The sequence below is a fragment of the Oryza glaberrima genome, chromosome 11, assembly GCF_000147395.1.
Source record: "Oryza glaberrima chromosome 11, OglaRS2, whole genome shotgun sequence".
Taxonomy (NCBI): Eukaryota; Viridiplantae; Streptophyta; class Magnoliopsida; order Poales; family Poaceae; genus Oryza; species Oryza glaberrima.
The window spans coordinates 9,074,839-9,146,927 of NC_068336.1; the positions used below are offsets into that span (position 1 = coordinate 9,074,839).

At 41.3% G+C, this 72,089-nt stretch overlaps 2 protein-coding genes and 1 pseudogene across 2 annotated transcripts; all 3 read right to left on the bottom strand.

Moving 5' to 3' along the window:
* Positions 1-8,401: 8,401 nt before the first annotated feature.
* LOC127755667 (uncharacterized) lies at positions 8,402-9,181 on the bottom strand (annotated as a pseudogene).
* A 21,849-nt stretch (positions 9,182-31,030) lies between these two features.
* LOC127754194 (cysteine-rich receptor-like protein kinase 44) lies at positions 31,031-39,927 on the bottom strand. Its single transcript, XM_052279684.1, has 6 exons — positions 39,796-39,927; positions 34,882-35,137; positions 34,560-34,791; positions 34,034-34,187; positions 33,692-33,913; positions 31,031-31,653 (listed from the first exon to the last, which is right to left on the bottom strand). The coding sequence occupies exons 1-6, from the start codon at positions 39,886-39,888 to the stop codon at positions 31,243-31,245; spliced, it is 1,368 nt and encodes a 455-aa protein (XP_052135644.1). The 5' UTR covers positions 39,889-39,927; the 3' UTR covers positions 31,031-31,242.
* Positions 39,928-63,351: 23,424 nt separating this feature from the next.
* Positions 63,352-67,019, bottom strand: LOC127754193 (cysteine-rich receptor-like protein kinase 29). The gene is made up of 7 exons (XM_052279683.1): positions 66,216-67,019; positions 66,012-66,074; positions 64,755-64,869; positions 64,387-64,642; positions 64,065-64,299; positions 63,796-63,955; positions 63,352-63,683 (listed from the first exon to the last, which is right to left on the bottom strand). The coding sequence occupies exons 1-7, from the start codon at positions 66,947-66,949 to the stop codon at positions 63,525-63,527; spliced, it is 1,722 nt and encodes a 573-aa protein (XP_052135643.1). The 5' UTR covers positions 66,950-67,019; the 3' UTR covers positions 63,352-63,524.
* Between the last annotated feature and the right edge of the window lie 5,070 nt (positions 67,020-72,089).

Here is a 72,089-nt window from a genome sequence, read left to right on the forward strand (position 1 = left end):
ATCGCTACGTGAGAAAGTTAGATGACAGAAAATCAGGAAGGTTAGTTAGAAATTATTATTAGTCAGAATATTAGTGATTCTTAAGTTATTTTCTATCCCTAAAATGCCCTTTGGAACATTAAGTACGGTGGATATTAAGTAGCTTAGGAGATATCTGAAGTACCTTCCAAGCACCATAAAAGGCTCCCTCCACGCAGTAATGGCAATATCTCAGTTTGTTGCTTACTCGAAACTCCGAGTATTCCGAATAGCAGAAGAAGACCAGATGTTCATAACCATGTTGTATATATATACATATCCAAACGCGATGGGCTGTCGCTGGAAAAGATCACATAGTTATTTTTTTTAGAGAGCAGGTCATTGGCCCAGTTTATGTTGAGAGCTGAAAGGTAAACACGGTCTGGCTAGAGTTTACAGCCTATCGATCGACTTGTAGTAATAGTTAAGTTCATTATTCTGGCACACTACGAATATACAAGGTTTGCAATTTCATTTTGAACATTTGTGCCAGGGGTAGTAGCACCATTTCGCATATTTCAGAAATGTTGGAATAATTCAGACCGATGTTATATCAAGATTTGAACAAAATTTGTCTGAATTTTAATAAAATTTGACCAAATTCACCCAAGATTGATTTTTTTTTTTGAAAATTCAGGAGAAATAGCTTGTGCTGGGTGGTGGGGTGGGGGTCCAAATTTCCAGAAATTTCGAACGGAAATTTCAAGCACTAAATACATACTAGCTGAAGTATTTCTGGTTATTTGGAAAATAAAATCATGTACGTTCAATTTTAAACGAATTGTCATCATGCATGAGGATAAGTCAAATCCATCTCCGTCTTTTATCGGCCTGAAATTATCTCCATTTCACATGGCTGGATCTTCTCAGCTTTCAAGGGTACTAAACACCCCGCAAATAAAAAGAAAAGAGTAACTAATAAACAAACCAAAATCAGATGCAATAATGCTTCATGTGCGCATCATCTGGAAATGGACTCAGAATGGAATTTATACAGCAAAAGGTGCCTATGAAGCACAGTTCCAAGGTACCATTATCAGCACAAATTCCCAACCCCTTTGGATAGCTGAAGCAGAGCCAAAGCAGCGTTTTCTTGGCTGGCTAATCTTACACCAGAAAATTCTGACAGCAGATAATCTTCTAAATTCGGCATTGGCCATGTGACTGGATCTGCAGTCTTTGCACTGATGCTTTTGAAGACACAAATCATTTAGCAAAAGAGTGCAGCTTCACAAATTCAGTTTGGAACCAGATCTGCAGTTGGTTAGGTCTTACACAGGTTCCAAATCAGTCACAATATCAACACATCTCTGACTGGTGGGATAAATTAGCAAATTCAGGGCAAAGAGGGAGAAGAAAGAAAATGATAGGGGCGCTCCTCATAACTTGGTGGCAGGTGTGGCTAGAACGCAATCGAAGATATTTCCATCAACAACTATTTGTTAGACTTTGCACTAGGATCACTTAGGTTAGATCTAGTCAGGTGGTTCTATTTGGGATTGATGTTTGAACTATAGAGATTGAAAATGGGAGAGGGTTTAGATAGACTGACCGGTTGAGGTGTTGGAGGATGAAGAAGTGCCGGCCATCGTCGTCGTCGGCACTCGGTTGTCGTGGATGCAGTGCCGGTGAGGTCGACAGCGATGACGGCTGCGGCAGTGGTGGTCGTAGACGTCCCAGCGATGAGGCGTGGCGCGGCGGTGGCGTTTCCCGTCACTGGCTGCGCCCCCTCTCGATCGGATTAGGGTTTGTGGGGTGGAGTTGGCGGCGGCCACGAATCTCGTACTATGTGCCACCCCGGCCTCCACCCCCTTTTATATGGCGCAGAGTGACGGGGGCCCACCAGCCATTGGGCTGGGCACCCTCGATCAGGGCGCGGGTCAAGGCCCCCTTGAGCCGTTGGGCTCAAGGGGAGGGAGATCTATCTAACATTCTCCCCCTTGATCTCACTTTTTCTTTTAGCTTTTTCTATTCCTTCACAAATTTGTAAATAGAGCATGTTTCATCATCACGGTCAATCACCAATGGATTCGACAGCCAATATACACATCTCTATTCAGAAACAGATACTTTACTTTTGGGCCATGTAGTCCAGGATTCATAAGGCTTCCCTTAAACCCATGCCGGCTACATGTTCCTTGAACACGTTGGGTGGTAGGCCTTTCGTGAGCGGATCCGCGAGCATCCTTTCTGTTCTAATGTGCTTGAGACTGATTGTTTGATCCCGGACTTTGTCCTTCACAACATAGTACTTTATATCAATGTGTTTGGCAACACCACTTGACTGATTGTTGTGAGCGTACATTACTGCGGGTTCGTTGTGGCAGTATAACTTTAGTGGTTTCTCAATACTGTCAACCACCTTCAAACCGGGTATGAACTTCTTTAGCCAGTTCACCTGCCCCGTTGCCTCATAGCATGCTATAAACTCGGCATACATAGTAGACCCTACAGTGATAGTCTGTTTTGAGCTTTTCCATGAAATAGCTCCTCCTGCCAGGGTGAACACATATCCCGATGTTGACTTTGTATTATCTTTTGCAAAATCAAAATCTGAATACTCTATTTGGAGTGATTCTGATCTTTTATAAGACAGCATGAGGCCTTTTGTTCCTTGCAAATAACGCAAGACTTTCTTTACCAATTTCTAGTGCTCTGGGCTTGGATTACTCTGAAATCTGTCAAGTAACCCGGTAACAAATGCCAAGTCAGGTCATGTGCACACTTGCACGTACTGTAAGCTTCCTACAGCTGATGCATATGGCTTTGTTTTCATTTCATTGAGCTCATACTGATTTCTGGGATATTGCGATGCCCCATACTTTTCCCCTTTGACTATAGGAGCAGGCGTAGCACTGCATTTGTACATATTGAATTTCTTCAACACCTTTTCTATATATGTCTTTTGAGAAAGTCCCAATACATACTTTGTTCTATCTCGGTGAATCTCTATGCCCAAAACATATGAAGCCTCACCGAGGTCTTTCATGTCAAAGTTTGAGGACAAGAATTTCTTTGTTTCCTGCAGTAGACTGACATCACTACTAGCCAGTAGAATGTCATCCACATACAGAATTAGGAAAATAAATCTCCCATTCTTAAACTTTGAATAAATACAGTTGTCCTCGACATTCTCTTGAAACCCAAATTTCTTTATTGTCCCATCAAACTTCAAGTACCACTATCTCGAAGCTTGCTTTAATCCATAGATGGATCTCTTTAGACGACATCCCATATTTTCGTTTCCTTTCATGACAAAACCTTTCGGTTGCGCCATGTATACTTTTTCCTCCAAATCTCCATTTAGAAATATCGTTTTTACATCCATCTGATGTAATTCCAAATCATAATGTGCCACTAGTGCCATTATAATCCTGAAGGAATCTTTACAAGAGACTGGAGAAAATGTCTCATTGTAATCAATCCCTTCTCGTTGCGTGAAGCCTTTTGCCACAAGTCGCGCTTTAAATTTTTCTATATTCCCTCTAGAGTCATATTTGGTTTTGTAGACCCATTTACAGCCTACTGTTTTGGCTCCTTTAGGAATTTCTTCTAAATCCCAAACTTCGTTTAGTTTCATTGATTTCATTTCATCTTTCATGGCTTCCAACCATTCAGATGAGCGAGCGCTTCTCATGGCCTCTTCATATGAGGTGGGATCATCCTCCATATGCGACTCTTCTATATTATAAACTTTATAGTCATCACGGATAGCCGATCTTCTAACTCTTTCAGACCTTCTAGGGGCCTGCACATTTGGCACATCCTGTACCTGAGGCTCTTGTTGAGTCTCCTGTAGTGGCACATTATCTATTTGAGGCTGTTGCAGCTCCTCCTCTGGTGTGGCAACCATTTCTGTTGAATCCTGTATAACAGGTTCCTCATTTTCATTCATTGTTGCCACAGGAGAGGTAACAACAGGTGTTGGTACCTCAATGACAGGCATTACAGGTACAACATCAGCAGGTAGAGAGAAGAAAGGTTCCTGAGTCGATGGAGCGGGTACAGACACCCGCCTCTCCTCAAGATCAATTTCTCGAACTACCGAGCTCCCCCTAATCATTTCGTCTTCCAAGAAGACGGCATGTCTCGTTTCTACAAACTTTGTATAACTGTTTGGACAGTAGAAACGATAGCCCTTTGATCTTTCAGGATAGCCAATAAAATGGCAGCTGACTGTTTTGGGGTCCAACTTCCCAATATTTGGGTTAAATACTTTTGCCTCTGTAGGACTCTCCCACACACGAAGGTGAGCTAGCGAGGGTACTCTTCCTATCCATAGCTCATACGGTGTTTTGGGCACCGATTTGCTTGGAACTCTGTTGAGCATATGAATGGCGGTTTTTAACGCCTCCATCCATAAACCCAGTGGTAGTGTGGAGTAACTCATCATGCTGCGCACCATATCCATAAGGGTACGGTTACGCCTTTCAGCTACCCATTCTGTTGAAGTTCGTCCGGTGTTGAATACTGGGCTACTATTCCATTCTCTAACAAGAACCTTGCAAAAGGTCTAGGGACTTGCCCATAAGGCGTATGTCGACCATAGTACTCCCCCCACGGTCAGATCTTACTACTTTAATCTTTATATCATGCTGATTTTCAACTTCAGCTTTGAATATCTTAAATTTATCCAATGCTTCTGATCGCTCTTTAATTGGATAAATATAACCATAGTGGGAGTAATCATCTGTGAATGTTATGAACGAGTCATAGCCATCCATACTTTTCACAGGAAATGGACCACAAATATCTATATGAATGATCTCTAAAATTCCTGTGCTTCGTTTTGCACCCTTTTTGATGCTCTTTACAAATTTTCCTTTAATGCATTCTATGCATTGTTCTAAGTCTGAGAACTCCAATGGAGGAAGAATTTCATTCTTAACTAGTCTCTCAATTCTCCCCCTCGAAATATGGCCCAAACGACAGTGCCATAATTTCGATGAGACATCGGGAGTTCTCTTTCTTTTCTTGTTTTCTTTTGTCAACGAGGACACAACATTCACATTCTCAGAAAGAGATAACAAATAAAGCTCGTCTCGCAACACAGCAAGACCAATACATGCATTATTATACCATAGTTCACATTTGCCACTTCCAAAGTGGCAATCATATCCATCAAAATCCAACTTTGATACATTTATTAAGTTTCTTTGCAAAGAAGGAACATAAAAGACATCTCGAAGTAAAAGTGTGAAGCCATTCGCGAGCTCTAGAGGAAGATCTCCAACAGCTTCAACTTTTTCTTCAACTCCATTGGCAACTCTAATGGAGCTTTCTCTTCTTTGCGTAGTCCTTGTTGAACGGAATGCCTTTAAACAATTACAAGCATGAATAGTTGCTCCAGAATCAATCCACCATGTGGATCTAGAGTAACCAACATAATGAGATTCATTTACAAATGTAATAATGTTCTCACCTTTCCTTGCCATGATCATTTTCAAGAAGTCAGGACAATCTTTCTTGTAGTGTCCTGTCTTCTTGCAGTGGAGACATTGATCTTTCTCAACAGCGAACTGTTGTTGCTGAGGCAAATGCTGAGACTGTTTAGCTTTTGAGGTGGGAGACTTGTGGTTCTTTTTCTTGTTATCTTTAACATAGTTAATTGAACCACCGTAGGACACTTTGATTCTCTCCTCCTCTTGCACACAATTAGCAATGAGCTTTTCAAAGTTCCATTTTTCTGGACTTATGTTGTAGTTGACAATAAAATTGTCAAACTGCTTTGGCAATGAGGCCATAACCAGATGGACCAGAAAGTCATCTGCTATACCCAAATCCATTGGCTTCAACTTGGAAGCCATGTTGCTCATTCTAAGTATGTGGTCTCTAACACCACCTCCATGGTACCTTTCTCTCACAAGCTGCTTGATCAGCTGTGTAGCATAAGTCTTTGAAGAGCCAGTAAACTGACTCTTTATTCTTTCAAGGTACTCTGAGACAGCGTCACACTCTAGGATTGAGCCCAATATGGTAGGCTCAATCGTGTTCTTTACCACAGCCAAACATTTCTTGTTGGCTAAGGACCATTTCTTTTGTTCAATGTCATACGACATGACGAGAGGAGCATTGTCCCTCTGTCTCTTTTGCCAGTCAGCATCTGAATCATTTTCACCTCTGACAAGTTCAGCAGGTTCTATAGGACATGGGGTAGTCAACACCCAGTCCACCTCTCCCAAGATAAAAGCAAGGTCGAGTTTTCTTTTCCATTATGCGTAGTTATCTCCTTTTAGGGTCGGAATATCTTTAATGCAACCCATCAAGGAGTAGCCACCTAAAATAATCATGTACTGTCAGAACAAAATTAACATTAAAATAGTATGCATTAATCCTACATCACCGTTGGGCAGAATTAGACATAACACATAGCCATAACTATAACATTGCAATTATCAACGTTGGTCAGAAAATTACAACATCATAGCACATAATTAATGTTCCTAAAATTAAATTCTCCCGTTGGTTCGAAACTTAATTTTAGAAACACTAATTTTCATCAATTTCATCTATTTGCAGCGGAAAAACTATATAAAATTCATATGAACAATAACAAAACTCTGTAATTTACTCTCTACAAAATTCTCCCGTTGGTTCAAATTTAAACAGAGGTAAAACATGCAAAAATCTATTCAAAATTCTATTGAAATTTGCATGAAAAATTGACAAAATAAATTGGAAAAAATGCTACTGTTCTCTTTTCTTTGTTTTCGGCCCGAAGGGACCTCAAACAAACTTTTTCCGGTCGGCCCGCGGCCTTTTGGCACAGGCGGGCGCCCTTCTCTTCCCCAAGCCGCAACCTGGGCCTGGGATGGGAAAGCCGCCCCCCGTGCGTGCCCTCTTGGGCCGATTTCGGCCCGGCCGGCGTCGGCCGTCCGATCAGCTAGGGTTTTGATCGGACGGCCGGGCGCCGAGATCGGAGGATCAAAACTCCCCTCTCCCGGCCGGCCGCCGAAAACCCTAGCTTCTCTTCTCTTCTCTCTCTCGCGCGACCGCGTGGACGGCGTCGCCATCGCCGGCGACCTTCGTGCCCGCCGCGCCATGGCCGGCGCCTTTTCTCTTCTCTTCTCCCCCCACCGTCTCTCGCCCTCCACCCGCGTGAAGTGAGAGAGAGAACGGCGACGACGGAGATGGCGGCGCCGCCGCGGGCCTTGTCGCCGGCGTGCGCGTGCACGTGCGGCTGCGCGCACGGCCGTCGAGTGGCTCCTCGGCGGTGCCTCCACAACAAGGGATCAGGTCTTTTGTGATGAAAAACTTCATCACTAAAAGGCTGTTTCTCATCACAATTACCCCCCTTGTGACGAATTTTGGGGTCGTCACTATGTTGTCACCACTACTGGCATCACAAGTAGCATAGTGATGATTTTTTTTTCATCACAGATAATGGCTCTGTTTGTGATAATCCTATCTCAACTAATAAGCAGTACATTAGAGATGGTATCGTGGTCACAATTACAGGAGACACTAGTGACAATAGTGCCCTCACATATGTGAACGTGCAGTGATGGAATTTTTTTCTCACAATATTGTTGACGGTTAGTGCTGGTTTGCTCGTCACTGCATATTACTAATTACCGATAACTCACCATCACAAATATACCTTTGCTAATAACTTTTCTCACATATGATAGGGTTTTTGTGATAAGATATTAGTTTATATTGAGAAGTAAAAACCACAAGAAGTAAGATATATTGTGGTGAAATGACGTGTTATTTGTTGCGAAAACTGGTCATTCTTTACAAATGTAGTAGTGACCAAGCTAATATGTATATGTGACAATACCTTTATCACATATGAAGTAATGCATCAGTGGAGAAAAAAGGGTATTGCTGTAAGGAAAACTTTTATCACTAAAAAAATAAATATCCAGATGCAAGTTTTATATATGTGACTAAAGTCTTGCCACAAACAACACGTCTTTTATGACAATATCCAGCATGCGAACAATGACAAAACCTAATGATGAAATCTCGATAGAGCAATGGCAAGTTCAAACATTCATAACTGAGCACCCCTTTATTCATGAATGATTACAGTATGCTCGGAATAGAGCACTTCAGAACTCAATTGAAATATCACCTAAACTAAAAAGGGTTCCTCACACTAGAGGAAACTATCCTTTATTAATGAATGATAACAAAGTGCTCATACAAAGAGCATTTCAACTAAGACCATAACTAAATTGATAACTGAACACCTAAGCAACAAATGAAACTTGGGACACGGACTCTAGGATGCTCGCCTAGATGGACAAAACTTTGTAGCAACTCCACGACTCCAGTCTTTGTCAACTTGGAACTTCCTACATATAATTTAAAAATAACATTAATCGAATGACCACTAGATTGAATTAGTAATCATGTATGACGTAAGAAATCTTACTTAATTGTTTGGGGCACTTAAAGATAAAGCACCACCAGTGCCACCCATGTGTGCCCACATTGCTTTCATTCTTTCCTCAAGTTTCTGGTCCAACAAATGCTCCATGTGACCACTTTGTTCCTCTACGGTTCTTTTCTGAGAATTCAACTCTTCACGCTGAGACTGCAACTCGCCCTTTAATTGCAAGTTTTCTACTGTCAATTTTTGAACTTCTTCGAGCAAAGCAGCAGCTTGTTGATGTGCTTCATTGGCTTGCTGTTGTGCAGCTTCTGCTTGTGCATGAACTCTTTACCTCTCTTGAGCTCCCTCATTGATTGCACTAATACCAACTCCACGCGAGTGGTTTGGCTTTCTGCCAAGGACTAATGCAAAGTGTTCAACCATTGGGATTTGAGCAACTGCAATCCTTTCCTGGTTTGTTTCAGCTGTTGTCTGCAGATTGTTCTAAACAAATCAAACCAAATATGTAAGTCCATATTAAAAAAAACTCATGCAGTAAAATGTAGGTAACAAACATTTTTGTTTACCAGAATTTCTTCGCCATTAGGAACAGACCATGTTCCATTCTTCAAATAAGTTGCCTTCCAAACATCTATAGCACTAGGCCATTCACCTGTCACTGGGTTTCTCTGCAATTATATCACATACAAAAGAAGACTTATAATTTATATATACAAGACATGTCAAACATATAGTTTAAAGATATAAGTGAATGACAATATTCATTACCAGTTCATGTGCTATTTGCACTATAGACTTTGTTCCAACATGTGATTTCATCTCTTGCTTTGATCTGTTAATGGAATTCTGTTTGCTCCATTTCTAAAAAACATAATAATCTCATAAGAATAATGAATTATGAATCATATTGTATTAATTGTAAAGAAAATTAAACAAGTACCTGGAACTGCTCATTACTCCATAAGTTATCAATCAACCACTGCCAGTCCTCTGGCGCAACATGACTAGGACACTGTTTTGTTGTGCAATAGGTCTTGTACAGTTTGTGGCGTCTTACATTGTACTGTCGCTCAACTTGTGTCATTACACATTGGTAGTCTGCCATTGAGATCTCAGGGAATTTTGCCTACAGAATGATAGTAGATCATATGAGCAAACAATGTACAAAATCATGACAGCAAAAAGAAAACAAAAATGTACAAATGAAATATACTCCAACCAGATGACATACCTTCAATAAATTCCAAATTGATGACATGGTTCCAGGAAAAGCTTTTTCAATGACTTTCCACTTCTTCACCTTAAGGGGGACCTCTTGTCGCACACAGACAGTGACCTCACTTTTAAAGACACTTGCGTGCCTACCACAGACTTTTCCAAACTATGCAGCAAATTGAATGTCTAGCGGCACACCCCTTGCTCTCAGTTTTGCATGTGTTCCATTAATGGTGAGACCCCTACCTTTCCTACGTTTGAGACCTAATTGAAGGAAGAACTTTTAATTTATTTGCTTGTGAAGGAATAGATTAATGAAGTGAAGGTAAATATGTTAAATACCTGTGTTTCCGGTTGGTCCCATCCGTCCCTCATTCCTAGTGTTGGGTATGACTTGTCGAGCAGCATCATCCGAAGTCTCCATCTGGTTCACAGACGGACGAACTTGGGAAACCATTTTGACCTACAAAATAAGAAATGAGTACAAACAGATCTACTACAAGATTACAAACCAAATTGACTAAGATAGAAATCCCCACAAAACACCGATATACTATTACATTGAGAACCAAATTAACTAAGAAAGAGAATCCCAATTAAAAATGGATATTAAGTTGCATCTAATTAGGAAATTAACGCAAATCATAAATGCGGAAAAACAAGACGGAGAGAGTGGACGCCAGAAGGGGCAGGTCATATCCCTGCGACGCCACGCTATCATCAATAGGACTGCAGTGATTTGGAGATGGTGGTTGTGTGATTGTGTCCCGGCAGTGGTGGGTGTAATCTCTCAAAGATGGATGTACTCTAGGGCTATGCAGTGAATAAAAATTGGGGAATGCCGAATGGATCCTATAGGATTGCGAGGATAGCAAAGAGCCATAGTATATTTGTTTCTTTACCTTTGACTGCAAGTGTGTGCAGGGATTGAGAACTCTAGATGCGAATGGATTGTACTATATGGGCAGCCTTATATAGCGAGGTAACTAGTCAATTTGGCGGGAGTAAAATTTTGCTGGCAATTACTTTTGGAGGGAAAGTATGTTTTGCTGGCCGATTTATGCGTGCGTGCATAACAAATTAGTTTGTTTGTGCTGATCCAAAATATTTCTTCACCAGCATTTGTTAACAACCTCTCGTAAACAAATATGGCAATTGTTTAATGAATCAATAACCTGTGGAGTGAAAAAAAATGATACACACATGCACATTAATTGTTGATGTGGGTTGGCGCCAGCCACGTGTACCTAGAGATGGACACGTTCAGTGTTTGCACACATGCTCAGCTGTAATTTATCCCTTTCATAATGCAGGCTTCAGGTCATCAATGGTCAGTGATCAGCATTAAATTAATATTTGCTACCACAAGATATTGGCGTCATATAATGGATAGTAGATGTGCAGTCAATTCATATGATACGAGCAGAAATATTGACTGTTAAAAGTTTTACTTGTAGTGCTAATGTTTTTTAAAATAAAACGGATGATCAAAATTGAGCGCGGGTACTCATGGTTACACTTAAAATGAGACGGAGAGAGTATTCACTTCACCCTACTCACTTCATAAAAAAAATCAACATCGTCCTAGTAAACGAATATGAACATAAAATATGTCCAGATTCATTGTAGTAGGATATATCACATTCTAATGCTATGTTGCCTTTTTTTGACATAGGGAATATAGGATAAAGTTTGGATAACGAGCCAACATTTGGGCTTGTTACCTTAGAGCAGGTTGTGTTCGAGAGGTGGAGTTGGGAACCACCTCCCTGCATGGAAAACTAATAAGCCAGCTCATTGACATTAACAAAGCTAATACTAAAAGCTTAGCTTGGCTCAGCTCGTGAGCTGGTTCATTAATAAGCACTCATTATCTAAAAAAAATTAATAAGCATATGCTATATTAGATGCTAGACATATGGCAAAATCATGTCTCTGCCATAGGGTATCGTGGTCTTGTGATAATAATTTGTTGGAACACATTGTCTGCTCTGACGGCATAGCACGTTTTAGCAAATTATCATGATACTGTAATTATCTCCATTTTTTATAATTAAAAATATTTATGATTTTAATATAAAAAACAAAAATAGGCTAGAGGGCCATGCCGAATTGCTTGTTTTTGACCTCACAGGATCACCGCCCATGTCTCTTGCCACCGCACATATGACGGAGCTAAGAAAAACTGTACAAAAAAACCTGCAATGGATAAATCTTCCATGCCCGCCTATAGATTAAATGTTGTGTACCAGTGCTTCCCACTAAATTTCCAATTTCCCTCGTTGTTTTCTTTTGTTCCCGCAATTTTTCGGTGGAAGCTGGTACCCTTCAAAGGGCTATAAATAGTCATCGCAAACATCTGGAGATAGTTGGAGGTACTGAATCTGACCTAGTAAGCACTTTTGGGGGAGCAACACAGTTGATAATCTAGAGGAGTTAGGATCTGGGGTGGTGGCAAGTAAAGCTGCAATGGGCATAGACTTGAATATTGCGTCTGCAGGTGGAGATGATGGATCAGGAGAAGCATGCAGGAAAGCTGCTCGAGGCATTGACTTGAATGTTATGCCTCAACTAGAAGACAAGGAGATCCAGAGGCAATCTACTTCAGCTAAACGGAGGATTGATGATGAAAGCAATCGAGATGAAGAACCACGCAAGAAAGTTGCTCGGGGCATTGACTTGAATGTCATGCCTGACCGAGATGATGAAGAAAACCAAAGGCAATCTACTCTTGCAGCATTGAAGATTGATTTAAATGAAAGCCCTGTACATGAAGGAGAACCGCAGAAGGAACAAAACATTAGTCAACTCGATGAGAACGCGAAAGCCTTCATATCTGAATTGAGGAAGATGTATTTTCCTATTTTTGCACGATTCGATTATTAGTACTCTCCATCTATTTTATTTCATATTACATTCTGTTTCATATATGTTCAAATAATTGAGTCGTGATCTATGTATCCAATTTCGTGGTGATTGCATCTATTAGAAAAGTATTTTTTTAGGCACCAATATTATTGTATTGCAATTATTTCTGACACATTTATGTGACGTAGATTTATTGTTCTGTTTCCCTACATTTGTTGGGCTCTTATTCTGTTTCCCCACTTTATCCCCAGCGTATATTTTCTTTTCACCTAGTTGGATTCATATTCTGTTTCCCTACTTTATCCCCAGCGTATATTTTCTTTTCACCTAGTTGGATACATATTCTGTTTCCCTACTTTATCTCCAGAGTAGATTTGTTTTGACCTGCTGGTATATATATGTACCTGGACGCATCCTCCATGATGCCCTAAAACATCGTAGACTGCACAGTACAAGCTTGAGATTGATTCTTCAATTGACGCCGTCTAACTTTGTATGGTATCCCTTTTCTTATTATTAGTTTTTGCAAGTAGTTGTTTATTCTTTTCGCAAAATAGTATTCTACAACTTTCAATGTGAGGTGATAAATTTCATGTTTCAACTATAGTACTAGTGATGTTTATGTGCATATATCGTTACATACTTGTCCAGCATATACAATTTGTCTCGTTTACTATCATGTTTGCAAGCATATAAAAGAAATCGCGTTTACTATCAGGTTTGCAAGCATTTTATTCCTATGGACAAAAGTTGGATGAACATCAATAGAACTCTTCCTCACTATCAGGATGGAGTTAATCAATTTATTCAGTTTGCATTCAAAGATTACGATGTGGATAAGTTGCTTCGGTGTCCATGTAGAAAATGTAGAAATAATCACTTTGCTAATCGGAATGAAATATTTGAGCATCTAATGATTCATGGAGTGAATAAAGACTACACAACATGGGTTCATCATGGAGAAACCATACCAGAATCCGATGAAGATGCAAATTGTGAGATGGAAGATCAAGCTGGGTTTCGTATGGATGAGATGACGAATGATTTCTAGAATGCTGCCAATGCAAACAGTGACTCATCAGTAAACATTACAACACTTGATGCACAAGAGGATATGGGTACCAATACAATAATTAATGAGGAGACCACTAAATTCCAGAAATTAATAGATGATGCAGAACAAGAGCTCTATCCTGGATGTGATAGTTTTTCAATTTTATCTTTTATTGTCCAAATGTTGAATTTTTATTGTCCAAATGTTGAATATCAAGTGCCTTTATGATCTTAGTGGGATTGCAATGAATGCTCTATTTGGTACATTGTGCAGGGCTTTTCCTAGCAACAATAAAGTCCCCAAGTCTTATGATGATGCTAAAAAGATTATGTCAAATTTGGGTTAGATTATATAAAGATTGATGCATGTTTGAATGACTGCATTCTTTTCAGAGATGAATATGCTAAAGCTGAAACATGCCCTGTTTGTGGAATTTCAAGATGGAAAGAGGATGGAGAAAATAGTGCTCACAAGTCAAGGAGGAGAAAAGCTAGGAAAGTTCCGCAGAAGGTTTTACAGTACTTTCCTTTGATCCCAAGATTAAAGCGTATGTACATGTGTTCAAAAATAGCTGTTCATATGCGATGGCACAAAGAGAAGCTAGTTGATGATGGATATATGAGACATCCAGCAGATTCTAATGAATGGAAGAACTTTGACAAGAATTTTGAATCATTCGCATTGGACGCACGGAATGTTAGGCTAGGCCTTGCTAGTGATGGATTTAATCCTTTTGGAAATATGAGCTCATCGTATAGCATATGGCCAGTTGTTATTGCTATATATAACTTACCACCTTGGATGTGCATGAAAGATTCTTATATGATAATGTCAATGCTTATCCCTGGGCCTAAAGCACCTGGAAATGACATAGATGTATACTTGCAGCCATTGATTGATGAATTGATACAGCTATGGGAAGGCGTGCCAGCCTATGATGCACATGCAAAGTCCTCCTTTAAGCTACGGAGAATGCTGCTTTGGACAATCAATGATTTCCCTGCATAAGGTAATTTATCAGGCATGAGCACAAAAGGAAATATGCATATCCTTCTTGTCACATGGACACTTGGTCCCATAGGCTCGTTAATGGACACAAATACTGCTATATGGGACATCGTCGCTTCTTGCCAACAAGACATTCGTGGAGGAGCAATGCAAAATCTATTGATGGCCAAAAGGAAAGACGTAGCGCCCCAAAAGCGTTGTCAGGAGATGACATTATGCGTCAATATCAAAATTTCAATCAGGTACTCTACTAATTATGATATATTTATGCTTGTATCCTATCTGGTCAATCTGAAAGTAAATTATTATACTATTTGCTATTCTATGCCTTATTTGGTATTACATTATAGAGTATAAGAATATGAGTAGTATATTATTGTTGACATCACTTTATGCATTCAGGTGAAATTTGGGAAACATAACAATAAGAGAAAACGCTCAAGCACATTGTATGGAGTTTGGAAGAAAAAAAGGATATTTTTCCAGCTGCCATATTGGAGTACGTTATCGATAAGACATAATCTAGATGTCATGCACATTGAAAAGAATGTTTGCGATAGTATTGGGGGTACCTTGTTAAATCTGGATGGGAAGACAAAGGACAATATTAAATCCCGGTTTGATTTACAACTCATGAAAATACGGCCTGAACTTCATGCACCTCCAACTGGTGATGGGAAGTTCTTATTTCGTCCTGCATGCTATACAATGACACTAGCTGAGAAGAAAGCATTTTGTGAGTTCCTTAGAGAAATAAAAGTGCCAGATGGATACTCTTCAAAAATTTCACACTATGTGGATGCAACAAAAGCTAAAATATCAGGGATGAAGTGTCATGATTGTCATGTATTTTTACACAGATACCTTCCACTTTCTATTCGTGGAGTTTTGCCTGCTGATGTTTGTGAGGCTATAATTGAGCTATGTAGCTTTTTTAGAGAAATTTGTTCCAAGAAATTAGATACTGAAATTCTTAAGAAGCTTGCATCATCAATTGCTGTTACCCTCTGTAAGTTAGAGATGATTTTCCCCCCTTCATTCTTTGATGTAATGTTGCATCTACCAATCCATTTAGCCCAGGAAGCTATTACTGGTGGACCTGTCCAGTATCGGTGGATGTATCCCGTTGAAAGGTTTTTGCGAAGGTTGAAGTCTTTTGTAAAAAACAAAGCTCGCCCTGAAGGATCGATAGCTGAGGCATATATTTTGCAAGAATGTGTAAATTTTTGTTCTATGTACCTGCAAGGAGTTGAAACAAGAATCAATCGACCAAGTCGAAACGAGGACGTGCAGAGTGACAACAGTAGTACAAAATTTCAGATATTTGGTACTATTGGCAGGCCACTCCTTGGTAACAAATACTGCCAGATGGATATGAATGAGTTGGAGAAAGCTCGGATATATGTTCTAAAGAATTGTGAAGAAATATCAGAATACGCAGAGTAAACAACTACTACTTACTCTCATTTTCTAATATGTAAATGCTGTCAAAATTTAGCATACATGTACATGTCTTGCAGCATTCACAAAGAATAACTTAGCATCCAGAACAGTAAAGGTGTGGAAAAGTGCCAAAAGAATTTTTTGTATGGTTCAAGAATCATGTATGTAAAAGCCATAATAAAAGTATTTTTTTTTTTACATTTTACAACTATTTGTAACCTGTATAAACATTCTTCCAGATATTTGAGAAACATTCCAAAGGATCTCCAGATATATCAGAAGAGTTGTTTGCTCTAGCAAGAGGTCCTGATGCTCGAGTAACCATTACACAAGTTATATGATTAATGGATGGAGATTTAACACCAGGGACCGAGACAAGTTGGTTCAATCACAAAACAGTGGAGTCTTTGTTAAAGGTGATGAAGCCAGTGGAAGCAAAGACTATTTTGGTGTCTTGACAGATATTATCAAGCTAACATATGGTACTTTTAGTGTCATATTGTTTAAATGTGAATGGTGGGATGTACACACTAAAAGGGGAGTAAAAGAGGACAAGCATAGATTTACCTTAATTAATACTTCCCGTACATTGCCAATTGATGAGCCATATATTTTGGCAACACAAGCTGAGCAAGTATATTATGTCAAAGATACTAGAGACCCTAAATGGTTTGTTGTAGTCAAGACGAAGCCACGTGATTTGTATGACTTTCCTCCTATAGAAGAAGAAGAAGAAAATGATCCAACTTTATCAAATAAGTCTAGTTCTGAAGCATGCCAAGAGAATGAGCATATCACGGCTGCATTGAATTACACTACAATTGATGATGGTGACTTCCCTACGGTTCTCAGTAAAGATGGAGTCGAATGTGAACCCATTGAAGCAGAACCAGTAACACATTCTGAAGATGATCTGTTTGAAGAGGAAGAAGAAGAAGAGGAAGATTCTGAAAGTGATGGCGCTGAGTATATAGATACAGATGATGAAAGTGACATCCAAACTGAAGAAGATGTAGATGACAGTTAATTTATAAACTTATTCATGTTACTGCAAATTTACACACAAACACAGCAAAAATATGTTGGCCTGAAATACAATTCTTTTATATTGAGGACATTAATTGCCTATATGTTTAATACAATATACTAAGTAAATTAATTTCTTGCAGATTATGAAATGTAACTAATCCATATTGAGCCCTATTTGACTGATTAGTAAAAACTAGAATGTACTACTAAGTATTGGGCCCTGTTGCAACTCTGTAAGTCACGGTCAGATATATAATCCATACTCCTTGAACAACTGACCATGTTGGATAATAGCTTTTTTCAGGTAAAGAGGATAGGGATCTGGACACATCTGTATATCCATCTGCTCAGGAGTATTTCTCCCACGTTCCTCACCTTACCCCATGTTTCCCTCTCGGTTTTCCCCTTTTATTTTTTTGACTGAACTGACTTCCTCTTTTCCATACCACTGCAGTACTGCAACTCCCACTCGAATATGTTGTTTTGGCTTGGCTCACATAGATCCAGCCAATCCATGGTACTAATCAACAAAGCATCAAGATATAGTAGCCGGCAGCACCAAGCAGATGAAATGGAACTTACCACTGCTGGTTCTGCCGTCAGTAAGCTCGGGGTGCGCCTGCGTACGTCCACCACTCGTGCTCCGATCGTGCCGCGTCCTGCTACCACTGCTCAACCTCCCTCTGAAGCTTTGGATTGAGCTCGACGCAACTCGTATGCAGGATGGATCTCGCCGCGACCCCGCCGCGTCGTATCGAGTTCGCCGTGCACCCGCTGTCGGATTGAGGTCGCAGAGCTCCTGTAGCCACCATTACGGGGCCTGATGTTGCAGCAGCTCTACCTCTAATAGCAGCCTCAGCGTCTTGGCCTGCAATCCTTCCGTCGTGCCGAGGCTCACGCCTTCGGCCGCCGGGTGCTGCTGCGGTGCTGCCTGCTCTGCGTGAGCCTGACTGTTGAGCAGTCAAAGCGGTAGAGAGGGATGAAAAGGAGGTTAGTGATGGTGTACTTAACTTAATAACTACTAGAACCAAACAGTGAATACTTTTATTCATCACAGGTACTTGTCTCAACGATTCAACTTTGTTGCCACAAGGTATCTGCAAGATAGTGAGAGCACTCTAATTCATCACCATTCACTCCTCACGATTGATATGATTAGTGATTACAGGGTAGTTTATCACTATTTTTTAATAGAATAGTGACCAGACCCGAAATCATCACTGGTTACATCTTTTGTGATAAAAACACATTTTCTCACTAGTAATAGGAGGAATTGTGATGGCAGAACAGTTTGTCACTAGATATCCGTCCAATGGTGATAACAAAATAATTTGTCACTATACAACCACTTACTAGTGAGAAGCGAGGGTTTCATCACTAGAGTTCATCACTGAAAGCCTAATCCCTGGTAGTGCTCTTTGCCCCTCCCCCCTCCGTTGCCGGCGTCGACGACGGCCGGCGACGAGGTAAGAATTAGGGTTAGGGTTTTCTTTTCGATCCGTTGGATCGTTTGCATTTCTTTCTTTCTTTTCCTCTGTGGGTTTCTTTCCCCGAACCGATCTAAGCGCTAGGTTGCTCTGATACCATTGTTAGACTTTGCACTAGGATCACCTAGGTTAGATCTAGTCGGGTGGTTCTATTTGGGATTAATGTTTGAACTATAGAGATTGAAAACGGGAGAGGGTTTAGATAGACCGACCGGTTGAGGTGTTGGAGGATGAAGAAGTGCCGGCCATCGTCGTCGTTGGCGCTCGGTTGTCGTGGATGCGGCGCCGGTGAGGTCGACGGCGATGACGGCTACGGCAGTGGTGGTCGTAGACATCCCGGCGATGAGGCGTGGCGTGGCGGTGGCGTTTCCCGTCACTGGCTGCGCCCCCTCTCGATCGGATTAGGGTTTGTGGGGTGGAGTTGGCGGTGGCCACGAATCTCGTACTATGTGCCACCCCGGCCTCCACCCCCTTTTATATGGCGCAGTGTGACGGGGGCCCACCAGCCATTGGGCTGGGCGCCCCCGATCAGGGCGCAGGTCAAGGCCCCCTTGAGCCGTGGCTCAAGGGGAGGGAGATCTATCTAACACTATTAACTGCCACCCAAGTAGCTTTCTTAGTAAAAGAAAATATAGATCTTCTTCAGTACTACCCCCAAAACTGAAATCTTTGAAATAGCAACTGTTGTAGTTGGACTGTCTCTTACTCCCCTCTGTAGCTGATTTCTAATCCTTCTAATATATCCAGCAGATCTTTTGCTGTCATTTGCTTCAAAAAAAAAATGCTTCATGTGCGCCAAGGAACCGGTTCCACTGTCTTAAGAAAATGACAATAGGTAGGTACTATAAATGTGGCAGCCCAGTAAGACCAAGTTACGCTCTTTTAGTGTCATACATTCATTGTCATAAGAACTAAGGGAAGGCTTTGTTCGCGTAGTTCACAACCAAAGTTTTGGATCGTTCAGGTACGGTTCAGCTTCCTTCAGAAGTAGCTCCACGCATCTGGGAGTAGAAAGCTCGGCTGTGAGAATGATAGACATCAGGAAGGATGATAGTTATGTAGGAGGGTACTGGATCAGGATAACGCATAAACATCGCGAAGAGCTTGATAGGCGCAGTGCGAAACAAGACTGCGGATGTTGGTTCATCAGATGCTCCTACACCAGTCGAATTGGGTACCTGTTACTGCCCTGGCTGAGAACTGTCTTCACCGAGGCAATAGATCGATCTGGCTCGGTGTAGGATTGCTGAAGGATATACAGAACTTGTTTGATGTTTCACAAGCACTAAATCCTAGCGTTCTGTTCGCTTAATTGCTTATACTAACGTTGCATGTGAAGACTCTGCTGTGGTGAATCTGTTTGGATCCATTGCAGAGGAAATTTGTGATTGCAAAGAGTGGAGACCCATTTCTTCCATGACATGAGCTTTTACCCTTAATTATGAACCGAAGATACTCAACATTTTTCATATTAAGTGATTATATAATAGATGAAAAGTTGTCCAAAGTTTATATTTGAAAGTTTGGATAGTTTTGAAATTTGTATAATCTTGCAGTCATTTCAGAGTACTTCAGTAAAAATTTGTAATAGAGACTTTTTCAACTTAAAGTTTTATTTCCAAATTGAAAAATCGAGAAACTTTTCTACTAAATATTTGAAACTATTAACTTAAATTTAGAAACTTTTTACTTAGTTTTCAAAACTTAAAACTTATAAAAAATTTATAAAAAATGTTCTTATATTTTGAAACCTTCAACCCAAAATTTAAAACTTTCAACTTAATAAAATCTTTCAACTGAATTTCAAAACCTTCAATTGAGTTTTATAAACATTAAATCGAGTATTTAAAAACTTCCTGTACTCACGTGGAGTCGACGCATACGTGAGTGGGGAGTCTGTCTACCTTTGACTTGTTTTGTTTTGTAAGTACGAAGTTGTTTAAATTCGCCGTCTGAAGCGCCGCCGAACTCGAGCTCCATTTCACGGCCTCCCTGAACGCTTGATGAACATCACGATTCACGACACGGGAGGGGACCTTGCTCTCTTCATGGCTTCAGCTTTGACCCCTCGCCGGCAACCTTCCGGGACGAGCTACGTACTGCAGGTCTGCAGCATCAGCCACCGACATGTTTTTCTTGCTTGGGAAAGGAACAGGGCTAGAACAAGCCCTCTGCATCCTCAAGGTGGGGATATATTTATCCAATACATATAAAATATAAAATATGTATGTTAGTGGCACCGTTACAATTACAAACGAAAGGCAATGTCATGGTTACAAATACATAAATTATAATGTCATATTTGGAAACCCAAAAAAATTACAGTCGCATAGATCCAATTAATCCAATATATAAAGGTAAGGTTGGCTGATAATTCGACTCAGTCTAGGTGTGCCATTTCTGATGTCACCCATTTCAATTTTGTGCTCATGTTGTTTCCGATTTCACAGGAAAGGAAAAGCACAAAGTTTCTGAATTTAAACTTCTGATCGCTGCTCCGAAGAACTGACATGTATAACTGAAACTCAAGTAGCTTCGCTTTCAGATTAGAAAAGTTTCTATGGGCACCTGCCCTTTTGTATATGATCATCTTTGATGTGTAATATTGAAGGAGCTTAACCTGGAAACAGGATAAACTAATGTACATTGTTGACAAAGGGTTAATGCATATCTGAACCCTGTAGCTTCCCAGACTTTTTACATGGCATGAAGTACGTGCACCATGCGATTTAATTAGTTGCGTATATATACTGGAGTTTTCTTGATTTTCGTCTATAAGATTTTCGTCTATAACTATCACGACCAAAACATCGGTAAATTCTGTATACGCTCTCTGCAATCGAAGAACAGTACATATTACAAAAGCATGATCGATATAGGATGAAAGGATCTGACGGATTGATTTTGCAGAACGGCCACTCGTCGTACGGCAGCTCATCTTCAGCAACCGCCGCTTCAGAAGCTGGCTTGCCCCCATCGTCAGCAAAGGTCGCCGCCGCCGCCGCTGATTCAGAAGCATCGGATAATAAGTCGCTCTCCGCCGGAGCCGGCTCTTCCGTGGCCTTCCTCTTCTCACCAACGGCGGCTTCCCTCGGCTTCCCCTCGACCGGCGCCGGAGACAGGGAAGGTGCCGCCGCCTCCGTTGGCATCTGGACCTTCTCGCCGGCCATCTCGGCGCTCGACGGGAGGATTTCTTCTTCTTCTTCTTCTTGTCGCTGGTTTTCTCGATGCCTTCCTCACACAGACGGTTCGTTCGTTGTGATTTCTGATTTCTGTTCTTTATTTATTACTAGGGGCTCAGCGAACCCTAGCATTCATCTAGTCGGACTCGGACTCGTTTCTGGTACCGGTAGGCCCAAGATAAAGTCCTTCCGGTTTTGGGATCCAACCTTGGGGGCCAGGCCCAACTTGGGACAAAACAGAAAAGGAAAAACGTCCACTTTGAGTTCCTCTCGTAGTTGTTGGGATCCTATTCGTTTCTCACGTTACGTGACAGCATAACATAAATAGCTACGGGAAAATGGGGTGCCCTTCACCCTGCGGCACATGCTTCTGTTACTATGCATGCTGTGCCGAAGATGGATTCTAATCTCTCGGGTGTACGTCCAACCCATTTCTTATATGTCACTTAAATAATTATGAAAAAATTCCAAACAAATTTGCAAGATAGATTAGTATGTAATATATCACTTCATAAACATGCAAGTTCAAATTCGACTTCTACAAATTGTAACAAAAAAAACTCTAACTGGTATATGTATATTCACAGTCAAATTTGTTATTTTTGTTACAACATATAGAAGTCGAATTTGATCTTGCATGTGTATGAAGTGATATATTACATATTAACCTGTCATCTCAATTTTTTTTGAAAATTTTTCGTAACCATTTATGTGACATGCAAAAAAGGGTGAACGTCCACCCGAGTGTTTAAAACAGTTTCCCATGCTTTGCCCTGTATGTGACGAATCCATTATGTACTACCACCTTCTAATAACTTTTCAGATACAACAACTTAAAATTATTTTTCATTAAAAGTTACCTATCGGATTTATAATCTAATTACATTATTGTACTTGTTAGAATTATGTCTTCACAACAAGACCATACACTACTACGAAAACCATTTTTCATGGCGACTATTTTAGGTTTTCGCTGGCAGTTTTTGCAACCGCCACAAAGCAAAGGCCAAGGAAGATCAAAATCTTCGCTAGCGGTTATCAGCTGCCAGTGAAAATTGATTTTCGCTGGCGGTTGTGTTATACCAGCCGCCTGTGAAAATAGTAGCACAAGATAAAAAAAAAATAACGGAACAACACCGCTCCATTCACCTCTGTCAACACCAATTCAAATTATTCCCAAATCCACTCCTCGATTCACAAATTCACATAAATTTATACCAACAATTTACAATAAAAACAGTCAAAAATTTCCATTCACAATCAAAACAAATCCACACAAATCAACACATATTTTCCATTCACAAGCCACATAAATCTACACAAATGCACACAAATCCACAGAAATCCATTGAAATCCGAGCACCACCGCCCACGGCCTGGCGGCGTCGGTCGTGACGAGGTCGAGGCCGACGGTCGCGCTCCACCTCCCGAGGCCCCGCGGCCGTGCTCCCCGCGCCGCCGCCGGGGCGGATCCGTCCTCCCATTGCCCGTCCTCCTCCCCACAGACAAATCTGGGAGAGGGGAGAGGATGGGATGGGAGGGCGCGGCGCCCCAGTAGAGGTAGTTGCGGCTGATCTGCCTCTTGTCGACGCTCCTGACATGGAATCCGAGGTACGATAACGAGTCGGTGAAGGACAGCACCCACAGGATGGTCGTGGTCGCCGTCGTCACCGCTTCCTTCGTGGTCGCCGTCGTTGCAGCTTCCTTCGTGGTCGCCGTCGTTGCAGCTTCCTTCGTGGTCGCCGTCGTCGCCGCTTCTGTCGTGCTCACCGTCGTCACCGTCGCCAGTTGCCGTTGTCGCCGTGCACATCCGTGCCACGCCCCTCCCGCCGTCGTGGTCGCCGTCGTCAGCGCCGCGCCCGTCCTAGGAGTAGGAGGCTGGGGGCGCAGCCGCACAGGGAAGAGGAGGGGTCTCAGTGGGGGAGGAGGAGGAGAGGGAGGTGGGTGGGTGGAGAGGAGATAGAGGAGAGAGAGAGGCAGTGGGTGGGTGGAGAGGGAGGTGGGTGGGTGGAGAGGAGATAGAGGAGACAGAGGCAGTGGGTGGTTGAAGGGAATATCTCAGCGCGCGTGATTTTAAATGACGTCGAATTTTTTTAGCGGGCTCTGTTTTTTCGCAGGCGGAACTGTTTTTTTCGCTGGCGGAACTGTTTAGTAACCGCCAATAAAAAATGTTGGTTTTCGCTGGCGGACATTTAAGAGGTCCGCCTCGAAAAATAGAGTATTTTTTATGGTGGACGTCTTAACATGGCCGCCAGGAAAAATAGGTTTTCGCTGGCGGTCCTATAACCCCCACCCCTCTTGATGTTTTTACTGGCGGTTTTAGCATATAACCACCGTGAAAATTATAGTGCGACACCATGAAAAATTATTTTTCTACTATTGATATTTGGTTATATTTTGATAAAAAGAAAAATATATACTCGGATAATTAAAATTATGTGTTCCATAGATAAGAGCAAAATGTTTCCGCAGGTATTTTACTTTTGTTGCACCAATGAGTCGAAACTGTATAACTTAAAAAATAAGTTCATGAATGTTTGGAGAGAAAAATTAAATTTTCCGTCCCTCCGCCTAGGGAAATAAAATAAAATAAGATGCGCGGGCGTGCCAGTGTACTAAGTACACAAATAAAATAGATGAAGGAAAATGCATTTATTATAATTCTCAAAGAATTACAAAAATACAAAATCCTTGGTCAAATGCGCTCCATGGCCTGTAGGCAAGGTGGATCTGAATTGGCGATTGTGTTCTCCTGGTTCCCGGGGTCTCGGAAAACACCCGATTAATTACTCTCATGAGTTAAACTCCTGAGAAACCTCTCATTAAGCTACGCTGGTCGTTGTCATCGGTCTTCGCTTCACGTTCTCCCATGCATGACGGTGATGGTGGTGTAGATGTGTGTGGGCGCCGACAACGGTCCACAGCCTCGTCGGTAGAGATGCCAAGCTTGTGGTCACCGGTAATGGGGTAGAATCGCCCTTCTAGTCTACACGGCATTGGCCGACCATCGTCATGGTACAGGAGTCACTTCTGATCGCTACAGCACATATTTAGTATTGAGCACATATTTAGTATTGAGTGGTTTTAGGGGATGTTAGGGGCGTAGCCTAGCCTGGGAACGATGATACGCGTTTCAGGAATTGGGTGGTCCTCTTGTATATGCGCCGACAATCGGGGCCGAACTCAAATGATGTTGAGCCACCTCCGATCGTAGTGGCTTGACTCGGGAGTGCGCCGATGGCAGGCACGAAGAAGCCATCATGTGTATGGGCGCTGCGGAGTGACAGGCACCGGTGGGGATGCCGAGCTCGTGATCACTAGACGGTGAGGTGAGGATTCATGTGAGGATGACGCCGGCGGCAGCAACGAATCGGAGGACTTCGCCGGCAGTAGACAAACGGTGGCAGGGCATACATATATAACGGTTTCGTCATCGAACAGATGAGGTTGGCGAGCGTGACGCCATCGTCGTTGACGTGAGGATGACTCCGGTAGTGACGACGGACGCGAGGTCGTCATTAGCCAGCGAAGACGCCAAGCACGTTGGTGACAACAGTCGGCGGATCCAAACTTGCACGTTGACGACGAATGCGCGATTGGCACTGGTAACGATGACAAGGCCGAGCTTGTCATCGGCAGAGAAACGACTGGCGCCAGGACGATGACCAGGGACAGGTTCGCCATTGGTGGCAGCCGGGAGGATAGACGCCGATGGTTGATGACAACACCGATGACAGCTCCAAGCTTGAGCGTGTCAGCAGTGGAGAGACGGTCAGCGCCGACAACGATGACCAGGATCAGATTCGCCATCGGTGGCAGCCGTGAGGATAAACGATGATGATTGATGATGACACCAGCGCCGACTGCAAGCTTGCGACCGTTGTCGGTGAACGCACGGTTGGCGCCGGCGACGATGACGGGGTCAAGCTCATCATCAGTGTCAGCCATGAAGTGAACACAGGAGGTCGACGTTGCGCGAGCACATCACCGGTGGTGACGGCAGGAGTGAAGACGCCTTGACCGTGCGGGTGTGATGACCGGCGACAGTGATGCCATGGATGTCTCCCAACGGACCACCGATCCTCATCATCACCGATGAATCCATCGCCCTTGCTTGCCTGCTAACTGAAACAGAGAAAACAAGAGACAAAGAAACATATAGCATTACCCATGGCAAGTAATAGCACCACTGCCATGTGCTGCCGATGACGATGTTCACCTTCTTCTCTGTATATGGATTTGCTCTCAGCAATATGGCTGCAGAGCATGTGCTGCGTGCATTGTGTGTGTTGCTGTGGGTGTCCTCCTCTCTTCCTCTTTCTCTCGTGAGTCTCCCCCGTCCCCCTTGCTCTGTGAAATGGCTGGTTCTGTTATAGCGTGAAGGGAATGCAGTTCACTGCCCAGTGCATGCATGGCTCACATATGGATGGCAAGCCAATCAGTTGATTCTACGATTTGCAATTCCTTCCATATGTTATGATTTCTTCCAATTAGCGAGGATCATACTCAATATGATTCCATCCAAATTATACCGGGACGATCCACTTTCCGAACCGGCGTGATGCAGAGCGATTAATTCCTTGTATTCGTATACGCGTACACACTGCATATGGCAAGGGATTCTCTAGACAGAGCTACATTGCCTTTATATTTCTTGAGTTTCTAAGCAAGCACATACATGGTTTTCCATGCAAGCAATCCAAGCGATCCACTGCCGGCAAATCACGTGATTAGCATCCTCTCTAATGACGATGCTACGGTGGCATGCTTCCATTTAGATTAATAAAAAGAAAAATTCAAGCAATACCATGAGCATATACACGTCTGTATTCTAGGCACTGGAGCAGATATTGGCACGTGTCACGTAACATTCATACATATACGCTCGTGTATGCTAGATTGTACCATTAGTGATAATTAATCACTAATTTATTATTATACTGTTGTTCCCGAGATTAATATTTTGATGCACCCCATTTCTGATAAAATTAAAATTAGAGAAAAGGTGTACAAAATATCATCGAACAAAATGTTCCCTCACCAAGTTAAATTCGAGAGTGGAGCGGCTCGGAATTAACTTGGTGAAAATTTTCCATTTCCTGAGGAACAATAAGTTAAGTACCACAGCATTTTTTTTAATCTCATAAGTGCAAGCAGAGTTCAAGCACTGAATAAACAACCAAGACGAACTTGGTGGTTTTTCTATGTTGAAGAAGCGCATGTTGCTGCCGCCATACTGCTTTAAAGACATTTAATCCCTTCTAGCATATCTCACGGTAGCTGTAGATTATGCCACCAAAATTTTGCAATAAAGGGCTATATGATTTTTCACTATGGTATCACTACAAGAGATCTTATCTTATGATAGATGACGCTTCATTTACATCGTAAACATTAAATTTTTCGTCACGTTTCGTAATCTGTGACGCTCGCGTGACGAAAATTCATTCGTCACCTATCATGCGTCTCTAATGGCGTTCTATGACGAAACCTTATTTTTCGTCATTAATCTAGTGACGATCCTTCTATCGTCATAACTTTGTGACGCTCATATTCGTCATTATCTAGCCTAAAAAACGTCATAAAATATCTGATGGCCCATTAAAATCCATGTATTGAGCACCCTATTTATGGGCTTAGCCCAATGGCAAGCCTGACTAAATTTTAGCCTGGCCCATCTATGTTGTAGCATATTTTCAGCCGAATTCTATTGTATCAATTTTCTTTAATATCAAATAATAAATGGGCCAAGTCCATTGTAAAAGCCCATATAGGCCCAAACATGTACCACACCATTTTCAGCCTGTCATATTATATTCATTTATATTAATATCAAATAACAAGTGGGCTAAGCCCATATAAGCCCAACAATCAAACACAATAACAACCCATATAGCACAACCCGACAAACATCCAATATAACACAAATCTTACAACCAGGTAACAGCCAAATCCAGACACATTCCAAATACAATCCCAGGTTCATATGTAATATTAATCATGGTAGCAAAGCTGTAGAAAATATAATTAAGAAGGCCACATTTATGGCAAGGAAAATTCAGTCACATCTTCCATCGCTAGGAGATACAACCTTGAAGCATGCATCAGGCCTCGGTGATAGCACATAACCTGAGCATATAAAAGCAGTTTTGTAAGACATCGTGCTCAGGAAATCAATCACAATGCAATCTGTTTTTGTTAAATCTCTTCCAGATTATGAATGGTGTTTGATTGATCATAAATAAGCCATATTGGAAGCAAGTATGGGAGTTGCGGCTAGAAGATATCAACTTTTTGGCAGAGAAATTTAGGGTTTACTTCAAGGCTTTTTGTTGTTTGGTGTTTCTCTAGATCCCAACAGTCAGACCGGCATTACGCGAGCGGTATAACCAGCCGGTGGTCTAACCGGCGTTAGGCAAGTGGTCAGATCAGCGGCGGCGGTACGCAACAGGCATGTAGGAGCAAGGCGTTGTACCCGTCGACAACACTCCAGTTTGACCATAGGCTTTTATATGGTCTTACTGACATTGATCTTGCAACCAGCACAACTTCATCAGGTTTGAGAGTAACTTTCAATTTCCTTAAACTTTTTCGGTTTTTGATGATATCCTACCATTCACCTCCTCTAGTAGCGCTTAATTCTTGTAATTCGATCCTACACATTATGTTATAATTTATTAAGGACATGACGTATCTTCACGTCAATTGAGTACGAAAAGATCAATAAACTTTTTTGTTTGGTTGATGTTCTCTAGAGTTACTGATTACCCTTGAGCTAGTAAACCAGTAATTGTTTGGGCATATTATGGATAATTGTTTATAGGATGAATTATATGTTATGTATTCAAAGATAGCTTAGAACAAATTATCAAGTAACACTGAAGTATATCAACTCATAAATCTTCATAAATCTTGATAAATTATCAACTCATAAATCTTGATATACGCGTAATCCATTAACTCAAAACAACATATCGTACTCCATGTACTAGGACAACTTAAGTGTCTCACTACTTAAAACAAGCATTTTTCTGTACTATCAAAACCTATTTTGCGTGGGGTTGAGCTGCACGTCTGCCCAGAAGTGTTTACGAAAATTGCTACTTTTCCATGCAGTTGGTGCACCCGTGTGTGAAAATCATGTGAGGGTGCTTATATCGTCCGCACGCAATAATAAAAATCTAAAAAAAAAATCAAGACTTGAAACCCTAGCTAGGACCCATCTGCTGGCAATGTCATCGCTGCAGACCGCAGTCCGCCACCACTCGTCATCGTTGCCATCGCCATCGGCCGCCCTCGTTGTTGTCCCCGAGGCCGCCCTCCACACACCTCCATTTCCCCTTCGCAGCCCGATGGTGGTGCGGATTTGGCACCCGTCGCACGGCCGGCGACGGCGGATACTTCCGTCACGGGGCAGGCGGCGGCGGATCGGCCTGTCATGGCACCATAGTCACCATCACTGCCACCAAGCCCACTGCTGCCCGCCACCTCGAGGTCGCCGAACTGGCCGCTGGCCGCTCAGGAGGGGAACTCGGCGAAGAGAGAGAGGAATGAGAGATAATATAAGGAGGATAGGAGGTGAGATATGAGAGAGAAGGTGAGACTTGAAGTGCTGAGAAAGAAAGGAGGAATTAAGTTAGACTTCTAGGTGGACCTTTAAGAGATTCGTCTGCAAAAATACATTTTCCAATATGGCCGTTTAAGAGTCTCGCCAGAAAAATAAGTCTACTTTCACAGTCAGACCTCTTAAGGAGTCTCTTATGAAAATGCATTTTCGTAAGCCGCCCGTCAACATTCCCTGAAAAATGATTTTTTGCAGACGCGATCGTTCCGGTACATAGTAGTGTCTGTTTCGTTTAAAAAATAACTTAACTTAATTTTTTGTTCTTGCTTTCACGCTCTTGTCCTATCATTCTCCATATATATAAATCCATGTCCACATTATCTCAAAGAAAATTCCAATTTCACATAATCACTGCACTTCTTGGAGATAAATTCCCTTCACCACCGTGACAGTTCATCCACGGACCAGCAAATTAAATTAAAGTGGAGCAAACCTCCATTGTACTTTTTCCCTCTTCTTCCATGCCAAACATTTGTCGCTGACACTCGATATTCTTTACGAGACAATCCTCCAACCCAATTGCAAACTAAATGGGGCTTTTTGGTAAATAAGTTCACACGAAACAAACATCACTACTATAGAAATCGTTTTTCCATGCGACCAAGCCTAGTAGTTACAAGAGCCTCAGTAGCACCTGAGTCCTGGGTTTGACTCCCCATGGGAGCGAATTTTCCAGGATTTAACGGCGTTGTGCTTTCAGTGGTAGGTGACGTACCTGTCGACAGCGAGGCGCCTGTGGTGACTTCGTCAATCTCTCCAGAATTTGCCGGCCCAGTCTTCGAAGATGCTCATAGGGGTAGGGTTTGCGTGCGTGTGTTCATAGGGTGAGTGCGCGTGCGTTGTGAGTGTCTGTGTTGTACTGTGTAATTCTAAAAAAAAAGTGATTTTTGCATGCGGACGGGTGACCATCATGCACCAAAAGGTTTGCGAAAGTTGGATTTTTGCATGCAGGCAACACAAACCGCACGTAAAAATAAATACGGCAAAAAGAATTAAAATTTGAAAAAAAAATCCGAAATCCTAGCCCTCCACAGCCACTCTCGAGGGCGGCGCTGCTGTATCGGCCGCCCTCGCCACCTGCCATCGCTGCCCACCCTCGTCGATGCCGAAGCCGCTGATCCCTAGGGCAGTGGATCCGCCCATCTCGAGGGAGGCTCCGTTGGATCCACCACCAGCCCTTGTCTTCGCCACAGCTGCTCCCTAGGGCGGCGGATCTGCCCCTCCCGAGGGCGGCGCCGCCGGATCTGCCACCCTCGTCGCTTGCTGTTACCGCCCACCATCATTGCTCGAGCACCCTACCGGTCGCTCCAGCGCCACTCCCGAGGACGGGGGTGGCGGATTAGAGTAAAACCGCAGCTAGTTAACGTATATTTAGAGTAAAATTTGTTTTTTTTTGCAAGATGTAGAAGTTGAATTTTTACTTGCATGTTTGTGGAGTGATATATCACATGTTAATACACCTTCTCAATTTTTTTTTCAAATTTTATCATAACCATTTGACTGATATATAAACAACGAGGGGATATCCCCTCGAGGGATCAAAATCCTCTTCCTAAATAAATAAATAGGGAAAATTATAACCATGCCATTATAATTTTGCAAAATTTAAGATATGTCATCCTGACCCACATGTCATTGACTCATGTGGGTCCTACATGATATTGAGATACCGATGGCATATCTCAAACTTTAAAAAATTATAATGGCATATGGTTCCAAATTACCTAAATAAATAAGCTGTTCTGATGGTGACTTCTGCGAGTTTGAGCACAAATTAAAGAACTTATTACATCGTGGATATATAAATGTAGTAGCAAATCCTACATTTGGTTTCAACCAACTTTTAAACCGTAAGAAAACGAGTGCAAACATCAAACATTAACCCTGAACACGCAAATAAAATGCTCAATCGGAATACATATTTCAGGCTATTTTCGTTGATTTCATTCAATGACTGGCAGGTGAAACAGCTAGCTTTCTGCCTGGGGCAACGCCACATAAACGATCGGCAGCTTCTCCTCATCCACGACCTTACCCATTGTTTTCTTGAACAATTCTTCAGTGATATCTTCAGGTTCAGGTTCGAGGTCCTCATTCACTCTAGTGCTCTGCACAACGAACATGTCATGGCACTGCAAATACGGGGGTGCCGTCTCCTGTGCTTTCATGGTTACAGTGACATAGCAACTGGACCATGGTGCAATGGTTCCTTTGTTTGGTTGTGTGCTATACTTCTTTTGGTTTGCCTTTGTATTAAACGCGATGAAGTAATCCGTCTGGTTTGTTAGCTGCAGACAGCATGATATATCCTTCTTTACCTCAAAGGGGAATCGAAGCTCGCGGACAGGATCAAGCCCAAGATATTTGGATTCAGAGCTTTTCTGCGAGGATGAAGTTCATTAGTAAGAATTAATTGAACGAGGCAATTGGGCAGCAGATTGGAATTTATTAATGAAAAAAAACTAGACTTATATAGTCTGGATTGGGAAACTCTTTTAATCGGTTGACGGATGTCCTCTCCGTTTCTTCACATATCATACAAATGTGCATATACTCTCTCGGGTTAATAATACTCAGTTGTGTTTATGTTAAGGGTGATGCCAAACTTTTCAATTCATTGACTATAAATTATTTCTAAAATATTTCTCTACACCACATGTATAGATTGGTCTTAAAAAAATACTTCAATAAAATCATATATTTATTTATATTTATATATAAATTATAATGTAAAATAGTGGTTAAATTTTTTTAAGTTGCCTTAAACAACAACTATTATCAACCTGGAGAGCATGACAAGATAGATTAATATGTGATATATCATTTCACAACCATAAAAACACATGCAAGTTTAAATTCAACTTCTTGTACTTAAAAAAACAAAACTAGCTATGAGCACACCTATACTATACTAGTTTGAGTTAAACTTGAATGTTTGTTACACTTCTAAAGGTCGAATTTAACTGGGGAAGTTTGTATAGTGATTATCACTTATTAATCTATAATGTCCTGTCAATTTTTCCATAGCTATTCAGATATCATGTAATAGCGAGGGGGCATGGAATATATCATGTACACACAAGCTTCACGTACACACTAACTACCAAATATCATGGAAAATTATATAAAAATTGGACATATACTTCCAATAGTATTACACCTACGTATGAAATCTTATCTTCAAATTTGTTATATTTTAGTCGTAACAAAAAGCTGACAGATTCTTATCCTTAAAACTGTGAGATTTTTCACTTTTTTGTTACGGGTAAAATATAATGAAATTGAATATGAGACTTTGAAGATATGTAAAATACTATTAGGAGTAAATGTTTATTTTTTAGAATTTTTTATGATATTTGCTAATTAGTATGCACGGAGTGTCTATGGGAAAATTGTGTGCACATGATATGTTCTCATGGGACATTCTCTTCTATCCATTCCCGAGTGGAATACACTATCCATGTGTTGGTGATAAACTGATAATCATGTTATAACGCTATGGATTTGGCATGCCTTGTATATCTTGGTCGATCTCATAAATCCCTAGATATTAATTGTAAAATAAAAATAATTAATAGAAAAGAACATGCATGATACTCCCTACATAGTCTCTTAGTCGTCTTATTTTTAAATTGGTCAAATCAAACAAATCTAAAGGCAATTAATTACCAATAAGGTGCTTAACTTTCAATACAACAATCCATAAATGATTACAAAGTACAATATTGGTAGAAAGGTGGGGACATGCTAAAATTTAGAAAGGGTAAGGCTGCTTTAGTTGCATCAAGTTCCCAACCCCATCTCCCTCGTTTTCCACGCGCACGCTTTTCAAACTGCTAAATAGTACGTTTTTTGCAAAAAGTTTCTATAAGAAAGTTGCTTAAAAAAATCAAATTAATCCATTTTTGGAAAAAAAATTAGCTGAACTTAATTAATTACGTGCTAATGGACCGCTTCAATTTCCGTGCAAAGGGGATGGGTTCCCAACCTGAACAATCGAACACAGCCTAAGTCCATATTGTAGCCCCTTTAATTATTTGTAAAAAGCATTAGATTTTAGAATTATGAAAATAACTATTAAAACATATTTGTATTGCCATACAGCGTATTTGTCCAATTTCAATATATGTGGCGTTATAATAAAACAATCAATTTCGTCATTGAAGAGTGTTTTTCAGGCAAACAAGATTGTAAAAGGTTGTAATATGGACGTATTTATCCCTATTTGAAACGGCAAATCAAATGGAACATGCAACTGTCACTAAAGACACGTACGCTATAGTGAACTTGTTAAGTATATATGCTTTCTTTTCTAACATTTTTCATATGAACTGCAAAATGTAAAGTGCATGAATGAAAGCCTGAAAGATGCTCAATAAGTCAGGTAGGAAAAACAGAATTAGTCCATAGTCGTCGTACCTGGCCCAAAAGTGACTTGGGCTGACGCATAAACATGTTTTCAATCTCAGCATCTAACTCGTTCAGTTGATGGACTATATCATTTATCGCAGGCCTTTTGTCTCGGTTGGCCTCCACACATCTTAACGATAATTCAATACATTGTCTCACTGCGAGCATGTCTGCTTCGCGCGATGCATACCTCGATATTCCCTGCACTCTTTTGTTCCATTTTGCATATACCTGCGAAAGATATAATTTTCAAACACGCTCATAGAAAATTAAAGCACTTACGGAATGTATCAAAAAATGTTTGAAATGAATATTAGTTTCAATGGTGTAGACATAAAAGAAATTTCTTACATAATCAACAAATTCTTGGGTGGACGACATGTCACAACACTGTCTGTAGCCGTCAATTCCAGCGATTATCTGTATAATTATGACGCCCAAACTGAATACGTCAAACTTCTTAGTGATTTTTCCTTGGTCTATGAATTCTGGTGGCATGTATCCTCTGCATGATACCATAAACATTGTGGAATTTGTTACGGAAACGTATTTTGCTCCTAAATACACTACCGCACAAAATAATATATCAATACGGCTGGTTCATAACCATCATCTCTTGGACTGTCAAATCAGCAATAATTTAAGTCATATGATTTTTCGCAAGAAATAGTCGTGGGAGTACTATTTTGACGTTTTGTGTTTTAAATTGATAGCTAGCCCAAATTGTAGTCGGCGGATTTGTGGAAAAAAACTTGTCTTACATACCCAATCTAATATATATATCTGGAAAAATAAGCATTGAGCAATAATGATAAGTTATCCGCAGTTCTTATTGAATTCTCGAGGTAAGAGGGCTACATACGAATTGTCTGCTTACCTTGTTCCATTCACAGTTTTCGTTATATGTGTTTTTGTCGATTCAAAGAGTCTGGACAAGCCAAAATCTGCAATTTTCGGTGCCATGTTCTCATCTAACAATATATTTTCGGGCTTTAAGTCCAGATGGTAAATAGGCTTTTCTTGTCCATTGTGAAGATAATTTAATCCCTCGCAAGCCCCTTTAATTATTCTGTACCTCGTGGTCCAGTCAAGTCCACCACCAGATTCATCTGCAAAATGTAAAAGGTGTTTTCACCGAGACTTAAACATGTAATCATTTCTTTGCACACTACTAAATTAATTAATTAGATGGTACGTACCAGAAATAAAATTTGCTAGGTTTCCACGCTTCAAATATTCGAAGCAGATAACTCGCTCACTTATTTCAGCATAAGTAAGTTTGCCATTGTATTCAACAACTTTATTTTTCGTTTCATAGCAGTAGCCAATTAATTTCACAATATTTTGATGCTGGACAGACATAAGGTTAAGAGATTCATTTTTGAATACCGTATCATTGAGTCCCGGCAACAAATTAAGTTTCTTCACAGCAATCTCCTTCCCATTATGTACTCCCTATTCATTTTTTCATACAAATTATGTTTTAATCACGAAATTATCATCCATATATAGAAAAAAAACACCCATTAATATTTAATACTGATGCATACTATTGCATAGTTTCCACATGTCAGTGAGCTGTTTACTTGCGCCTGTTCTGTATCTTGTCACACTCGCTCGCCCTATTGCCCATCCAAGATGTCTTATGGATGAGCTCATATTTTTGCCATTGCAGTTTCGCTAGTTCAGTTGTTGAACTCCAAATTCATGTGCTTAATCATTCATATGCGATTAACTTGCAATCTACCTTGTGTTCTTCAATTCCCATTTAGGGATTAACCTTCTCAACAAGATCAATCGAGCAACAAACGATTGATAACCAGAGAAGATATGGTGCTGCGATTGCAAGGTTCAGATTGTGTTGATTGAAAACCGGATCTGTTGGTGTCAATTTTCACAAAATCGAGAGTTATTAATACCTATCAAAAATCATGATCAAGGTCCTCATCATGTGGTCCGACCAGGCGCAAGCAGATGGAGAAGATGTGGCGTACAAGGAGAGAGGAGGAAGGGAGGAGATGTGATACAAGACTGTGACTACCAGGTGGAGTTTATCAACATACTAAAATACTATGTAAATTGGAATGCCGCACAAAACACCACAATAGTTTAGGCCAAGGAGAGAAAATTTGAACGGTGTTACTCCCTTTGTCTTTGTCCACATATATACAATATAAGTATTTGTAAAATCTAAATCGAGAGGCTCGTTTTAGTCGTAATCAGTGACGGCATAAAATAACTTAAAGACATAAAATAACTTAAAGAATCTTACCTAGCTATAGTACTAGTCCATCAAGCATGTAGAAAATATATTTCTACCATCTATGCTACAAATAATTTTTTTTTTTAAAATTACTCATCCGATCTACGATCTAATTACTGTTGTGTTCATAACAATTAAATATTTATAACAATATCTCACAAGATTACATTTTTATATAATATTACAAATTACTTTTATAATATATCTAAATTACTTTTAGATTTCATTAAATTATTTCTTAGACATATAAAAGTAAATTTAATAAAGCCTAAAACTAATTTATATATATCATAGAAATGGAAAGTATCTTGTCACGACACTAAAAGTAAATCTATTGTAAGAGTAAAAACATCAGTCTATCTAGAAATTAAATTTAATCAATATATTATAGAACTAACCAAAGAGTAAATTGTTCATTGAATGCCTAAAATATAATTTAATCAAATCCAAAAGTAATTTATATATGTGATAAAAGTAACTTACATATATAATAAAAGTAATTCACAACATAAATATTTTTTATTAGAAAAAAAGTACGAATTACCACCCAATTATCGCGGTCGACCGAATTACCCCCTAAACCTAACAACTAGTCATCGTTCACCCTGAACTTTCAACACCGGACAAATTACCCTCCCTCGAGCCAATCCAGAGCGGTATTTTCCAACGTGGCGTAGACGTGGCAATCCAGTAAGTATTTTATTTATTAAAAAAATATAGGACCAACCCGTCATACTCCTCTTTCCCTCCTCTCTCTCTCTTCTCTCTCTTGCTCTTCCTTTCTCTCGCGCTGCGCGCACGGCAGCGCGGGGACGGGCTGTGGGTGTGGACGGTCAGCAAGAACGGCACGGACGGCGGCGTGCACGGCGGCAGGCAGGCATTCGGCGAGGTAGATGGCCGAGACGAGGCCCATGAGAGCGACGGACAACCACCACAGGACGTTGTTGACGTCGAGGCTGATGTGGAGGAACGCCGTGGAGGGATCCGACGCCACCGTCTTCCACAGCATCGCCTGGCTGCTCATCGTCTGGCTGGCTCTCGTCCTCGGGAAGCACCGGCACCTCTGTCGCTTGCACGAACTCACGCCGACATCGTCGTCGTCCTCATATTAGTCATTACAATGGCAAGAAATTTTGAGCTACTAAGGTTTAGAAGCGACGTGGTTGATTGTGTACGTACTCGGAGGGTGTCGAGCTCGGGGCCCTCGAGCGCGGCGAAGTAGCGGTCAACGGTGGGCACCTCGCCGCCGTCGACCTCCTCCTCGGAGATCTTCGAGTCTGCCGTCTCGATATCGGCAACACCTACGGCAGCATCCCGCGGAGGCTGGACTGGAGAACTGGCGCTCGAGGCAGCCGGAGAAGGTCTTGAACTGGTCCAACCGCCGGTCCCGCGTGCTGTCGCTCCGGGGCACCGGCGCCGCCTCGTCGTCGGCTCGTCCGCTGATCACCGTCAAGGTCGGCTCCGAGTGGAACCTCGCCTGCTGCCTCAGCATCTGCGCCAGCGGCAGCTGGACGCGCCGAGCTGTATCCCCGAAGGCGACGGCAGCACGCTGAAGGAGACGGAGTACGGCGTGTCGATATCTCCTCCGCCGGCTGCGCATCGGCATCATGCGATGGGACTCGAACGACAAGCGGTTGGTTCACCGCGGTCTGGGAGGGAGCAGCAACGGCGCGGGACACAGAGGCGGCGACCGCGTGGGACACAGAGGCGGCAGCAGCGAATTAACTCCACCTCTGGGAGGGAGAAACGGTGGCGCGGGACGCAGAGGGGAAGGTCCAGTCTTCTTCGCCGTCGAGATGGTGCTCGGGATGGGGGCGGTGGCTGGTGGCGAAGGAGGCTGGAAGCGGGGCTCGAGATAAGGGTGGCGGGCGGTGGTGGATGCAGCTGGAGGTGGGGCTCGGGATGGGGGCGGCGGCCTGTGGCGCCGGCAGCAGCTGGAGGCGGAGGTGGAGTTCGCCGCCGCTGCCTCTGCGTCCCGCGCGGTCGCTGCCTCCGTGTCCCGCGCGGTCGCCGCCTCCGTGTCCCTCACCGCCGTTGCTCCCTTCCAGACCACGGCGCCGAACGCCTGCCTGCCACCGTGCTGTGCATGCCGCCCTGAGCGCCGACGTCCGCACCGTCCTCGCTGACCGCCCACGCCCATCGCCCTTCCCCGCGCTATCCTCGCCAACCGCCCATGCCCACCGCCCGTCCTCGTCATGCACGCTGCGCTAGAGAGAGGAAGAGCGAGAGAGACAAGAGAGAGAGAGGAGGAGTGGAAGAGGAGTATAACAGGTGGGTCCCATATTTTTTAATTAAATAAAATGTTGACTGGATTGCCACGCGTGCACCACGTTAGACAAAACCGCTCTAGATTGGGTCAGGAGAGGTATTTGTCCAGTATTGAAAATTTAGGGTAAATGATGACTGTTTTTTAGGTTTAGGGGGTAATTTGGTCGACCGCGATAGTTCGGGACTAATAATTCATACTTTTTTTCCTTTTTATTATAATATAATCATGTAAAATTGTATTATAAATATTTAATTGCAACAAACACATTTGTGTAACCGGATTATAAATTGGATAAATATTTTAAGAGAAAATTTTATTTGAGTTTTAGATGATAGAAAGTAGGGGGGACTGTGACAAAAAAGTAACAAATGAAATTGGAAAAGTGAGAGGTCTCGCTTTAAGATTAACGCGCTACTGTGCGCTAGGGATGTAAAAAAGCTCAAGGCTCACGAGCTGCTTGAGCTCGGCTTGCTATAGACTCGTCTTGAGCTCGATTCGTCATTAATTCGAACTAAGCTCAAGCTTAGCTTCAAACTCACGAGCTTCACGAGCCGAGCTCGAATAGCTCGTCGAGCCTAGAGTTCTCTCCGTTTCTTTTGAGCTGGCATTACTCTCCCTCCAGTTCTTTCAAATTTCCATGCAACAGCTAGTAGCAGTGCTAGTCTACTAGTAGAGTAGTAGTACTTGATTCATCTCCCAAGAAAAAGCTGAAGAAAAGCAGAGCATGGCGTGGAGGCAGGCCCTAGTCTCTGCTAGTACTACTAGTACCTAGCCTCTACTAATACTAGGGTGTGTTAAAATTAGAAGTTTTATTGAAATTAGAACGATGTTATGGAAAAGTTGAAAGTTTGTGTGTGTACGAAAGTTTTGATGTGATGAAAAAGTTGAAAGTTTGAAGAAAAATTTTGCATCTAAACTCGGCCCTACTAGTACAAGCATGCATGCAACCCAGCTTCATGCCTCCATTTAATGCTACTACTACTATTGGTCATATAATATTTAAAAACGATAGTACTACAAATCTAATACTGCCACACTAGCCACACTAGTTAAGCTCGACAAAGCTCGAGGCTTTAGTGAGCTGAGCTCGAGCCCGAGCTCGTATCTAAACCAAGCTCGACTCGAGCTCGAGCGACACGTCCATAAGTATTATATTTATAGTGTTTTAAATTTGTCCACAAATAAAAAATACTCATAGATCTATGCTACTTAGCTCTTGTTTAGTTCTCAATTTTTTCTTCAAACTTCCAACTTTTCCATCACATCAAAACTTTTCGACACACATAAACTTTCAACTTTTTTCTTCAAACTTTCAATTTTAGTTAAACTTCTAATTTTGGCGTGGATCTAAAAACACCCTATCTGTATTTATTGTTACATCACTCGGCATTATCTTTTTCAATCAGGTAAACTTCTAGACGTATCAAAGTTGATATGCTTATATTATTTTGTTATATGGAGTAATAGTCAGTGGTTAATACCTCCTATAGTCTAGGGTTGTTTTTATTTAACATGGTTTAGGCGTCGAATGATATCCTATTGCAAAATAGAAAACCAAAAAGTTGAACTTATAGAACATACCTTGTAAACTTTTCCATACCCACCCTCACCAATTTTTTGCTTGTCAGAAAATTTATTGGTAATTTCTTCTATCAAATGGAATGTAAACTCCATAATGATATGTCTCTCCTAGCAGGTGTGCCTTTGATGTTACTTTTCCCGCCTACAGACAATCTGTAACGTCAGCCGAAAGTCCAACTTCTATATATTTCACTGGTAACAGGTAAACCAGGGTTCGGTACTATGAAAGAAAAAAAAATTTTCCTTAGGACTGAAACTTCCGAAATTTCACAAAAAAACTAATATCTAGGGGAAGAACTATTAATTTACAAAACAAAAAAAGGAAACTTTTGGCCGGAGGAATTTCGTTGCACAGAACTTGTAGAGAACAAAAATTTCCGAAAATTTCAATCCCAAATAACAAATACAAAATACCATTTCCTGGTAAAAAGAACTCAATTCAGAAAAAAAAAGAGGAGGCAAAACAAAACGTGAGAGTGACTTTACTGGATTTAGCAACGTAGGTTGGTAAAGAGCGGCGCAGTTTGAACTGATCGAGCTGGAGAAAGGCTCCAAAGGGAAAAAGGAGCAAGAGATAAGCCGGGGTTGCACCTTCTCTTGCAAGGGAGCGATCGAGCACAGGCGCGCCATTTAATCGTGAGAGGTGACCACTTGGTTGCATAGGGAAAAAACAACTGCTAACCGAAACACGTTGACTTGATCTTCGCGACCTATGTTTTCAGCAAAAGAAAATGCACACATGTGTCCCTGTTGTCTATACGTGGGGCATAAGGTTAATTGACAGCTTGTACCTAATATATATGCATGTGGATCGCTGACCAAGGGCAAACGCGGAATCATTGGGATTTTCTTCGTTTCAAATTGAGCAATAGGCAGCTAAAATGATTGCAAGAGCTAGCCACGCAAATAAACTGTTTTTGGATAGCCTACTTCGTACGTTTTTTATCAAGCTGGTACGTTTCATCAAAATTCTCTATATAAAAGTAATTTTAAAAAATAAAACAAATCTACTTTTTATTTTTTAATAATTAATGATTAATTAATTATATGCTAATCATATTTCTCCTTTTACGTGCAACTAATAATTCGCTTCAAAACGGACTTTAGAACACGTCGTATACGAGGCTTAACTCCCAAACTTTTCCATATATAGTTGTTGCATTGAGCTGACTATTTCAGCCTCAGTTTATGCTATGTGTTATGTTATACTGTGATTATGTTTTTTGTGTGTGTCGCTGTGCGATTACTTTAGTTGCTTTTACAAATTAAATTACAGCTAAAAATTATTTATCTAAGTTTGTTGATGTCCATGTCATTTACTTAATAATTGCTTTATATAATGTACATACCTTATCAGTTAACAACCTCTGTATACAGCTCTATTATACTCCCTCCGTCCTAATATGTAGCAAACCTAGAACGGGATTAGACCCATCCTAAAACTACGAATCTGGACATATGGCACAGGCTCGGTTACACAATATGGAGATATCGTGCATATTTTTATGAGGCCTATCCATATATTCAAATTCACATGAAAAATATTGGTTTGAACAAGTGTAATCCACATAAACAATATACATATTTTATCTGGATCACATTTGTGCTCTAAGCTTACACGGGTGGAGAAACCATCTTTGGTCGGTCGGTCGAAATCCACAATAGTCCAGGATCCATTAAAAACCGGGACTAAACATGATCTTTAGTCCCGGTTGGTGGCTACAACGGGCATACGTGATATTTAGTCCCGGTTGGTGTTATCAACCAGGACTAAAGATCCCGGCGATCTTTAGCCCTGGTTGGTCCCCCCTTTATATATGTCTTCTTCCTCCTCCAGCCCGAGCAAGCTTCAAAATTTCTCAAAGAAAGAGGGGAGGTCATGCCAAAATTTCTTGTGATTATATACAAATCGGAAGTGTTTAAAAGGTTAGTAACTTCATCCTCCAATGTTTTTTGTTGTTATATTACTTTTGGAGCTATGTTTCACACATTTCTTTTTGTCTCCAAAACTTTGTTGTAAGTTGATGAGAGAGAAAATTTGTGTGGGGAAGAAGAATATATAGAAATTTTGTTTGTTTACTTAAAAAAGTTTTATTCTCATAGTTTAAAATATGATGAAAATTAATGTTAAAAAATAGAAAACAAACTAAATTGAAAATTAAGAGAAGTACAACATTAATATTAGTTCGGAGCTTCAAAAATTGTTAATAAGAATTGTTTGTTGGATTATTTTATAATTACTAATTGTATGAGTAATGATATGTCATTATTGTATGCTTGTCGAAAGAGTTTTTAATTATTTTATCATTATTGTTTGACTGTCATTATTGTACGAAAATTTATTTATGTACGATTTTTTTTTCATTTCATGTAGATGGATCGGCAATGGATGTACGCTGACCGGCAGTTCAAAGAGTTTATCAAGGGCGTGCATTATTTTTTGAGAGTGGCCGAAGCTAACAAGCGTAACGATTTTATTTGTTGTCCATGCAATAAGTGTAAGAACCAGAAGAAGTATTCTGCATCCAGGACTATTCATTTCCACTTGTTTGAGTCGGGGTTCATGCCAAGCTATAATTGTTAGACATCCCAGAGTGAGCAACGGGTTGAAATGGAAGAAGATGAAGTGCAGGACGAGAACATTCCCAACTGGGCTCAGTACGCTAGATTTGAAGGAAATCAAACGGGTAAGGTGGACAGGGATGCTGGCGATAACGACGCTGCGGATGATGTTGGTCAGATGTTGCAGGGACGCAAAGGAGGACTGTGAAAGTGAAAAGGAGGCCCATAAATTGGAGCGGATGTTAGAGGACCACAGAACGTCGTTGTACCCAGGTTGCGAGCAGGGGCACAAAAAGTTGGATACCACTCTGGAGTTCTTGCAATGGAAGGCAAAAAATGGTGTTAGTGACAAGGCATTTGGCGATTTATTGAAACTCGTCAAGATTATTCTTCCGGAGGGAAACAAATTGCCCGAGACAACGTACGATGCTAAGAAGATAGTCTGCCCTCTAGGACTGGAAGTTCAGAAGATTCACGCATGTCCGAATGATTGTATCCTATATCGCGGTGAGGAGTACAAGAACCTAGAAGCATGCCCTGTTTGTAAAGCACTACAATACAAGATTAGACGAGAGGATCTAGGTGAAGTTGACGGGCAGCCAACAAAGAATATAATTCCTACTAAGGTGATGTGGTATTTCCCTATAATACCACGGCTAAGGCGTTTGTTCAGGAACAAGGGGAATGCTAGAATGATACGTTGGCACGCTGAAGAACGTCAACAGGACGGGATGCTGAGACACCCCGCCGATGGTTCACAGTGGCAAAACATCGACAGAAAATTTAAAGATTTTGGAAAGGACGCACGAAACATACGATTTGGTTTAAGTACGGATGGCATGAATCCTTTTGGAGAGATGAGCAGCGGCCATAGCACTTGGCCTGTTACGATGTGTATCTACAACCTCCCCCTTAGCTATGCATGAACAGGAAGTACATAATGATGCCGATTATTATTCAAGGCCCCAAGCAACCTGGTAACGACATCGATGTGTACCTAAGACCACTGGTCGAAGATCTTAAACTATTGTGGAAGAAGGAAGGTGTCTCCGTGTGGGACGAGGACAAAAAGGAGGAGTTTAACCTACGAGCGCTGCTGTTCGTAACCATCAACGATTGGCCTGCACTTAGCAACCTATCCGGGCAGTCCAACAATGGGTACAAGGTTTGCACTCACTGTATGGATGAAACAGAAAGTACGTATCTTAAGCACTGTAGGAAGATTGTGTACATGGGTCATCGTCGATTCCTTGCTGCAAACCATCCAGTACGGAAGAAAGGCAAGCACTTTGAACATAAGGCGGACCACCGTAAGAAGACTAAACATCGCAGCGGGAAAACAGTGTTTGCTATGGTGAAAGATCTTAAAGTAGTGTTTGGAAAGGGGCCTAGCAGAAGCCCTTCAGAATGATGTGGTGCAATGTCTTGTCAGCTTTGAATTGATATTTCCACCTTCATTTTTCAATATAATGATGCATCTGCTTTGTCACCTTGTCAAAGAGATCGGTATTCTCGGGCCTGTGTACGTACACAACATATTTCCTTTCGAGAGGTACATGGGCGTTCTGAAGAAGTATGTTCGTAACCGTGCTTGTCCAGAGGCAAGCATCGCCAAGGGATATGGAACATAGGAGGTCATTGAATTCTGCGTAGAATTTATTGAAGACCTTTGCCCAATCGGGGTACCTGAATCACACCATGAAGGGAGACTACGGGGAAAGGGGACTCTCGGAAGGAAAGCAATAATGACGGTAGACAACAATTTATTCCGTAAAACCCATTTCACGGCTCACAATCTTCATTGTTGGCTCCTTACATCGAGGAGCACTTGGGTCTAGTTCGCGCCAGAAACATCGGTAAGTCCGATGCATGGATTACACGGCATCACATTGATTCTTTCCCCGCGTGGCTGCGACAACATCTCATGGGTAACGAGACGATTAACCAACAACTGGCCTTCCTGGTGAGGGGACCATCTGGCTCGATCGCGACATTCCAAGGATATGAGATCAATGGGTACACATTCTACACGAGAGCCCAAGACATGAAGAGCACGAACCAGAACAATGTTGTTCGTATTGATGCCATGGGACACGATGGTACAACTAGCACGTATTACGGTGCCGTCGAGGACATATGGGAACTTGACTATGGACCTCTCAAGGTCCCTCTGTTCCGGTGCCAATGGGTTAGGTTGACTGGTGGAGGCGTAACGATTGATGACAGTGGGATGACAACGGTAAACAAGGTTGGATACTCGGACGAACCTTTTGTCCTTGCCAATGATGTAACGCAAGTTTTTTACGTGAAGGACATGTCTAGCAAAGGAAAGAAGGGCAAAGGGCCTGACGAGCCGAAGCGCCATGTGGTTCTCCCAGGCAAAAGAAAAATCATCGGAGTAGAGGACAAGACTGACGAGGATTACGATCAGTTTGATGGGCAACCCCCTTTCACGGTGACAATTGACCCTAGCATCCTCCTATCAAATGAAGATACCCCTTACTCACGTAGCGATCACAAAGAAGGAACAATAGTGAGGAGAAAATACGTGCGGTCAACCGTCACCGCCGATGTATTGCCGTAATTGTTGTGTACACGATGTAAACTATTTTAGATGTATTGAATATCCATATAAATCAATTGTTGTATGGCATATGTTAATTATGTATGATTATTAGAATTTTTAAAAGTTTTAAATCATGCATTTGGTATTTACATATGTTAATTAGAATTTGTAACAATTTTAAATCATGCATATGATAATTATATATGATTATTAGAATTTTTATTAATTTTAAATCATGCATGTGGTATTTACATATGTTAATTAGAATTTTTAACAATTTAATATCATGCATATGCTAATTATATATGATTATTAGAATTTTTAACAATTTTAAATCATTCATGTGCTTATTATATATTATCCACTTAATTTAATACAGACAACAATAATTTTTCGAAGGTTTTGTCATTACTTTTTCGACTTTAAATAATTTTAATGCATTATTTACTATTTTAGAAACACATATGTAATGAAATTCAATATTCGGTGATATTATCTGTAGTCCCGGTTCTTAACCCTAACCGGGTTTAAAAGGAATTTGGAAATAGTGGGAAAATATCTTTAGTCCCGGTTGTTCTCACCAACCGAGACTTTAGTCCCGGTTGGAGAGAACAGCCGGGACTAAAGATCTAGGGGTATATATATTCCCGATGCGCCATCGTCTTCTCCACCAACACTTAGAAGTTTTTCTCCGATCTCGGCTTCTCCTTCGCCGCCACAGCCTAGGGCATCCCCGCGCCGATGCCGCCGCCGTCTCTCGCCGTCGTCTCGCGGTCATCGTCGTCGCCGCCTCCACCGCCGCCGCCGCCGACGTCGCCGCCGCCTCTCTCTCTATCTCGATCTCGATCTCTCTCTCTCTCCAAACCGCCGCTGCCTCGTTGCCGACGCCACCGCCGACGACACGGCTGACCCCGACTCCGCCTCCTGCCGATGCCGACCCCGACTTCGACGCGGCCGCCACCGCCGAGGACGTAACGTCCACACGGCCGCCACTGCCGACGACGCCGATTGATGTGACTGCCATGCCGCCGCCCCCGCCTCGCCACGCCGCCGCCACGCCGCCGCTCCGCTGCCGCCCCGTCATTGCCGAACGTGAACGAAACGTGAATGAAACGTGAACGAACGTGAACGAAACGCGAACGAATGTGAACGACCGTGAACTTAACGAGAACGAACGTGAATGAAACGTGAACGAAACGTGAACGAACGTGAATGAAACGTGAATGAAATGTGAATGAACCATTGAAACGTGAACGAAACATGAATGAAACGTGAACGAAACGTGAATGAAACGTGAACGAAACGTGAATGAAATGTGAACGAACGCCATTGAAACATGAACGAAACGTGTGAACGAACGTGAAGGCACTTGAACTAAAAGTATGAGAACGAACGCGAACGAAACGTGTACAAACGAGATAATTAAACGATTATTAAACTTAGCATATATATATATATATATATATATATATATATGATTATATATACTTGAAAATGTGAAATACAATATATGTTCCTGTGCGTTTAGACTAATACATTTTTTTGCATGTTGCAGAAAAGACGTCGTCGCCGTGAGTGTTAGACTTAGCATATATGATTATTACAATTTTAATATAAGATTATTAGAGTTTTAATATAAGATAGAGGTTTAATATACAAAACATAATTAGACTTAGCATATATGATTATGTAGGGTTCTAATATACGACACTTAGACTTAGCATATATGATTATTTGAGTTCTAATATACGACGTTAGACTTAACATATATGATTATTTGAGTTCTAATATACGACACTTAAACTTAGCATATATGATAGAGTTTTAATATAAGATTATTATATTTTTAATATAAGATAATTAGATTTTTAATATAAGATTATTATACTTAGCATATGTGAATGTTAGACTTAGCATATATCATTACTACAGTTGTAATATAAGATTATTAGAGTTTACGTGGAGAGGGATGCGGAGGGGAACGAGGAGGAGGAGGCTAGTGGAAGTCAACCCTCCGCTGGACAAAAGAGGGCACACAGACAATGAGGTGCCGTGAAGAAGTTAGAGGGTCGACACATCATAACAGAAGTGGACGAACACGGCCGACCTAGTGCCCCGGCAGAAGCAGCCAAGAATTACGTACGACACAGCGGTTGGGTTGTGTGGGATAACGTGCCTGTCAGTACGGTGTGCTGGCGTAGAACATGGGCACGTGGAGATCATGACAGCTTGGTCCCAGATTCGGAGAAAGAGATGATGTGGACCACAATGCTCGAGACATTCACCCTTCCTACGGGTACAGAGAACATAGTGAAAAGGTGGACTCTAAAGAAAATGGCAGAACAGTTTCAGAGCTTCAAGGGAGATCTCTACCAGAAATACATCCTGAAGGGGCAGACACCGAACGTCAACACATTCCCGAAGCTAAGGGATCACTAGGACGAGTTCGTTGCTTACAAGACAGGGCAACAAGGGCAGGCGATGATGGACAGAAACAAAGAAAATGCCGCCAAGAAGAAGTACCATCACCACTTGGGGTCAAGCGGCTATAGCATCGTGATGCCGAAGTGGGAGGAGATGGAGGCAAGCTTGGTTGAGAGGGGTATCGAACCGGCCACCGCTAAATGGCCGGATCGATCGAAGTTCTGGTACTATGCTCACGGTGGAACGCTTAACCCAGTTGATGGCTCCCTGGTCTTCAGCGATCAGATACGCGAGGCTGCCAGTCGACTAACGGACGCAGTGGAAGCCTCTTCTCAGGGCACGTTCCGACCCGACAGAGAGAAGGACGAGCTGTCACTCACCCTGCAGACTCCCGAGCATCCAGGACGAACACGAGGGAAAGGGGTGATTCCTTGGAAGATTGGATTCAAGGAGAACATCCACAGGTACAGGAGTCGGATGAGGAGCAAGCGAGATACCGAGGCGAAGATTGCAGATCTTGAGTACAGGGTATCGAGCTACGAGCTCAGCATCCAAGTGGAGGTGGCAAGGAAGGTGGATGAACGGATGGCCGCACATCGGTCCCAGGATCCCCAGCCGTACATTCCTCCTGCAATGGTCAGCCCATCAGGCAATCGTAGCAGCTGCGCCTCAACGGGGCAGGTAGGATCACAGAGCATGGACGCCATGCAAACTCAGGACGAAACCACCTGCCCCGTTGATGAGATCACTCAGCGGACACCATGTGAGCTGCATATTCCCTTCAAGAACTTATGAATCAAGGTATGCTCATAGTTTTATGATTTTTGACTTGTCAATTCCGCAAGTTGCTGCTTATGTTGATTACTAATAGATAACCTCTCACCACGTGAAGGTGGCATCGGGAATGGCCATCCCAATGGACCCTTCAGGGACTTACCACTGCAGGCTGATTCCAATAGGATACTCGAAGGTCGAAGTTGAGTTGGTGGAAGCCACGTACGAGGACTTCGAGTTGGACTACCCTGGAGGAGACGGTGAGACGCATCTACGAGACACAAGCCACGCCATTATACTATGGCGCAAGCGGTACATCATCCTCCCTGGGCGACAAGTGGCGTCTCGTGCACCATCTCCTCCGGCTCCGCCATCTCCTCCTCAGGCTCCTGCACCGACTCTGCCTCAGGCTCCTCCTACTCAAGCTTCTGCAGTGACTCCTCCTCAAGCTCCTGCGCCGACTCCTCCTCAAGCTCCTCGTCCGGCACCTTCCAAGTCAAGGTCCCACCAAGCTCCACCGCCTGCCCGCACAAGGGCAACGAAGAAGGCGAAAGTTGACGCCGCCGGAAACAAGCAGCCGGCGTATGATTGCACGCAAGAGGAGCTTGAATCTTATGTGGCAGCAGAAGTCAAGAGGTAATTGAAGCCTCAAAGTACAGAAAAGAAGATTCCTATAGACCCCAGTGTCAGGAACTTCTTCAGGGGTATGTCTGCACTTGCCAATGAGGCCATAAAGCTATCGGACTATGATCGAACACTTAAGAAAGCATATTCTGCAAAGTCCAAACCAGTCCCTCAGCTTGGAGAGCAATGAAACCAGGAAGTTGAGCCATTGGTGACCGGTGAAGAAATTGGAATAAAAGATTTTATTTCTGACACCGGGCTAACTACGGATCAATTGCTACGAGGCGCACCAATCCCAAAGGCGGAAGTGAAATACAAGTACGAACTCGGTAAACCGCTTGTCAAGCCTGAGCAGCTGCAGTCCCTACCGACACAGATATACAAATTCCATCAACTGTACGTGGAAATGAGCGCCACCGGTAGAGAGATGATCGGAGCGAGGATCAGGGACACGGACTTCTTGCAAGGAGAAGATATTCTTTGGATCAATTTCAAGGGTATCTACGAACTATACCAGCTGGACGCCCTCGACGTCTCTATTATGAGTTGTTGGATTTTGTAAGTATTGTTCAGTTAGATTTCTTATTACGTTTCCTTTAATTAATTAGGTCCTTGTATATAAGTGCACCATATATAATATATACTTCCTTTTATCGTTGTAGAATGGAGATTCAAAGGGCTCGACGGCGGGAGGTTTTCGATACTGGATTTATCGACCCTCGGAAAATAAACGTCGCAATGATCGACAAGTATCCGCAAGCCACAGAGGACAATCTCGTCCATCTCCTGAAAGAGCAGCATTACAAGACGTTCATACTATTGCCGTACAACACACAGTTAGTTTTTACTTTCTTCCTACCAAATTGCATTCCTGTACGTACATGCTAAGTGTTTCATATGTCATGCATCCGACGCACATTGCAGATTCCACTGGGTCCTTTTACTCTTCGACTTGGAGGCTTGCGTAGTCAATGTATATGACTCAATGGATAAAAAAGAGTCTACGTTTGACTAGGTTTTTGAACATATAGACATGTAATGTTATAAGTTCCAATGTTATTACGAATTTTGATATAATTAATTGCTACTATGAATCATAGCTTTAAACTCCATATAGGGCTTGGTATCGGTTCTGTCATTTGGTCCGCAGCAATTGGAAAGAAAAACTTAGGCGGAAGTTTAAATTTCATGTGAGTACACATACTCTAAATTTATATTGAATCTCCAATTCAAATACAAGCATATATTAATTAGGTCTCTCGCCGTTTGTCATGTATATGTGAAATCATTGTCATGATTAATATTTGTGATGAATAATTGGCTGTGCAAATGATTTAATCAATGAATTGGTTTGAAAAGATGTGTGGATGTTGGTGTGAGTGCGTGTGACTAATGTGGGTCAGGTTGTGATATCTGTGTCCAGAAACGGTTGTTTTGTCTGATTGTGTGTAGGTGACTTGAGGTCAGCCTTGGTCAATGGTGAGAACCGGGACTATGCTTAGAGAGGAGCAGAGGTCTAGTATGGTCGGGATACCATGTGAGAAGGTGACTAGAGTCAGGATTCTTGGAGATCAACTTCGGTCAACGGTGGGGATCGGGACTGGACTCAGGGATGAATTGAGGTCTAGACGGTCAAGGATACCGGGTGACGAATTTGGATACGAGATGGCACACGGTGGATGGACACCGTGTGGGAGAGATCTTCACAATGGGCTTCACGAGATGTGCGTGCAAGCGTCGGTTTTCGCAAAGGAGACAGGAAGAAATTGGAATGGAGTATATAGCGCTACAGTACGGCGATGTACTGTAGCATGCATATGTGTGTACTGTGGCGAGCAGTATATGCGTGTGCATGTGATGTATGCATGCCGTGCCATGCATGTGTTGGGAGGCCGAGCAGGTCCAGGCGTCGGCCCACGCGAGACGAGCGGGAGCAGTACGGAGAAGGACATGTGTCGAAGATGGATTCGATCACGAACGTAGATAGAGTCCGACATGGTGACGGCTGGATTTTCCATGGCTGGTGCGGCTGTGGAGAAAAAGGAAATTGAGGGATTAAGTCCTATTGTAAATAGGAGTTCTACACCTACTCTGAGTAGGAGATTTTGTGGTATAAATAGAGCGGGAGGGTGAGGCCTCCTGGTATCGGTTTTAGAGAGACACAAGTTGAGAGAAAGTTAGGGTTTCGAGTTTAGTTCGAGATTTTGGTGAGGAGTGTTGTTGGTGCACTTTGTAAACACTAGTTGATGCAATAAAGTCGAAAAGTTTCAATCTACATCTTCGAGTTTGTCATCTACCGGTGTTTCTGGGTCCTGACGGTCTAACCGCAGGTGTGCGCACAGTATGACCGGCGGGATAGCGGCGGTCTGACCGTAGGTGTCCGGACGGTCTGACCGGCGAGGCTTCGGCAGTCTGACCGGCGGCAGGTGGGCGGTTCGACCGGCGGCGACTGGACTTCGTCATTGATTTCGTTTGAGGGTAATCTTTAATTCCGCAAAAGATTTTTGGGTTTTTGGTCTTCCCTACCATTCACCCCCCCTCTGGTAGGTTTGTTTGGTCTTGTGCGATCCTACAAGTGGTATCAGAGCCACGTTTTTCTATTTGATCTTTACCGATCTTTAGATTTGTTGCCATGGCTGAAAAGTTTTCAAGCAAACCTCATATTTACAATGGAGTTGATTTTGATTATTGGAAGAAAAAGATGGAGTCTTACATTACATCTCAAGGCTATGATATCTGGATGAAAGTTGCTACAGTTTATGAGATTCCTAATCGTATTGAAACCATTGCCCAGAAAACTGATTTTGAAAATAATTGTAAAGCACGAAATATTTTTCTTAGCGGGATTTCTCGTTCTGATTTTGATCGTGTTTCACATCTTGCAACTGCTAATGAGATTTGGAAAGCTTTGAATAATTTTCATACTGGATCTACAAACATTAAGGAGTTGCGAAAAGATGTTTTCAAAAAGGACTACATTAAATTTGAGATGAGTTCTGGTGAATCTTTGGATGATTATTTGGAGCGTTTCAATAAAATTTTGAGTGATCTTAGATCTGTTGATGATTCTTATGATGTTAACTATTCTCAATCTGAGATTGCTCGTCACTTTATGAATGGTCTTGATATGACAGTTTGGGATGTTAAAGTGACCTCTATTCAGGAATCTGTTGACATGAACACTTTGACTTTGGATGTTCTTTATACTAAATTGAAAACCTATGAGATGAATATTCTTTCAAAAAGTTTAAAAAGAACAGATTCGAAATCCACTGCTTTGGTGTCTTCTTCTGGACCTTCTTTGGATATTTCTCCTACGGCAGCTCTTTCTATTTTTAATGCCTTGTCCGATGATCAACTGGAGGAAATTAGTGAGGAGGACTTGGTTTGTCTTGCTAACAGAATTTCTCGAGCTGTAAGTAATCTCAGGTCTAGGAAAAGAGGAGGACCACCTCGTTGCTTTCATTGTGGAGGACTTGGTCATCTTCGAGCTCATTGTCCCAAGCTTGGAAGGAATCCAAAAGAAGAACCTCAAGATGATTCCAAGAACACCAAGAACACCAAGCAGAACAAGAAGCAATTCAAGAACATGAAGATGAAGAAGTTCTACCAGAAGGCACTTGATGAGGCATTTGCAGCTGTCCAAGAATCAAGTGATGTTGATTTTGAAAGTGATGAAGATGATGACAAAGGCAAGAACGTTGTTGGAGTTTGTTTCATGGCTAGAAGCGTTGAAGAGTATTCTGACGATGACAATGAGGTAATTCCTACTCCTAGTGTTGAATATCTTCAAGAAGTGATTGCTAGACTTGGTTACAAAATTTCTAAGTTTGAGAAAAAGATAAGTCAACATGAAGTTACTATTGAGTCTCTTAATGCTGAAAATAGTAGAATAAGATCTCTTATTTCTGATGATGATGAATGCAAATCTTGTGAGGTTTTATTTGCTGAAATTAAGTCAATTAGAGATGTTTATGCCAAGAAGCTTGATGTTGAATCTAAGAAAACTCGGAAATTTGAATCTTGTCTTGCACTTAACTTTGCCATGAACACTAGATTGGTTGATGAATTGTTTTTGACTAAGAGAGCTTTAAATAAATGTCAAGTTGCTTTGTTTGCTAGCTCGATGTTTAATTTGATTAGCTCTAAGAGGATTAAGCAATATAGTACCAAACCTTGTTTGACATGTGTTGCTAATGAGATGAAGTTAAAAGATGCTTTGGGTCGTGTTAAGCACATGGAAGAAATTGTCAAACAAGATGAGGTGCTTTCTTGCTCAACTTGTAGAAAACAAAAAGGTCTTTTGGATGCTTGCAAAAATTGTGCTACTCTTACTCAAGAGGTTTCTTACTTGAAAAGTTCTTTGCAAAGATTTTCTAATGGTAAAAAGAACCTCAACATGATTCTTGATCAATCTAAGGTCCTATAGTATATATAGTGCGCAAAGCAAGACCAGGGAACTAACTTGTGTGGCTACTACGTGTGCGAGTATTGCCACTGCCTTGCAGACCAAATCATCACCACAAGAGAGCTCGATGTACATACAAATAAATTCAAAATTTCATTACGTACGTATAGATTTGTTGTTTACTAATTAATTTCATACATTCATAGGTTATTCGCATGAGGGATAACCTCACACACAAGGAATTTATCGCGGTTCAAGAACAACTCATGGGATTCATCAACGAACAAGTCCTTGATCCCAAGGTGAATTCTACTACGACAGAAATACAATTCATAGGTCGCTAGCTAGGACATAATGAATTGTAATTAATACATGCCTATTTTTCTATATGTACACATTTACTTTAGTGTAAATATATATTTTGGTCATATGTATGCACATAAAATGTTAAGTGCTTTAATATATACATATGCATTTGCATACATATATGTATAAATACATATATATTATGCATGTATATGTATTGAAAAACATATATAAATATAATATATATATATATAGGATGACTCTTATATACACCCGGGTGTACATACTCCCTCCCCTCATACCATTGATTAACTTTGAGATCCGTACCTGTTAACGGGTTGGCAGTGCAGAGTCACGCAGAGTCACGCAGTATGTACCCATTAGCCGAACGATGCGTGGTATTAATTTGAAAAGTGATTAATTACCGATAATGCATAACTAACCACCTGAAGAATAGGTCAGTGCAGCTAGTGGGTGGTGAGGAACGGTATCTGCATCGTCAAAGCCACGTACTGCTTCATTAGGATTTTGGTTTGCTCCGTCCTGGTCGAGTATACGCCACCGCACGGAGCTGGTGATTTTGGATGGATGACGTTGTGAAGAACCACACCGATTTCAATTGTACCACAGGGTCTAGGTATGTTATACTGATTTGATGATTGATTTTTCAGTATGTGCCGTTGGGTTTTTTCGTTTGATTTATGGGTGTGAACAAGAATGATTCTGGATCATTGATTCAGTCAAATTATTATGGATGAATGCAACCCTTCCTTCGGCATACCTGATGGCGATTCAATCCCACATGGTGTCCAGACAAGGTGAGATCAAGATACCATATTTTCTGAATTGTAGAAATAATCGGCCGATACTGATGCATATTGAGTTGTGTTCTGCAGTCCTGTAGCCATGGAGGAGGACATGTCATTGACGGTTGGCTCGCATGATTCAGGTCATGGAACTCCGGTGACAAGGTATCTTTCTTGGCATAGTTGCCAGTTGATCATATACTTTGGAATTGAGTAGTATAAAATCCTTTTCTGTCTCTATTACAGAAGTGTGCTCCCTTCACTAGATTGGACTGAAGGAAACCCAGCTGAAAAAGATGGGGCAGGGATACCGATGGAAAGGTTTGGATCTCATGTTGATTTCTTTTCGCTTTATTTGATTTTAATGGCATGTTTTTGGTTGTATGTTCTGAAGACTGAATGAATACAATCTTTTCAGAATGGTAGTAGATAATGTTGACAGCAGTGCTGCCATTCCTCTGGAGTATGTTGATGCTAATATTCTTGCTCCCGCATTGGGGCAAAGATTTAAGATTGAGAGAGATGCCTTTAATTTTTATAATGTTTATGCTGTTAGTAAAGGATTTGGGATCCGTCTGAATAAAGAGCGCCTTAATGTTAATAAGCAGAGAACAATGCGGCAGATTTGTTGTTCACACCAGGTACCAACATTTATGACAGTATGTTTGTTGTGGCAATGAACTGATAGTTTTTTGTGATGGAATATGTGTTAATTTGTAATTGATCCCTGCAGGGGAAGAACACAAATACCAAAAAACCTTATGTTCAAATTGGATGCCCAGCAATGATCAAGATAAATAGGTCGAAAGGTGCAGGAAGCTGGACAGTAACTAAGGTCGTCGCTGCAAACAACCATCCAATGAAAAAGAGTATAGGGGTTACAAAGAATTATCATTCACACAATCAAATAGATGAGGGGACTCGAGGTATTATTCAAGAGATGGTGGACAATAGCATGAGTCTGACAAATATGTATGGTTTGTTGTCTGGCATGCATGGCGGAGCTTCCATGGTTCCATTCACGAGAAAAGCTATGGATAGGCTAGCGTATGCAATTAGGCGGGATGAGTGCAGCGACGACATGCATCAAACACTAAATGTCCTGAAGGATTTGCAAAAAAGGAGTAAGAATTTCTTTTATAGTATACAGCTCGACGAGGCTTGCCGTGTGAAGAACATATTCTGGTCTCATGCTGTGTCTAGATTGAATTATGAGCATTTTGCTGATGTCATTACATTTGATACTACGTACAAGACAAATAGGTATAATATGCCATTTGCACCATTTGTTGGGGTAAACAATCACTTTCAGAGTACCTTCTTTGGGTGTGCCCTATTGAGAGAAGAGACCAAAGAATCGTTTGCATGGTTGTTCGAGACATTCAAAGAGTGCATGAATGGGAAGGAACCTATTGGAATTTTAACAGGTATGCGCGTATTTGGTCGTTTTCAGAGTTCGATAGGATTTCAAAGTTTACTATGCTTATTGTAAGTATTTGACCTTTTTATTGCAGACAACTGTCCTTCAATGGCAGCTGCCATTCGAAAGGTATTTCCCAACACAATCCATCGTGTGTGCAAGTGGCACGTTCTGAAGAAAGCAAAAGAATTTATGGGGAACATCTACTCGAAGCGTCGATCATTCAAGAAAGCATTTCACAAGGTTCTCACGCAGACACTGACAGAGGATGAGTTTGAAGCTGCTTGGCACAAACTGATTAGTGATTACCAACTGGAAAACAGTGTATATTTGCGTCACATTTGGGACATAAGGCGCAAATGGGGTTTGTATATTTTGCCCATAGGTTCTTTGCTGGGATGACTACTACGCAAAGAAGTGAGTCTGCAAACTATGTGTTCAAAATGTTTGTGAAACCCTCTAGTTCTATGAACGGGTTTGTTAAGAGGTATGACCGGTTTTTCAATGAGAAACTGCAAAAGGATGACTCAAAGGAATTCCAAACTAGTAACGTAAGTATCCATTTTGGCATTTTTGTTGTTCTTATTTAATTGATTATTATAATCATCTTTTGGTGTCACTCGGTGCAGGACAAGGTTGAAATTAAAACAAGCTCACCGATAGAGATTCATGCTTCCCAAGTATATACTAGAGCTGTTTTTCAGTTGTTCTCTGAGGAGTTAACTGATAGTTTATCATACATGGTGAAACCTGGGGAGGACGAAAGCACAGTGCAAGTTGTACGAATGTGCACAGAAGAGTCTAGCTCATTCCTTCGGAAGGAATATCAGGTGTACTATGATGTGGAAAGAGAGGAATTTTCATGCGTCTGCAAGATGTTTGAGCATAAGGGGATACTGTGCAGCCACGTTTTAAGGGTATATGTTTCTTCATTTGCAACTTTTATTGAAGTATTCTTGATTATTTTGTAATTCATTGTTTTGTCCTGTTAGGTGCTTGTTCAGTATGGGTTGTCAAAAATTCCAGATAGGTACATATTGAAGAGATGGACGAAGAATGCACGAGATTCTGTTCCACCTCATCTACATGGATACAAAGATGATGTCGATGCTTCACAATCGAGGAGTTACAGACATGTAATGCTGAATAAAAAGTCTGTGGAGGTGGCTAGTGTTGCAAACAAAGATGTGCAGACATTTAAGATGGCAATGACAGTCATCAATCAACTTTTGGAAGACATGAAAAGTCGGTTATCTTTGGATGACGATGACAATAGTGGAGCAGCCCCAAAGCGAGCAACTATACAAATATCAAGGCCAACGGTATTATCCGAAGATGGAAATGAAGATGTTGGTGCTGCTGACGTCGACAGTGTGTATGATATGTCGAGTGAGGAAGAGAGTGGAGATAATACTGGTGATGTACTTCCACCCGTGAAAAAGCGAAGCAGAGGAAGGCCAAAAGTGAATAGGTATAAATTTGGCGGTGAGGCTGCCAGCATGAAAAGAAGAAAAGAAGTAAGGAGTGAAAAGAGTAAAGCAGCAAATGAGGGTGATTCCGTTGAAGAAGAAAACCAAGACAATGATCATGCGGATGAAATGCCTTTTCCTCGTAGGTTTTGCCACACATGCCACCAAGCAGGACATAATTCAAGAACCTGCGGCCGGACGTCTACGTACAAGAGAAAATTTTAGTATATGGTTCATTGTAGTTTTGTATAGCCCCTTCTGAATGTTTAAAGTGGTTTTGCTTTAAGTTGTTTCCAGTTAAGTTGAGAGATATTTGCGTTTGCTTTCTATGAGCAATTTATTATGATTATGGAAGTGGTGGATTGGTCAGTTTTTACTATATTAAGTAAATTTTGCTTCAATTTTTTACAATTGGATATTTTTGGTGGTTGTATCTTCAGTGGAAACAAATGGATGTGTGTTAACAGGAATCTATATCATTTGCATGATGGTATTTTCTCTTTAAAGAGAGAAATGGAAGTGTTTTTTTGTGCTGTTTATCCTTTGGAAAAGGTATGTGCACTTGTGTGGGTTTGAGTTGTATTTTCTACATCAACGAAGACACGTACTACTTCATTAGGCTAGGACCGAAGGATTTTGGTTTGCTCCATCCAGTTCATGTTTAAGCTGTAGCGCGGCAGCGGGGATTTTGGAAGGATGATTAAGTGAATTAACCACATCCCTATGGATGGTACCATTGGGTGTAGATACAAAAATAAGCTATACAATCAGTTGAATAAACACGTGCATACTGTTATTGTTTGGGGTAGCGAAAAATTGAAATAACTAAGTACGTGGAACTGTCATTTGAACACAGATGTTTCTTTGTCCATGCATAGCAACGAATTTAAGATTCTGTCAAGCGAAGACATAAGTAAATATCGAAAATTACATGAAAAGTTATGGTAAAACTATAAGGATAAAATTGTTGAACTAATTGTCTTTAATATGTCGAAGACGGTGCACCACATATTCTGGAAGTATTGCCTCGTTATCACGCAGAGTCAATAGGTGGATCAAAAATTGTCGCCGGAGGTAGTACGGGTCCTGTGAATGTTACAGTTTTTCGTTATAGCTTATTGGCGAAGACTTTATGGTGGAGTGTGGTCTACAAAGAGTGGAAGCCATTATATACCTGTGAAGTAGAGTTCACAAGACGAAGACCATCCCAATTCACCATATTGTTGAATACGTGAAAGCCGCAGTCATCCCTATGTGTTTTTGTAAAAGTATTGTCAGTTCAAGCTATGGAGAGGTTGTATACTGTTTGGTGGAGTATTAACTCACCCGTTTTGCTGCTCTGGTATATTTTCCACTGCCTCACAGTCCCAGTTCAGTATGTCCTTGTTCCACCCTGGAGATGCCAGACGCATGCATTCCATTACGCACCGGGACACCATGATCTTAATCTTGTCATGCCTGGTGAAACGTGATTCCCCCAGTGGATCTTGGGTGTTCAGTGAATCAAGGACTGATACCTTCTTGCTCTCCATGTTAAATACATACAACACGTAATGTTTGAATAGGTGAACAGGTAACAGTATCTGCAAAGTAATTGTTTCTCAGTGGGATGGCTTCTCTGTTATTGTTCACAAATAAGACTACAGATTACGTACTGAAAAATCAAACTCACCATGTGACTATCTGAAACATCATATACAACTTCGGGGCCCGTGAAGTGTGCAAGTTGATGACTAGCTTCCCAAAATTCATCTCCAGCTACAGCATACATCTAAAAAAAAATCATTGAATTTGAATGCCCATTAGCAAAAGAAGAATATTTTTTTGACGTGTGCAATGTTACCCCAAAATCTTGGTTAATGAAATGCCTCCAACCCAAGTAGTTTGTGTTTTGAAATCTCTCAACTTCTTGTTAGAACATTATTCGAATAGCAAGGTTGAGAGAATCTGAATCCATTCGGCTCCCAATCTTTATAGTCTCCTGGATGTTTCGTAGCGTCAATGAAATCCTGAATGGATAGGAACTTTGCAGCCATTTTGTGCTGAAATAAACCATAAGAGAATAAAAGAATGTCAGGTTAGGTGGGGTGCGATACTTGGTATAGTTGAATAACAGGACTTACTCTAACGATGCCTCGTTAGAAATAGTCATAACATAGGAATACAGTTCATCAGCAGTCCTGGAGTCCAGCCTCTCAGTCGAACATTGTTTTGACAGGAAAGGTGACATGAGTTTCCTGTTTGGTTTAACTGCGCACTTTGATTTGTGTTTCAGCAAGTGAGAAGGTGGTTTTTCAACAGTATATTTGCGCTTCTTCTGCTCGTCAGTTCCGAATTCTTCAATTAGCATAATTGAACATTGGTTAGTCATGCGTGTTCCCGACGTAGGCGACATTGAAGAATTAGTCTCTTTCGAACCTGGATATGTGAGACTGATTAGTACGCAGTAATTAGGTTTTTTATTTGATTTTTTAATCTTTTAGCATACCAACCTGGAGCTCCATTAAATTTTGTAGGAGTGCACTGTGAGGCTCCAAATTTGTGATCACAGTGTCGGGTATCTAATAAATGAAGGATGTAAGAAATTTGTTAAAGTCACATTTTGTAAGGATTTTATGTGTTCATATTGTTAATAGTCAAGCGTTACCTGTTGGTTGCTCCACTAGATTTTCATATTCTGTAGCATGTGTGGAGTAGTTCGTGGGTGTGTGGTATCCCATGGCAGAGGGGTCTCCCCATGGATGGAGAGGCCCTTGCATATCCTCAATGGTATCAATAACATTCCTAACTGCTGCCCTCATCGCTATCTTAACTGCCGCTGCCATATTATACTTGAAAGCTTTCTTGAACATGTTTGCTGCTTCAGTAGCAGTTTTGAGGTTGCTAATGTCTACGAAATCTGCTATGCTAGGCAAAATCTCATCAATCCGATTGAATCCATCCTGAACGTAAGATTTCAACTCCTTATAGGCCTGTGTTTTTAATCATAGTAACCACAAATTATATTTAATCCCATTGTCGGATATAGTCTGAAGTAGCATACTGTAACTATGGTTCACGTACCTGTGGCCCAACCATTGCACTCACGTCTAACGAATTGAAGTGTGATTCCAGGAATTTGATTAAATTGGCGCCTCCATCATTGCCTCTGCATTGTATCTTCGAAATGGAGGATAAGTTGAGGGGAGACACCTCTGGCGCTTGGGGGTAGTTTTCTCTTGGAGCCTTCATCAACTGAAGAACATATGCGTTGCTAATTAGCTTATTTTTGCAGCCTTAAATAGGTATATTAGAGTTAGGGCACCATACATACCTGGAGCTTCCCATAACGAGGGAAAGGGTATCCTGGATTATGTTTACTTACTATATCTTGTTGGATCATCATAACAATTTGATTGTCCTCAAACTGAGAAATGTGGCATGATTTAACACTCGTGATCCCAACCTTCTGTATCACGAGTTTGCTCAAATATTTTGCCTGCACAATTGCTTCAAAATGTCAATATGTGTGTTGATTATATACTGCATTAGGAAGGCAGGTATCAGTGCTAACCATTAGGAAGATGATACACCTGTTAATGGATTATTGCGTCGTATTCGGAAAGCGTTTGGGCAATGATTCTGCTGCTTTCTTCACCTCATCTATGACGAACTGGGACCAGTTGTACTGTTTTATGTTGTCAACATCAGCAACAGCTCTAATATACCTAGGAGATATGAAGTTTGCGCAGGATTGCGGTGCCAAGAGCTTTGTTGTGACATATAACACAAAAGCCGCCTTGAATTCCCTCTTTTCATCTATTGTCATGGGATGAACATACTGCTTCTTTAGGACTCTCTCTAAGAGTGATATTTTCAGGTGTGAAAAGTTTGGAATCTCAAATATTTCACACAATTTTTGTTTCTTCCCGTCTAATTCATCTTGTGAGCAAGGGATAATAAGTTGACCTGAGCATGGCAAGCCAAAAACTGCATTGACATCGTTGGGACCAAATGGCAACTCCTGGTTGAAATCTGTAACAATAGTGCCTGATTTTGGATCAACCTTGCTCAGAAGCCATGCCCCAAACTGCCTGTTTACCTTAATAAGTTTGATATCCAAAATTCCATCAAATCCAATTTCAGCAATCAACTCATTCTTCCTATCATCGAAGTCTTTAGTGATATTCACTATGCATTTGGGCTGGCACCTGCAATTGATACCAAAGGTAGTGTTGTCTTTCTTCTGTCTATTTAGTACCCTGCTTTGCCGATACCTAGATACCACCCGTGCAGCCGTCTTTTGAAGGCTACCCCTTGTGCCTGAGACCTTGAAAGCCTACGGATAATTATTTTTCAGAACACAAATATAACAAATACTAAGGCTGAGAAAAATTGAGCGTATTTAAAAATTCAACATGTACTTCTGTTTTAAAAAATCTGCATATAACCTTCTCTGGAAAAATGAAGGATATATTTCTGTGAAGCAAATTCAGCCTGTATTTGCCCCCTCTTTGAAAAACTAAGCATGTCTATGGAAATAAGCAGTATATCTTTGTAAAATGCAGTACATACTGTATACCAATCCAGTATGTACCAGTCAGTATATATCAATCCAGTATGTACCAGTCAGTAAATACCTCTCTATGGAAAAAATAAGTATATACCAATCCATAAAAATGCAGTATATACAAGGTTCAATACCAATCCATAGGAATGCAGTATATGCAAAGTTCAGAACATACTACAGACGAAAAAAAAACAGCATATACCTCTCTATGGATAATTGCAGTATATACCAATCCAGTATGTACCAGTCAGTATATACCTCTCTATGGGAAAAAGAAGCATATACCAATCCACAGAAATGCAGAATATACAATGTTCAATAGATACTTATGTTTAAAAAAAATAAGTACATACCCATGTATGGAAAGCATATACTTCAGGTGTAAAATCGGCATATACATTATCCCAAATAAAACAGCATATGCATTCAGAGTCAAGAAATTGCCATCCACAATTAAGATCATGCATGAACCGAACTATGCATAACCCCTCTCTATAGGCAACAAGATGATCAATTTCTGGTGACATACCTTAGACTGCGGTGACAAACTGATTCTCCCATGACTCTGCAAGCGAGAAAAATTTAGGAATCGAGCGTCGATCTTGCCGTATAAAATACACAAATACTAACCTGCTGCTTTGGATGACCTGCACTACTGTGACTCCTCGATTTTGCCCCGGCAGCCCCGCTCCTGCATTCAGGCGACTCCAGATCGATGACTTCTGCTCCTGGGACACCAACGGGTGGCAGATCCTCCAGATCGATTACCTCTGCTTCAGTATCTCCGATTGGTGAAGGAGGAGCCATCACTGGAGGAAGGAACAAGCAGATTCAATGATCAGTATAGATCGCTTCTATGATCCTCCACCAGCCGCCGAGTCACCGCTGAATCGCCGTGGGGTCAATCCGAGGAGGAGTCGTCGCCTCGTTGCCTCCCAAAACCCAGAAATTTCATGATGCGCTGTTGAATCTGTTCCGATATTAGCGGTAAGATAATTTTGCCCTGAATAATTAATTCCATAATTCACGATATACATACCGGGTCCGCTGAGTCAACACCCGTTAAGGTGTACACGGATTAACTCGTATCTGGTTGTTCGGATGAACGGTGGATGCAAGAGGGAGTACATACACCTGGGTGTATAGAACCATTTTCCATATATATATATATATATATATATATATATATATATATATATATATATATATATATATATATATATATATATATATATATAAACCATGCAGCAACAGGGCCATGCAAATAAAAAAAAGGGCACTTCGATCTTTAGTCCCGGATTAGTAGTCCCGATTTGAAAACCGGCACTAAAGGGGGTTACGAACCGGGACTAATAAAGGTTTCTCCACCAGTGTTATATGATATTTCACTGACATTGTGGGGCCATATAGGCCCAAAGGTCAGTAGTAGGATAGGTGGTGGCAGCATTTTAAGTAGTACTCCCTTCTTCCCTAAATATAAGGGATTTTGGTACAATGTGACACATCCTAGTACGACGTGACACATCCTAGTACGACCAAAGGTATATATATATATATGTCTTTTTTTTGGCATTGCATGCAGGGCTTTCTTGGGTGGTTGAGACAATGGAAATTCTTCAAAAAAACAAATGGACTATAAAACAATTCATACAAGAGAAAAAATAAATTCTTTTAGTTTAAAATGTTACAACAACTCTCATCAAATACATAACGAGTATCTCTAGTTGAACACACAACTTCTATATATGGGAGGCGGTGCATGCGCCGATTTCTTCTGGCTCGATTGATGTGTCAATTATAGCTAGGAAGCACACTTTCAGCTTAATTTAGTCCGCCCACGATAGCCTTTATTTCGGGCCTATCATCTCTGTTCTGATTTAAACACTTCACCGCAATATTGATGCATCTTTTCACTTGATTTATTTCTGCAGATGGATCGTGCGACTTTGCTGTTATCCTCTTTTCCCATTGCTTATACACCTATATATGATATAAAAACAGAATTGTTGCTGTAGTTGTATGCATGAGGAAAAGTGCAAACTATGTGTTCTAATAAAAAATATAGGTCATGTAGACAAATAAATTTTCTTACACGATCAATATATTTAAAACTGTCTTGATCATTCGCTCCACTGAAGTTGTCATAACCAGTAGGCCCAGCAATGATTTCCATGACCATAACTCCAAAACTGAATACATCATACTTATTTGAGATCACGAGTTTATTCAAATACTCAGGCGGCATGTAACGACTGCACGGGGCCAATGGAAGTTAAGGTCATGAACAGTTTATATAAGAAAGTCACAAATTTATTAACTGCAGGGTAAAATAAATTAGGTGCAAGAGGAGATTTCGCTTACGGTGTGCCTGTAGGTTTTGATATTGTTATGTGAGTTTTAGTTCCAGTGAAATGCTTTGATATCCCAAAGTCTGCAATTTTTGGCTCCATGTTCTCATCAAGCAATACATTGGCAGGTTTCAGGTCTAAGTGGAAAATAGGTTTTTCCAATTCATGGAGGTAATTTAATCCTTGGGAAATCCCCTTGATTATATTGTATCGTGTGCGCCAGTCAAATCCATCAGATTCAGATTCTTCTGCAATGTAGAGAAAAGAGAGAACTTACGAAAATTATCTCATTTTCGCAACAGAAAATATGTCCGGAGTTGTATGTAGGAACTTACTATCCAGATGCTTGTCAAGGCTTCCACCTGGCAAATACTCAAAGCACAGAATTCTTGTTATATATTGAACACTAACGTATTCCTTTCCTCGCCAGATGAATTTTTCTTTTATTTGAGAACAGTAACCAACAAACCGAACGATATTTCTATGCTGGACACTCATTAGGTGTTTAAGTTCATTCTTGAATTGATCCTCGTTAAGCACGGCCAAGCCATCAATCTTCTTGAATGCAAGTTCCTCCTCGTTGTAAACTCCCTATTATATTTGGCTTATGTAATTAATACATCATACAAAGTTACTTCCCGCTATTACTGGTGCTAGCTACTAGTATCACTTGAGAAAACAGTCCAAAGCATAAGGGATATACCTTGTAAACCTTTCCATACGCACCACTCCCAACTTTTTTTGATTCCGAAAATCCATCGGTACAGGCTTCTATGGCAGCTAGACTTATATCCACTGGTGTAGTACTTGAATTATAGCTTTGCAAGTCATGCAAGAGAAATTGAAGTTCTAATAATTAATGGTAATTAAGACGGGGAATAGACCTGGTCAATTAATTCAATGATCAAAACTGAGAGTACAAATTGGATTGTGCTTTTCTATTGATTTTAGAGGAGATCTAGCACATTGATTCATTTTTGTCCTTAAGAACTAGTGAGTAAAGACGTACTCCCTCTGTTCCCTCTATTTTAAAGTAAATAAGTCGTTTTATGTCCACCAATTGCTTCACTTATCATTTCATTTGTATAACAAAGTATAATAACATTAATTTTGCATCACAAAAAAAATAAAATAATAATAATAATAGTAATAGTTGGTTAAAGACTTATCCTTATGAAACAAGATATGCCTTATATTTTTTATATGGACTAAAGACTTATATATTCAAAAGCTATTAAAAATAGTATGTCCTAAAATGGTAGGTCAATTATTTTGTGTCAGAGGATCATGATATAAAATGTAAAAATATAATAGTAGATTTATTGTGATAAAACTAAACAGCCTTATCTTTTTTTTATTGTTTATGTTTATACTTATCAGCCAAAATTTGAATTTTCATCTTGAAATTTGGAGCTGATTTTGGGGTTTTTTCGTTGAAGTTTATTTTTTAGCCTTTACTTTTAAATCGTAAAGAATACTTGTATAAATGTTTTATTCACAAATATAATTATTTTCGTTTGCAGATATGTTGTTGGGCTCATTTCCCGAACAAGCGAAACGATGGGGCCTTATTTTAACAGTTTTAGAAATATATAGTTTCAAAACTAATGGTAAAATAAGTGCATCGGTTATTTGCGTTCACGTATAAATTGTTTAACAAATGCTTCTCATTGTCAAAGATCATAGAACTCAATTCGTTAAACAGTAGATGTCGAGGGTCAGACGTTAAGAAGTTTGAATGTGTCAAGGTACTCTAAATGAGTAGGTAGTGATTTATTTAGGTAGTATACTGAATAGTAAAGCGCTTACATTTTAGTACAAATTTTAATTATTATATATAAGTACTATTTTGGGTGAGAGAAGTACGTTTTTAGGAAAATTAAATTAAAGACCGATTTTTGCATGGTTTGTTCAATCGTGAGAGAGGTTTTAAACTTGAAATTGATACATGGGTGCATACCTTGAGTTGAAGGATTCCCCCGAAGGCGTCATTTCACTGCTTATCGTCACACCGTTGGCTACGCTGCTTTGTTACGTTGATTAACAGATGTTCAAGATATTCTAGTTAACTTTAATGGAATCATCCTTGCTCAAAAAAATGTTTCTCAGAAAAAAAAAGAGTACTATTTTTTATGTAATCATCATCAATATCTATGATATATACCTGGATGATCCATCGAAAGGCAGCATGGTCGTCGTCGTCGTCGTCACCGCAACAGCCACGCAGCTGTTGGTGTAAATGGTCCGCCTCACCTTGGCGTAGTCCATCCCGTCTCCCACAACCACGCTTTGGAGGTTCTGCACAGCAACAGCAACCACATGATCCCGATTGGGGATCGCCTCGTGCACCGAGTGCCAGTTCCCCTTGAGCTCCTCGCCGGTGAACACGTGCGCCTTGAGCAAGAGCAGCTTCCGCAGCTGCGCGTACGGTATCTTCTCCCGGAGGAGCGCCACGACGTAGTCCGGCAGCGGGCGCCGTCGGGGCTTGGCCGTCGTGTCGGCAGCGGCGGCCAATCCCAGCACGGCCTCCGTATGCACGAACAGGTGGTCGTGCGCCAGCGCCAGGACGAAGCCCAGCCACCTGGCGTCGCCGCGGACGGCGGCGGCGGTCGGCATCGGCAGGTCCAGCAGCAGGCGCACCACCTCGGCCATGCCACGCTCCAACGAAGAAAGCGGCTCGTCGTCGTCGTCATCCGACACGGCGTTGATGCCGTCGCAGAAGGAGCCCGACGTGGTGGTCGTCACCAGGCCTCTCGCCTTGGTGCTGCGGATTCTCTCGAGGGCTTGCTTGAGCTGGGTGATGGCTTCGGTGGTCAGATAGTGGTGGCCGTCGCTGCTGGCCAGCGTCAGGACGTAGATACCATCATCTCTTTTCCGTACCTTGCAGAATGTCGCCATTGTTGTTGTCTCGAGCGGAATAACTGGGTGGTCGGGAATAGGAACTTAGCTAGGCGTTGCACATTGCTCATTATTCGAGGAACCGGGGGAGATCATAAGACTGGAGAAGGTTGCGTTGCAATGCAAGTCGCCATTTGTGCGCCTCATTGATAGAAAAATATTTTTTGTACATCATAAAAGTTGTTTTAGATTACTATCTCATCGTTTGATCTTGACCTTATCAGTTATAACCAAAATTTAAATTTTAAAACTTAATTTAAAGTTGATTTTTAAGTTCTCTTTGAAATATTTTCTTTAAGTCAACTCTAAATTCAGTTCTAATATAGTTTATTTTTTTCAGCATTTATTTTAAGTAGCTTAAAACTACATATATAAAAGTTTTATCCATAACTTATATCGTTTTTAAGTCTCTAGTAATTATATAATCAACTATGGAAAGAATGAGGAGACCATATTTTCTTTTAATATCTAAGTAACCGAAAATAACATAAAATCCTTTATATTTTTGAATGGAGGAGAAGTATAAGAGAACCCCCACGCAACGCAAGTGGAGCGCCATGGCTCATGCCCCAAGACAAAGCATGGTAAAAGCGAGAAAATTGACATTGTAATGCCACTCCACGATGTGACTTTGTTAAAATGACAGTGGGTGTGTTTAGTTCCACGCTAAAATTAGAAGTTTGATGAAATTGGTACAATATGACGGAAAAATTGAAGTTTGCATATGTAGAAAAGTTCGATGTGACGGAAAAGTTAAAAGTTTGAAGAAAAAAGTTGGAATCTAAACAAAGCCAGTATTAAATAAGGTAACCTTGCTCTTTTTTGAAACGGTAAAACGGCAGGAGATTTGCCGGATATATTAGAAGGAACAAAAGAACCATACAAAAGTCTCGTGAAGGAAAAGGAAAAACGCCTGGTAGGCCATAGGCCTAGGCTAGAAAAACTGCAGAAAACGGAAAGCAGAGCTAGTCTCTCGATTTAACAAATAACTCAATATTTTCCTTAATTTGGAGGGCAACTTGGAATTCGTTCCGGTATCTATGATTGAAAATCCTCCCATTCCACTCTAGCCAAACGTTCCACCAGGTTGTTATCAAAACACCCAAGTTCTGTCTTCTAATCTCTTTTGGTGTAATTTTGCATAAATCGATCCACCAATCTTCAATCGTGGGCGCCGAATTTGGGGGAGATGTCGTTAAGTTCAACCAGCCACTCACAAGGTAACCTTGCTGGTATGCCATTTTCTCCATTTTTAATTATTTCTTTCTTTTTATTTTGGCACATACACTGACCTTTTTTCCCCTAGGCTATTCCTTCATGTGCGTACGAAAGGGAATCGATCGATGCCTATCATATCGCACTGATCCCTTCCTCTCTCCGTGAACCTAGCCTCGCCGCTGCCCAGAATACACCGCACCTCCTCCCACAGCTGCTGCTGCCACCGCAAGCATAAACACAGGTCGAGGAACCAGTCGACGAGCCCCGGCGCCTTCTTGACGCGGGCTGCCGCCACCCATAGCTGCAGTAGCCACCCCATTGTCGCCCCTCGCCCGGGCCATCGGCGATAGTTCCCGAGCCAGAATTTCAGATGGATGGTGTCACCATTGGTTCTCAACTAGCATGACTTATATAATTAATTAATTATATGTATGATAAATGTAAAAAACAGAGAGTAACCATGAACACAACTTATTAATTCAAACATTCAGTCATTTAAGCAATGGTGACATAATTGGTAAAAATTAAATTATAAATTACTAGACAAAAACTACAGGATACAACATGTTCAAAGTAAATATATTATGTACTAGCTAGAAGACTAAAAGAAGATCAGATATCCTATATCCCAGCATCTAGTGGTTCATCAAAGAATAACAACCCTCAATCCGTCGAAGGATTGAAATCTCTGCAAACCAAATGTCCCGAATCTAAATAATCATGTGAGATTAAGGAAATTAATTGAGTAAGGCCCTCTCAACAATACATAGGTGAGATCAAAATTTGTATGCAAATTAGGTGTGTACGAAATTGGGATATTCAGTGGTCTAGGGCAAATGAAAACTCATCCATACACTAGCTGCTCCTCATCGAGACATCTGACATCTGTTTGTGCGATACAACTGCGTGAATGCCATTCTGGTATCGTGAAAGGCTAGGAAGAAGGCTGCAAGAAATCAACCAATCATCGTGAGTTTGGTTGAGCTGCATGAATTTTTTTCTGTTGGCTGCTGTCCACGGATGAGAATCAGAACAAATGTTGGCCGAAATAATTCTGAGAGTGATGTCACCAATGATAAAATACAAAGAGGATAGAGGATACATGTACTAGCGAAAAATCATTGGTGTCATCTGACACCACTCCTACAACAGTGGATTCACCCCAGGGAGCACAAGGCATCTTGTCATCTAGTCTTGGTCACCGGCTGTTGCGACCACTGTAGCCGACCAAAGGGGCATTTCGGTCAAGCCAGCACGAAAACGAGGGTAAAAACATTGAGAAAACACCTCAAATAATGGAGAAAATGACACTCTAGCATTATGGCATCCTTGATCCTTTGAGCATCGCATTTTAACGAAACCACATGTGAGGATGGCATTTCAGCAAAACCCAACTCCAAGAATTTGCATAATGTCAATATTGTTAGTGAAAAAAAAACACCGTAGAGATTTCTCGGTGAGCGAGACAATCCACATAAACATTTATGGGTATAAAATGAGAAGAAAATAGTTTAGGGGGCTACATGCTCCCATAATAATAGTTTGAGAGTGCAAGCTTCTACGCTCCTCGAAAAAAAACCTGGACAAAATTAAAGTACATCAATACTTAGGAAGAGTCAATTTTGTCCGGCAAGTAAAAGCCCACATCCAACCCAGGCTGTCCAGCTCGACCCCAGCCGCACATGGTCATCGCACGCGATCGCTCGATGGATCTGGCAACAGGCTAGATGGTTAATTAAGATCGGCCGGGCGACGAGCTAGCTGTGCGGGGTGTCGTTGTTGGTGCCCAGCCAGCGTTGTGATGGATTATAGGACGACGTACGAGAGAGAGCACCAGTTCTGCAAATGGTTGTGCAGAGGCGGTGGGAAGCGGGGGTGGCTGATGCGCGCATCTGCGCCAGCAATTTAGCTGGCGCACATGCCAGCTGCCCCCCTCCCTGTATTTTTTTTTATTTTTTTGTTTGCACTTTTTTTCCCCGATTTTGGTGCCTCCGGGCACGTTTTTCTTTTTCTTTTTCGCCGTTTTTTTCCTATTTTTTTTCAATCTTTCGCACACCTCTTTACAAATGTAGAACAAAAAAGTTTTAATTTTGATTTGAAAGTTCTTAAATTTGAGTTGAAAAGTTCCTAAATTTGAGTTGAAAAGTTTTTAAATTTTGAGTTGAAAGTTTATAAATTTGAGTTGAAAAGTTTTAAAATTTGAGTTGAAAGTTTTTAAATTTTGAGTTGGAAGTTTTTAAATTTAAGTTGAAAGTTTTCAAACCTAAGTTGAAAGTTTTAAATTCGAGTTGAATGTTTTTGAAATTCGTGTCAAAAGTTTTGAATATTTGAGTTGAAAGTTTTTATAATTTGGGTCGAAAAGTTTTCGTCACAACTACACCCGTCCCCTTCTACTTGGTCTCTTTTGCTATACTTCTACTCCCTCCGTTTTACAATGTAAGTCATTTTAGCATTTTTCGCATTCATAGATTCATTAACATCAATATGAATGTGGAAAATGCTAGAATGACTTACATTATGAAACGGAGAAAGTAATTATTATTTTCCTTTGAAAAAATTGGTAATATAAAGTTGACTACGGGAACGCCCAGGTCTTCATCCAATTCCAGTAAGCCACTAAAGAGTAGACAGTTTGCGCTGTGATGACTGATGATAACGTTTACACATAATGTCATTAATATATTAAACAACTAGTACAATTATTTTTCATGATAAGGTTCATCTGTTAACTGTAACATCATATTGGTACTTCAGCAGCGTATGCCACCCACTTCTCGGAAAGCCATGGGAGATCCTACAGATTGATGAAAGGCCCATAGCAACCTATAGTTTGACTTAGTTGTATGGGGGCTGTTTGTTTTCACTTTTATGCTGTGTTCTTGTTCCGTTCCTTCTAGGTAGTGGGTGATTATTCTCTTATCCATACCTAGCAATGAATATATGCAAATTAAATCACAAAAGTCAGACTTCGTATTTAATGTGCTAGGTCATGCAGGTTAATAGATAGTGGATGAGAGGTGGTGTGACTGTGGTGTGTCATATCTAGTAGCGAAGGTTGGCCCCGTACAGCTGGCAACTTGAGCCAAGTTGAGCGAAAGGACATGTCTGCGTGTGCTTGCTTGAGTTGGTTTGGGTAGTTGGAGTAAGCGCCTTCACTAAGATAATTTGATTTGGTGGGGTGACCTTGAACTGGGCATGGACGTGAAGGACAGGAACAAGACGACTGGGGAGGGGTTGGCAGGTGAAAGCGGAATAGACTCAACGCAATTATTAGATTGACATCGGTGCGGAGTACATATAGGCACAAGCCCTACCTTATCTACTCAACCGGTTTATAGAAACAGAACCGAGAGAGACGATATGGATAGGATCAGCAGAAGGAAACAACTATACACGAGATATATTCTAACCCCCCTCCCCCGCAGTCGCAACGTCGGTGAAACGAACATTGAGACTGGACCGAAACTAGGAAAAAACAGAACTAGGTAGCCCCTTGGTGAAGATGTCAGCGTACTGTGAAGTGGTAGGCACATGAAGCACACGAACAACTCCAGCATCAACACGGTCACGAACAAAGTGTAGGTCGATTTCAACATGCTTAGTCCGTTGGTGTTGTTCTGGATTGGTGGAGAGATAAACTGCGTTGACATTGTCACAATAGACCACTGTAGCTTTGGAGGGAGGTGAATGTAACTCATCCAGGAGTTGGCGGAGCCAACAGGTTTCAGCCACGGCTCTGTACTTTGCCTTAGCGCTGGAGCGGGATAAGGTATTCTGATGCTTGGAAGACCAAGACACAAGATTATCCCCAAGAAATACGACATAGCCCGAGGTGGACCTCCTCATGTTAGGACAACCCGCCCAGTCGGCGTCAGAGTAGGCAACCAAATCAACTGCTCGAGATCGCTGAATGTGTAGTCCA

Bases quoted from the DNA above. Each gene is read 5' to 3' on its own strand.
- LOC127754194 (XM_052279684.1), bottom strand. From the start codon at position 39,888: ATGGAGTTTACATTCCATTTGATAGAAGAAATTACCAATAAATTTTCT. The intron at 35,138-39,795 runs GTATGTTCTATA...AAAAATGAATAG, and splicing joins GGTATGGAAAAGTTTACAAG to GGAGTACATAATGGGAAGGA. The intron at 34,188-34,559 runs GTAAGCAGACAA...GGTATCATGCAG, and splicing joins AAAACTGTGAATGGAACAAG to AGGATACATGCCACCAGAAT.
- LOC127754193 (XM_052279683.1), bottom strand. From the start codon at position 66,949: ATGGCGACATTCTGCAAGGTACGGAAAAGAGATGATGGTATCTACGTC. The intron at 66,075-66,215 runs GTATATATCATA...GTAACAAAGCAG, and splicing joins CCTTTCGATGGATCATCCAG to CGTAGCCAACGGTGTGACGA. The intron at 63,956-64,064 runs GTAAGCGAAATC...GGCCCCGTGCAG, and splicing joins TCAAAACCTACAGGCACACC to TCGTTACATGCCGCCTGAGT.